Source organism: Magnolia sinica, chromosome 3, assembly GCF_029962835.1.
Source record: "Magnolia sinica isolate HGM2019 chromosome 3, MsV1, whole genome shotgun sequence".
Taxonomy (NCBI): domain Eukaryota; kingdom Viridiplantae; phylum Streptophyta; class Magnoliopsida; order Magnoliales; family Magnoliaceae; genus Magnolia; species Magnolia sinica.
In genome coordinates, this window is record NC_080575.1 from 113300825 (window position 1) to 113361772 (window position 60948).

General features: G+C 39.1%; 5 protein-coding genes across 12 annotated transcripts; 3 read left to right on the forward strand and 2 right to left on the reverse strand.

Annotated features, from left to right (window-relative positions):
* The first annotated feature begins 9757 nt into the window (after positions 1-9757).
* Positions 9758-22283, forward strand: LOC131240776 (GBF-interacting protein 1-like). Of its 3 annotated transcripts, XM_058239231.1 has the most exons (11): positions 9759-10048; positions 10453-10555; positions 13974-14017; positions 14383-14500; positions 14611-14728; positions 17493-18121; positions 18911-19299; positions 19409-19636; positions 20082-20246; positions 20970-21428; positions 21522-22283. In XM_058239231.1, exons 4-11 carry the CDS (start codon positions 14383-14385, stop codon positions 21798-21800), a joined length of 2385 nt encoding a protein of 794 aa, XP_058095214.1. In that variant the 5' UTR covers positions 9759-10048; positions 10453-10555; positions 13974-14017; the 3' UTR covers positions 21801-22283. The 3 variants fall into 3 exon arrangements, with proteins under 3 accessions (XP_058095213.1, XP_058095214.1, XP_058095212.1); XM_058239229.1 differs by lacking the exon at positions 10453-10555; XM_058239230.1 differs by lacking the exons at positions 10453-10555; positions 20082-20246 and having other exon boundaries at positions 9758-10048.
* A 1472-nt stretch (positions 22284-23755) lies between these two features.
* Positions 23756-24799, forward strand: LOC131240779 (AT-hook motif nuclear-localized protein 16). The gene has a single exon (XM_058239240.1). It carries the CDS (start codon positions 23977-23979, stop codon positions 24736-24738), a length of 762 nt encoding a protein of 253 aa, XP_058095223.1. The 5' UTR covers positions 23756-23976; the 3' UTR covers positions 24739-24799.
* Positions 24800-26053: 1254 nt separating this feature from the next.
* On the reverse strand, positions 26054-47467 carry LOC131240777 (carboxyl-terminal-processing peptidase 1, chloroplastic). 5 transcript variants are annotated; one of them, XM_058239232.1, is made up of 13 exons: positions 47071-47467; positions 45693-45812; positions 44255-44392; positions 40965-41069; positions 40700-40868; positions 39319-39395; positions 32916-32960; positions 32073-32156; positions 31813-31851; positions 31668-31730; positions 31197-31326; positions 31058-31122; positions 26054-26466 (listed from the first exon to the last, which is right to left on the reverse strand). In XM_058239232.1, exons 1-12 carry the CDS (start codon positions 47455-47457, stop codon positions 31067-31069), a joined length of 1413 nt encoding a protein of 470 aa, XP_058095215.1. In that variant the 5' UTR covers positions 47458-47467; the 3' UTR covers positions 26054-26466; positions 31058-31066. The 5 variants fall into 5 exon arrangements, with proteins under 5 accessions (XP_058095215.1, XP_058095220.1, XP_058095218.1 ...); XM_058239237.1 differs by having other exon boundaries at positions 47037-47159; XM_058239235.1 differs by lacking the exon at positions 45693-45812.
* Positions 47468-49667: 2200 nt separating this feature from the next.
* LOC131240778 (succinate dehydrogenase [ubiquinone] iron-sulfur subunit 2, mitochondrial-like) lies at positions 49668-59423 on the reverse strand. 2 transcript variants are annotated; one of them, XM_058239238.1, is made up of 2 exons: positions 58750-59422; positions 49668-50108 (listed from the first exon to the last, which is right to left on the reverse strand). In XM_058239238.1, the coding sequence occupies exons 1-2, from the start codon at positions 59376-59378 to the stop codon at positions 49931-49933; spliced, it is 807 nt and encodes a 268-aa protein (XP_058095221.1). In that variant the 5' UTR covers positions 59379-59422; the 3' UTR covers positions 49668-49930. The 2 variants fall into 2 exon arrangements, with proteins under 2 accessions (XP_058095221.1, XP_058095222.1); XM_058239239.1 differs by lacking the exon at positions 49668-50108 and adding an exon at positions 50273-50315 and having other exon boundaries at positions 58750-59423.
* Positions 52597-53308, forward strand: LOC131240780 (cold shock protein 2-like). The gene has a single exon (XM_058239241.1). It carries the CDS (start codon positions 52683-52685, stop codon positions 53160-53162), a length of 480 nt encoding a protein of 159 aa, XP_058095224.1. The 5' UTR covers positions 52597-52682; the 3' UTR covers positions 53163-53308.
* Positions 59424-60948: the final 1525 nt, after the last annotated feature.

The following is a 60948-nucleotide window of genomic DNA, read 5'->3' on the forward strand; positions in this document are numbered from 1 at the left end:
ACCCCATGTTCTTAAGTAGAGCTTTCATCTATATAAGTTCGCACATAGTTGAGGCAATTGCTCTATATTTTTCTTTTATATTGGACCATATGACAATACTTTATTTCTTACTTTTCTATATAGCTACGCTACTACTAACAAAAGTATATATACCAGTTGTAGATTTTTTGCCAAAGGGATAACCTGCTTAATTTACATTTGAGTGGCCCTCAATATTTAAATTCTCATTACACTTCATTAATGTATATATTTTTTAGGAGAACCTTTTAGATACCGAAGGATTCTATTTACGGGCCTCCACATGAATAATTAACGGGTTGTGCATGAATTGACTGACTAAAGAAATGACTTGAGCGATGTCTGTACAGGTAATAGTGACATATATGAGTTATCCAACCAGCTGTTAGTATTGTCCGATGTCTTTTATAGGCTTTCACATTTTCTCAACAAAACGAACATTGCAATTGACTAGAGCATCAACAAGTTTTTAGCTAGCTTTCCTATTTGCTCGAGTAAATGTAAAACATATTTTTCTGTGATAAGAAATTTACATTTCTTGATGAGGTTACTTCTTTATTCAAAAAATATTTCAGTTTATTGAAATCTTTTATGTTGAATTGTGTCTTAAGATCGTACTTTAAGTTTCAAATAACTTGATCACTATTGCCAATTATTACAATATTATCAATATACAATAAAACAACTACCCCTTTTGAATCAATCTGCGTGACAAACATCATATACTCAACTCCGCTTTGTACATATTTAAAAACAATTATGACTGATCTTAAGTTTTTTGAACTAATTAAGTTCTTGGCGACTATTAAGACCACATTAATTTCTTTAACTTACATACCATACCATGCTCCCCCTATTAGGGATATCTAGGAGATAGTTTTATATATACTTCCTCATGTAGATCTTGATGTAAAATGATATTTTTTACATCTAATCAATATAAAGTCCACTCTTAATTAGCTATAATAGACAAGAACACACACATATAGAGTTTATCTTTGTTACATGAGCAAAAGTTTATTGATAATTAATACTATAAGTTTGAGGAAATCCTTTTAAAACCAATTTAGTCTTATATCTTTTTATAATGACATCACTATTTTATTTGATTTTGTAAATTCATTTGTAACCAACTGAATTTTTATATCAGGATAAGCACACTATTTTCTAGGTATCATTTTTTTTATAGCAAAAACTGCTAATATCTCATCTATAGCCTTCACTTATTCATGTTGTGACTGTGCATTTATAAAACTATCATGTTAAGCATGGGTGAAGATAGAGTTTAAGAATGCTACGTGGGGCTTAGAGTATTTTTTAAGTTGAGACACACAATTAGATTGGATAAGTAACTTAACACAAAACGTAAGATAAATGTTCATGAGAACGAATGACTCTTTAAAAAAAAAATAAAAAATAAAGCAATAAGAATATGAAAAGAAGATACATATGGCACGTGAGCATATGACGCAAATGATGATAGAGATTGATGAGAGAAGCATGAGGTCACGGGTCTATGCTTTGTCAATTCGGTGCTATCATCATATATTTGTCTCCCCGACTTGATGGGAAAAGCTACCTTAATCTAGTGATTATCTATTTGATCTTTATGTCATGCTTGGTATTGCCTTAAATACATATTGCATAATTATAAAAGGACCTGACGACCAATTGCATTCTCCCCTTTAGGGGATACTCCTGGTAGATCTTTGAATTTTAAGTAGTACAAAACATCTTCAACGAGCTCCACATTTTTATTAACATAAATAATTCTTTTTGTTGGATTAGAGCCATTGTATCTTTTTTTATAAGGAGAACAACAACCTCATATGTATTTCAATTAGACCACACAATTGAAAAACATGTGCAGGGTAGTGCTCACCCTCCAAATTGTTTCCCTTCGTTTGACCCATGTAAATAATGGACTGGCTTAATTCTTTAGCCCTAGGCCTAAGTTTATGTTTTATATCTAATGGCTCACCGTGGGCACGGTAAATATTAAGGGTGGACCTCCCTCTCTACACCGTTTCCCTTTGCCTGTACCCACCTGAATCACCACATATAGTGATATGAGTGGATCTTATATAAACATCATGGTGGGTCCCTTAAAATAGTAAAGAACATCTGCAAGGAAAGTCATTTCATATGTTGCCACATCATGTGGGTGGGCATACTATGGGAATTGATTACTTGCGGCCCAAGCTAGGTTGCATTGTCTTGGGTACGGCCCTTGCCATGGAGCTATTTTTTATTTAAAATGTATGTATGCCATATCCACGTCGTCCATATGTTTTCCCATATCATTTTAGTGCAAGATCTGTAAAATTAAGCAGATCCAATTCTCAAGTAGACCAAAAATTAAGAAACAATGGTGATGGAACACCCTGCCATTAAAAACTTCCTAGGGCCCACCCTAGTGTTTGAATAATGTTTATTTGTCATCCAAGTCTTTGGTAAGTTCAAATAAACTTGGATGAAGGGAGGAAATAAATATTAGCTTCATCTAAGATTTATGTTGCACGCTAATGTCCGATCACCACATTTTCCTATGGTATGGTTCATTTTAGAATTTTCTGCTTCATTTTTGGGATCATGCATTAAACTAACTTGAAAACATGGAGAAACAGCGTGGATACAGAATACACACTTTAAGTAAGAGCCACACCATATTGGGTAAGGCCAGGCCGAACCTAATCCAATCTCCCATAAAGAGTTTTTTTCTGACACGGCTTCGGTGGATCCATGGTCCACTGAGGTGGGTGGATCCCTGACTATGTGGTCCATCTTGATGTGTGTGTGTGTGTTATATCCACGCTGTCCATACCTTTAGTCAGCACATTTTAGGACATCAGCCTAAAATTCAGCAGATATAAATCCTAGGTGGACCACACCACGGGAAATAATGGTGATTAAACATCAAAAAATATTTTATGGGCCACAAGTTTTGGATCAAATTGAAATTTGTGTGGTTCCTTTATCCAGGTTTGTTTGACCTCAACAACAGGTTGGATGAAATATAAACATTTTGGAGGCCCTAAGAATTTTTAATGATAAGAGTTCAATCAATATTCTTTCCAGTGGTGTGGTCCACCTAAGATTTGTATCTGCTGCCCTTTTGGGCTAATGCCCTAAAATGAGTTGTCGAAACGGATTGACGTCATGGATATAAGACAAATACATTAAGGTGCAGCCCACAGTCAAGGATTCATTCACCTTAGTGGATTCAGATCTATTTAAAAGAAAGTAGCTTCTTCCGAATATCTATCTCCCTCTTCCCCACCTTCTTTAACCTACCAGTTTCATCTCTCCTTAACCCACTTCTTCCATCTCTCTTTGCTCCAGCCAAGCACTTGTCTTGAACAAGCTCTCGTCGCCATTCTTGCAGCAATGTGCCACACCATTGAAATAAGTTCCATCTCATTCTCATTCTCTCGTTCTTGACTGTGAGGCCCACCAAATTACCGGCGGGTGTTGGGCCACCAAAATGTTATTTTTTGAAGAGTTGAACACGACAAGTAAATGTAATTATATTTATTACAAATACTTGTACACAACAAGGGTACACTTTACAACACTCATAAACTATTACTCTTGAATGACAACTCTCACACAAGAAAAAACTCTTTTGAATTCTTAATACTTGAACACCTTGCTTTCACTTTTGAATTCACTCTTTGTTGTTTATGTGTTCATAATGAGATTCTTCCCATATTTATAGAGGGCTATAGAAGATTCTAAAATCAACACAACTCTAAAGAGTTGTAGAAGCTTCCAAATATCCTATAAGGTTCTATTATATTCCAGAACATTTTAAGAGAATCCGAAAGTTCCAGCATAGTCCGGAACATTGCGAAAGAGTCAAAATAACTATATCAAATTCTAAAAGTCTCTGGAAGATTCTAGAAAATTCTAGAATTTTTCGAAAATGTCGGAAAGTTTCCGAAAGACTCCGAAATATTCAAGAGAGGTGGTGATGACATTTAACACTCCCCCTCAGCACTAACTCTTACAATTCTGCCTTGGTCATCATGCTAAGTTACTTTCTGAATTTAGTGAACTTAACATTGCTAAGTCCTTTTATGAGTATGTCTGCAACTTGGTCGTCGGTCTTCACATCCTTGGGTTTTAGAACTAGTTCACAAGTCTGATTTTGGTTCAATGCTTTAATCTCTTCTTCCACTGCTTTCTGCCATTCTATGTCTTGGGATACTTCTTCAAATGTCGTTAGCTCTTTCTTAGTCTCTTCTTCTGCTAGGGCAGCATCCACGTATCTTGGGTTAGGCTTTCTCTATTTAATCGACCTCCTAAGTAGTGGGTTGTCTACCGCAACCTCCTGTTGACTTGGGCGAAGCTCTTCTAAACTACTTTGATGTACTCCAGTTTGCCATGGACTCATAGATTTATCTGGTGTTCCAGACAGATTAGGTACTTGCTCACCATCTCCTATTGTAAGCGTCAACTCTTTAGTTGAACTAGGAGATTCTTCTCCTTCCCTTATCTCCCTCATCTTCTCATGCAGTTCATCTTTTAAGTCTTGAGAGTTTGGCAGCTCCTCCTTCAGTGGCGACCACCATGATGAAGCTTCATCAAAGACAACATTCATCGATGTATAGCACCAACCAGTTGCAGGGTTGCAACATTTCCACCCTTTCTTTTCACTGCTATAGCCTAAAAAAATGCAACGAATTGCCTTCTTATTGAATTTACTTCGCAAGTGATCAGGCACAAACACATAGCATACACATCCGAAGACTCGGAAGTGACTTACCTTAGGCTTTATATTACATAGCTTCTCAAAGGGTGAGACAAAGCTTAGTTTTGCCTGTGGTAGCCTATTGATCACATGAGCTGCCGTTTACATGCACTCTGCCCAAAATTGATTGGGCACATTCTTAACATGTAGCATGCTCCGACATATCTCTGCAAGGTGACTATTTTTTCTTTCAACAACGCCGTTTTGTTGTAGAGTGTCCGAACAAGTCAATTGTCGTCGAATTCTACACTCCTTTAGATAATTTGAGAACTCTTTCGACGTATACTCTCTACCATTATCCGTTCGCAAGCATCGAATCCTTCTATTGAACTCACTTTCGACCTTCTCCCAAAATTCTTTAAATTTTAATAAACTTTTTGACTTCTCTATCATTAAGTAAACCCAAACTTACCTTGAGAAGTCGTCAATAAAGGTCACATTGTAATGCATGCCACTAACCGATGCCTGTTTTACCTGTTCGAACACATCTGAGTGGACAAGCTCAAAGGGTTCTTTAGCTCTAAACTTTGATTCTTCATATGGCAATTGGTGTGCTTTGCCATATTGACACCCTGCACAAATTATATCTTCTCGAACATCCAGCTGGGGAAGACCTCTGAGCATAGCCTTCTTCATCATTATCTTCAGCTTATGATAACTCACGTGCCCTAAACGTGCATGCCAGAGATTTGCAGTCTCATTTTTCCGAGTCTTATCTACATAAGCTGATTCAGCTGACATTACGTAGATTGATTCCAAGCGTCGTCGTTCCATGATAGGTGTACCTAACGGTTTAAGGTTTCGGCACACCTTAACATCCTCCGATCCAAATACCACATAATTACCAGAAGATGTCAGTTGTGATACTGACAACAAGTTTTTCTTCATCTTTGGCATGTGATAAACATCTTTCAACTTTACTTGATTAGGGCTAAATCGAGGTGTGATAGTAGTCGTACCTACGTGAGTTATCAGCAACCTTGAATTATTAGCTATTACCACCACCCGATCTCCTTTGTAGGCAGATAAACTTGACAATTTCTTCTTATCACCTGTCATGTGATTTGAGCACCCTGAATCAACGATCCAATTATCACTGTAGTTGATAGCTCCTTGATTGGAAACTGCGGCAAGGGCTATTTCAACTGTCTCTGTCACTATTGAGGAAGCGGCTACTTCGTCGGCGACTGTGTTAGACTGCTTGAGTGGTTCATCAAAATCTATCTCATTCTCTGAACAGTCTCCTTTGATGGATTCAGACACTGCTAAGGATGCCTGTAAGTCTCAGTCATCTTCACTGTCTTTTTGGTGATTTCTAAAAGTCACCAAGTTACTTTCGGCTGAATTTTTCTTGAACCAACAATTTTTTATAAAGTGACATTTCTTGCCACAATTGAAATATTATATATCATACCTTCGAGATACGGAGGATCATCGTTTATTTGTGTTGTTGTCGGATTGAACTTTCCCTGTCCGAAGACTTCTTCCTTGTTCTTCTTTCTTCTTAGACTTTTCAAAGTTCTGCTAACTTTATTCACCCTTTCTGTTCTACTATCGATGTTCGCCTTTTTTTATTATTGCAACAGAGTGCTTCCTCTTCCTTGTTTATCGACACTCCAGTTATTTGTTTGCATAAACTTTCTTCATTGGCCAACAAATTCTCCAACTCTATGAGAGTAGGTTGAGTAGGCCAACATCGTATTGCCGTGATAAAAACATTATACTCCGGCTTCAACCCGTGCATAATGATCATCCTCATTCTTTCCTCATAAATATTTGCTTTAGGATCCAATTCTGAAATTTCTTGGCATAAATCCTTCACTCTTGTAAAGTATTCATTTATAGACTTATCTCCTTTGGTGGTGGACATTAACTTATTCTTTAAATATTGAAGTCGAGTATCATTTATTTTTGAAAACAATGATGCAAAGGTGTCCCATGCCATCTTGGGTGTGTCGCCATCCTTTATTCGCTCGAGTAACTCATTCTCAATGGTTGACTTGAGCACGTATATTGCCTTTCCGGCCTTAATCTTCCACTTTCGGAGTGCTTCAGCATTTTTCTTAGGAGGTGGGGTAATCTTATTCCCATTAACAACCTCCCACAAGTCTTGCCCTTCAAGGTACGACTTAATGCGACTCCTCCAACTTTGATAGTCGTGGTTGTTAAGCCTCGTAATTCCGCTCGTTGTGTTCACAAGATCCGCCATCGTGACTTGGAGTGATTATCACTCCCTTTATCAAGCAAACTAACAAACTTCACAGTTTCTAAACTGTGCACGATCACTTTAAAAAATGGATCCCGACCAAACCTCGCTCTGATACCAAATTGAAGAGTTGAACACGATAAGTAATTGTAATTATATTTATTACAAATACTTGTACACAACACAGGTACACTTTATAACACTCATAAACTATTACTCTTGAATGAAAACTCTCATACACAAAGAAAAACTCTTTTGAACTCTTAATACTTGGACACCTTGCTTTCACTCTTTGTTGTTTACGTGTTCATAATGAGACTCTTCCCATATTTATAAATGGCTATGGAAGATTCTATAATCAACACAACTCTAAAGAGTTTTAGAAGCTTCCAAATATCTTTTAAGGTTCTATTATATTCCGGAACATTATAAGAGAATCTGGAAGGTTCTAACATAGTCCAGAACATTCCGGAAGAGTCAAGATAATTCTATCAAGCTTTAGAAGTTTTCTGAAGATTCTAGAAAATTCTAAAATTTTTCAGAAATGTCTGAAAGTTTTCGAAGACTCCAAAATATTCAAGAGAAGTGGTGATGACATTTAACAATTTTTCTATAACTTTTTCGGGCTTGTGCTTAGGCTGAGCTCAGATCAAACTATTTTAGCTCGTTATAGGCCCGACTTAGATTTTGGAATAGGTTAAATAATGTGGGCTAAGCTTGAACAGAGCATGGCTGGCCCTAACCCAGCCCATTGACAACAGTAAGCATGGCTCTGGCATACTTGCGCTATCCTAATTACACATATTAATCAAATATGAACCATCACTAACATGTGCGGACCCTTGTTTGATTGAATTTCTTAACTTATACAAGAAAAAACGCTTTAATAATACTTTGTTACCACTGATGCATTCTTATCAACCAGGTCAGTGGGATCCAATAATAGTACGGAAAAGGTTACGCAGCTAATTGGTCGAAGAGATATGCCAGATATGTCAATATACAGTATTGACATACAATAATTTCATAATTTGCTTCCGTGCATGTGAAAGCATTTCTTCCAATCGAAACCATTGATCTAGTCGGCCAACGCATGAATGGGTATGATTAAAATTCGATAGTGAAAAGAAGAACTTTGACCATCAATATGTTTATGAATTTTACCATATGAAAGTGGACGGTTGCTCTACTGACACCTTTTGCCAGTCATTTATCTAATGGCTATTACATGCCAATCCACTTTGTTTACAGGATGTATATTATCCACTTGATAAAAAATCTGATGGATAATTAGAAAAATAGTCTGGATCACCGTACCTTCCAACTGTGTGTATTTTGAGGTCGGAAATATATACGCCTTATATGCAGCGCCATGCACATTAGCATTTTTTTTAATCATCAGACTCATTTCCTCTCTAAGGAAAGTGACATTGATGCGTGCCTAATAATAAAAAGCCCAATATTAATATAGGATAGATGGCTAGGCAATTTTTGCACATGTATAGTTTTTTATTAGATATTGAACTAATGTTTAAATAATCAGGAGTGTTTGTCTTTTATGCCACACCATCCATACATAAGCTCTTACAAATATCTTAAAAGTTGCTTTTCTCTGCATCCAAAATGTTTATGGTTAAGAAAATAAATAAAGATAGTCCCGTTTAACTGAAAAGGGGACCCAACAAGATCGTGTCCCAGTTATCAGTCCCTGGAAAACAACAGACGAGGGATTACGGATTACCGAATTACGGGAACCGCTCGTTAAAATAGAAAGGATGTACACCGTTCAAAGATGCGGGCCACGTATATTATGCAATTCCTCTTTTAGGGTTTCGTTTAATTCACTCCTTCGACGCTAGAAGTCTGCTCGAAGCATCGACACGTATTCAATACGACACGTCGCGCTTTTGGACTTTTACTCTAGGTCGTCTTCCAATAATCCAAACCGTTTATGCGGCGAATCTCGGTTTTTATTATAGAAATTCAAACAAATGAAAACTCGCAGTTGGGTCTTTTGTTTGAAAATCAACGGGCATCAGAACCTTTGTACAGTCAAAAGACTAAAATACTCGATCCGAGAGTTTTTCTGGGAACCCCAAATCCTCCATAAGCCTTATCAAATACGGGCCATCGAAGAAAATCCAAATCAAACGGCTAGAGTCCTCACGTGTATTTTTGCAATTCGTCGGACCTTTGAGTACTATACACCGCATCTAACTACTCCACTGCTCTTAGGGCACTACATATCGCTAATGGTCTACTTAGGAGGTCTAATTCAATCAAATTCATCGATCCAGACCGTTCATTAGGTTCAAACCATGCTTCATCGGCTACCATGAAAATAATGCAGTGCCAATTCAATAAATATTAACTGTTGATTAACGGCCTTTATTATGAATGGTCAAGATTGTTTACACAAGAATAGGTCCAATCAACAATCGGATCCATTTATTTGTTAGGGCCCATTACGAAATATTTATAATTTTGAAAAATCACTTTTTTTAGGCGATCATAGTCATTCCATTCCCTGCCTAGAAAAAGGATGGATATAAAAAATAAGTCCAAATAAAGGACGGATTAGATAATTTTATCAGTGAAATATTTATATAATTATTATTTAAATTGTTTTTTTAATTTAATAGACGGCCCAGATTGATCTAATGAACTATAAAAGTGAATCGATTCTAATAAGATCACTATAACTTATAAGGGTTTGAAGACCACTGGAGCAGTTTTTCATAGTAATTACTTTCTTTCATAAAAACGATAAATAAGAAAGAGAGGGTTTTTGCAGCGAAGCGGCTTTGGATGAGATATCCTCCTCACAGAACTAAGCAAGAGCAGAAGAACACTGAGAGATAGAGATAGAGAGAGATAGAGGGAGAGAATGAGTAACGGAATCATCAGTAGCAATATGAAGGCGAGTGGGAATCCTTCAATCCCAGCGATTTCAAGGAAGATGGTCCAGAGCTTGAAGGAGATTGTAAACTGCCCTGATCATGAGATCTACGCCATGCTCAGAGAATGCAACATGGACCCCAACGAAACCGTCCATTGCCTCCTCTCCCAAGGTCCATCCAACCATCTATTTCCATCGTTATATTATCTCCTCTTTCTTTTTCTCTAATCTCTCATGTTTTGGGTTCTCATTGCTTTCGCATATTTTCTTTCCTTAGTTGAGAAATTCCCTTTATAATATCTTTGCAAGATGGAATCTTTCAGTTTGATGTTGTTGTGTCACTATCCCTTACTACGATTATTATCGATGGAAGAAAAAAAATATTCTATTTTTGCACTTGAATTAGGGCCTGTCGGGTCTAGAAAACCCTACTGATACATACCATTGTTGCGGATGATGTTGTATGTAAGTCCGACTAAGATATTTTGCTCTTGAAGATATCTCGTGTCCTTTCTGTTATACTGAAAGCAATCCCAATGACTGTTCTGTAACGATTTCAACTTTTATTTTTCTCAGCATTAGGGTGTGTTTGTGTGTATTGCAACTAACTGGTAGTTTGGGCGCCGTTCATCCTACCAAGAATTTGGGGTAGCATGGAGTATCGGAACTGCCTTACATGGTATGCATTTACTGCCTCTTCCGCCCCAAATAAATGTTCCATGTGCCTGGGCTCCTACATGAAACATTGCAGAAATCAGTTTTGGGTGCTTGGACACATGGAATCCATGCGGAAATGAAAATTGTTTTTACCTAATTAGATGGTTGGGCTATTTGGATATGTGGGTTCCACACAGTATTCATTACTCTTATCTAGTGTTCTGAATATCGGTGATATTATGTGTATCACTAGGTTAATTGAAACTACTGTAAGTGTAAATACATCCAAATATTGCTGATTTTTTATTATTATTTTTAAAAATAGTATTGACGTTACTTGGCAATATTATCGATACCAATGATACTTTGAGAAGAATTCCTTATGAAAGTTTCCTGGCATTGGCGATACTATTGATAATATCCAGCGATAATATCCTCGAGACCAGCGATAATATCCTTGAGACCAGGAAAAATCTGTAAGTTGGTGAACATTGGTAATAATTTGGAAAATTTTCCAAAAACCTAAAGAATCTCCATTTTTTTTGGAAATTTGCTCTTTAGGTGATTTCGATCACTCTTGATTTTTACTAAATCAAAGTTTGTATGTGGGGAGAAATCTTGACTCGAAATGAAGACAGGCTGGAACTCATAGGTGACGAAAAATTCATAGAGACTTCATTTTATTTTAATTTTCTTTTTGGCAATTGTTAGCATGGATTGCAATGGAAATCTATGTCTATGCATGATCCTCATGTATTGACACGGATTCGTGGCAATTTTTTTTTTTTTTTAACATTTTAGTGAAAAATGAAAATTTTGAGGAACAAAAATGAAAATTTTGAGGAAATCCTACTTTTTTCACTTGTATATTGGAAAATGTGTTCTTTGCTGTTAATTAATGTGTGTGGTGTGTTTGGGGGGGGGGGGGGTGTTGTGTGTTTGTGTGTGTGTGTGTGTGTGTGTGTGTTAATGAGTGTTATTTATTGATTGACTACAATTTTTGTATTTATTTATAGTGATTTTTTTGACAACACATAGTTAGGCCCCTTTAAAATGAAACCTTATTATGTATAGTTGTTTTTGGCAATATTTTGATTCCTTCATGTGTAAGCAAACGCGTGTCTTTTATCATTTCCTGTAGTTTCACTGAAAAATTTCACCATTTTCCCAATATTTCCCTTGGACAACAATATTTTTCCGAGTATTGGCAGTAATATTAGTGATATTGATACATGTTCCCCGGTCATCAATACATGTAATGATACCAATACCGAGAACATTGCTCCTATCCATGATAAGAATTCTTTGGCACAAGAAATAAGGTGATTTTGTCTAATGAATTTGAGGATGCCACTTGCTATCCAAACAAGCACTCCATTTTTGGAATCCTATTTCCTACGGTGACCATTGAAATTATCATCGGGTAATCATTTTGTTGTCCATGGAATCCAAGCGGAATCCACGTATGGAAACACGATCCAAACATGCCTATAGCTTTGTTTCGTGATAGATGTGGAGCAATGGCAGGGTCTCTTCCAATTGGTTCTTAGATGCCTGTCACATAGCCTCTTTGAAGTTGGTTTCATGTCTGCACTCTTTTCCTTACAAAGGAAGGAACCTTTGCTGTTCGATAAACAAAATGAGTTGTTCTGCAAGCTATCAAAGTGTTGAGAATGTGTGGAGATTTTGATATGATATCCATACTGAGTTTGTCATTCCTTTTTAGCCCAGGAAGTGTGCCAGGTGTTTGTTTGGAAGTTTTAAATGGCATAAATCAGTATAAGACTTTCTGTCATGCTTCAGAGACAATATCACTGATGGTCCTATAAGGCAAGTACACAGGACATTTAGTGTAACATAAGGAGAGTATGAAGTTGGCTATTGGCGTTACAAAAATCATGTATTAGGCTTTGAGGATTCCTATATCTTACCCAGCTTGGCGCTTTTCTAAAAATTACCATAACCTTTCGGGGATAAAAAAATAAATCATTCCCATCTTCTTTCATCTCTATTGGTGGACCAGTATTTGGTCCAATCAGATGATTTTCCATCATTGATGTATCTGTAATGGGCATGTAGAATCCGGTGTGAATCAGCAAGGACCACCTTGCAAGGCTAAATACTCTTGGGTGACTGACAGTGTAGTACCATGAGGGAAAGGTGAAAAGAACCCTCCCTCGGGGAGTGAAATAGAATGTGAGAAAACATGCTCAGTACCCTTTTTCCATAAAAAATTTTCAGTACCTTTTGATTATTGTCTATTAAAGGATGGACGATTGGAATTTATCAATGCATGTGCCCGTTGTGTCCTGCAATGAATTGTTTTACTTTTAGTCCCCTGTACCTGCTTCATGGTGCTTCTGGTAACTGAACGTGTATAGATGTTCAAACCTTCTCTTATTATTAATGCTACTCTGCAGCTAGCATTGCAAGGAAGGATTACAAATCCATTTCAGTCCTCTGTATCAATCCCTGCGGAAACTGGGTCATATTGGGCCGTTACAGATGGGCTGATACAACTGCATTGTTCATGGACAAAACCAGTCCATGGCGGTGGATACGTACTGGTTTTGTATAATAGTCTAACCACTGGTTGTAAATGCATGAATAAAATCTGAATGTTACATATTTTAATGGTGATAAAATTTATTAAAACCATAAAAAGGAAGATGAGTATGCCACATACAAAGATGGGGACAAAACCAGTATCCCTCTTGTCCCTCTCTAGCGAGCATGGAGGTCTTCTCATTGGCCTCTCCGCAAGCTCAGGAAAAATGGGCTTCTAAGATACGGTTACTTCGATTCCTGAAATAAAACACGAATCTAAGCAGATTTCAAAACTGAATAACAGCCTTGGGGGGGCTATTTCTAGCAGTTCTTCTTTTACTCCAGTCTACAACCTCTTCTTTCTCATCAAATGCTTCTTTTTTCCCCATCTTGATTGGTGCCCTCGTTAGGATTTTGCTTTGTACTGTTTTAAATGGGAGCTTGGGCTATTTTACACTTAGGGCCTGTTTTATTTTCCAACTTCTTGTGAAGTGCAAGGTAAATGAGCCATCATTACCCTTTCTTGGTGTTTGTTTAGTAAGGAATTATGGCTCATAGATCAAGAGTCAAATATACTTGTGAAAGGAGGTAAAGAAAAATGTAATCATTACATTTTCCCATTACAAAACCATCATTTTTAGGGTGAATTCAGGGTGAAACAAACAAGGTAACAAAAAAAAAAAGAAAAAAAGAGAGTAATAAAATCATCATTACAGTCAAATGGATGTGATGTGACCACCAAATTACAACCATTTACAGTTGTAATTGGAAAACCAAACAGGTACTTATTCTATAATGTTTCCTCAGGCTACAATTTATGGAGGCATCATGGATTAGTTTAGAATTCCCAGTACTGCCATGAGTAGATTAGCTAATGATTGTTCATTGCACAGATACTTTTCACGAGGTGAAGAGCAAACGAGAAAAGAAAAAGGAGGTGAGTGCTTTTGTTAAATATCTACTGTTTCCACTAGCTTGTTCAAGTTCATTTCCTGAGCTTTAATTGCCATTAAAAATAAAAATGAATCCTAAGATTCAATAGATTTTAACATTAGGCTATCACTGTTTGTTTTCTCTATTTGTTTTGTCTGCAACTGTAAAATAGAGTATGTTTCATATATTTTGTTTGATGATTTAAATAGCTATTACTTGGTTCCTTTACCAGCTTACAGTTGCTTTAACTAGGAACATAATTCTAACTTCTACAAAATACCTCTGAACTTTCAGCACATGTGAACCTTTTGTTAGTTTACATTGCTTTCAATAATGAGTCTACTATTTTCTATCCTCTCATTGTGCCAGATGAAGGGGAGCACAGAATCTCGGCCTCGAGGTGTTGGTAGTACTCCAAATCGTGGAGGTAGGGGTGGTGCTGACCGTAATGTTGGGCACGGTGGCTACACCCAATTCAGCTCTAGTGGTATGCGAATGTGATAATGAAATCTTGTCCTATATATGCATTTGAGTTAAATTTGAATTTGTTTTCTAAAGTAGGCATTCTATTTAGCAATCCCTTGTGCATTCTGTCAGACTCTGGAGTTATGCATGGAAAACCTGTATACAAGAAGGAAAATGGAGTGAATAGCATTCCGAGTTCATCTTCTGCATCTGGTGGAAATAATACTAATTGTTGGTCTACATCTCTGAGGTCAGTGCAGTTGCAACTTCCAGTGAAATGTTTCTTACTAGTCCTGAGTCTGAATGACATTAGGCATTTTATTTCTCCAAAAAAACCAAAAGAAAAAAAGAAAAAAGAAAAAAAAAAAAGAAAAGAAAAAAAAAAAAAAAAAAGAGAGTTGGATTTTGAGTTCAACTCTAATGAATGAGTTTCGTCTTCAATTGTTATATTTAGCACTACCTGTCTTTCAATTGATTCTGGTTTTCTTTCATTCTGAATCTTGTTAGATTTTAACTCATGCCCCTTGTGCTTAATTGGTGCAGTGCATACAGTCAGCATATATGCATGCTGTTCTTCATATACTTGTGGAAGTTGTTCCTTCTTTCTTTTCCTGTTTTAGTGCTTGATTTTGTATACGTTAGTAACGTTACCTCTATCTTTTGTACCTTTTGGTGCAAAACTATACATGTCTCTGCTTGATGTGTATATGTATGCATGCTCTTGATGTGTATCCTCATTACGTTAATTTCTTACCTGTATCTATCTCAGGTATGAGTTGCTTCACAAGCCTCTGTTGTAACCCTAGGAGTTAAAGGTAAGCCGGGTGCGTGCCTAGGCACATGCCTAAGGTGTTTGGGCCACCTTCTACCATGCCCGTGCCCCGAGTGAGGCACTATCTCTAGGCAAGTGCCTATCACCTGGTGTAGGCACGCCTACTTATCACACCAAGAAATGATATGGGGTTCAAAATAAGGGTTTTATTTGTGTGTTTCAGAATAAGGGTATTTCGTGTATTGAATATGATTGCCTTAAAATTGGAATGGTTTGTGGATTGATAGGAATGTGTGAATGGATAGATGTAAGTTACCAAGTTTTGGAAGTTTCAAACTCTCTAATCTTCCAAAATATGTAATAACTTTACAATTAGTTCCATTTCATCATGTTAAAATTAGTTTTAGAGTTAAAACTATTAAAAAATCAATATGTATCTAGATGTAATGTTTATGATATGAAATAATTTCTCATCATCTAAACCTTATCCCAACTAATTGGGGTTGGCTACATTAATCCTTTTCCATCTTTCCACTCTATCTAGGGCCGTAACTTGAGTTTAACCATAGCTCATCAAATCTTTTCTTGCTACATCTACCACAGCCTTTTAGGCCTTCCCCTTGCCCTTTTAGAACCTTCAATATGTGCTCAGTTCTAACTAGTGCAGTTCTTGGTCTCTGTTGCACATGACCAAACCATCTAGGTCTGTTTTCCCACATCTTATTACCCGTTGGTGCTACTATTAAATTCCCTCGAATGTACTCATTTCTTTTTCTTTCCTTGTCTTGCCACTCATCCATCTCAAAATCCTCATTTCAGCTATAACTTGAACAAGTTGTCCTTAACTGGCTCACCATTCTGTCCCATAGAGCATGGCTGGTTGTATAGTCATCCTATAAAATTTCCCTTTCAGTTTGAGTGGTTCACAACAGTCACATAAAACTCCAGTGGCACATCTCCATTTCTTCCTGCTTGAATTCTACGGGCAACATCCTTCTCAATCTCTCTACTCATGAATCATCATCCACACAATATATCGGAAGTACATTTTGGGAAACTTATTGGTCAGCAATCTAACTCTTTTCTCATTTCTACTCCTATTGTTACTAAAATTGTGCAACCTTTACTCCGATTTAGTCCAACTAAATTTAAATCCTTTAGATTCTAAAGCACCCCTCAACTAGAGTTGGGCATCGAGTTGAGTCAGACTGAGTTAGGGCTGACTCAACTCGATCTGGTTTTGAAATGGGCCTGACCTGAACTCGATCCGACTCGATACCGAATCCAGCATGCCTGACTCGATCTGACTCAATACCGAATCCAGCATGCCTGACTCGATCCGAGTCCAGTCCGGCCTGGACTGATCCGGACCGAGTCCGATCCAGTCAGAAGTACTGAGTCGGGTCGAGTTGGCACCGAGTCGGATTGAGAGATGAGGGAGGGAGAGACCAAGAGAGTGGTGAGGAGAGAGAGGAGGAGGAGGAGGGTGATGGTGGTGGGTGGTTGTTGGGCTTGGAAGATGAGGAGGATGAGGGAGGGAGGGAGAGAGTTTGGAATCGGGTCGGGGTAGGGTGTGGCGGGTAGGGTTAGAGATGATAGAAATTCGGTGTTACCCAAACCCGAGTCGAGTCGGGTTTCAGATCGAGTAGAGTCTAACTGGATCGAGTTACTACTAGGTAACTCGAACTCGACTCGGTTTGAGTTCGGATTGGGCGAAGCCTACTCGGTTCGGACCGACTTACCTATTTGGTTCGGGTTGAGTCGGATCTGAACGAGTCGAGTTGGCCGGATCGAGTTGTCCCATGCCCACCTCTACCCTCAACAAATCTAGCTGTGTGTTTACACCCCCTCCCTCGTCTTGTCAATCAAATCTATGTCATCTGCAAACAACACACCATGGGATCTCATCCTGCAATTGCCTCGTTAACTCATACATAACCAATGCCTATGGGCTTAATGCAAACCCCTGGTGCAAGGCTATAGCAATTGGGAACTCACTTGTTTCTCCATTGTTGGTCCTCGCATTTGTTATTGGCTTACTGTTTCCTCATAGTGTGATAAAAAAATTAAATAAAAAAAAATCAAATTACCTGGATTCTCCTGGCGTGTGCCTGGGTATTGCAGACGCCCTTGTGCCTGGAATGTTCCAAGTGCCTTCAACTACATTTTTTTTTTTTTTCAAGTTGACTCGTATGTTTGGCTGCTTCTTGATTGCTGACATGCTTTTTAATAATGTTTGCAGCGACTCTACTTCCACAGAAAATGCAGCACAGATGATCCGCACAGCTGAGCGCATCTTTGTGTCCTCCCAACCTTCATCAGGATTGCAACCTGCTTGGTCGGGGGTCCCAGGTCAGCTTTCAATGGCTGACATTGTGAAGATGGGTAGGCCTCACAGCAAAGCGTCCAGCCTTCCCGTTGCTGCCACTGAGACTCGCTACTCATCTCATAATTCAGTTTTGTCAAGCACATCACAGCGCAGTGTCAAACATCCCCGATATTCCACGCCTCTGCCACCAGAAGATCCTACTTTCACGGGTTCAGAAATAACTCAAGAAACAAGCATGGCTATAAGACAGCGTATCTCCCATGACGACTGGCCCTTGGTTGAGCAGTCACCAGCTGCAAGTGGGTCATCTGTCGCAGAACCATCTGCTACTTCTGTTTATCCTGATTCATCTTTGCATCAAAATCCTCTGGAGGAAAATGTTACTATTGAGAATCTAACAGCAAACTGCATTGGATTTGCTTCTGCATCTGACAGACAAATACCTGTGGATAATTCTGGAGGGGAATCTCATCTTGATGACATTTCATTAAAAGATAAGAGTTCCTACCAGACTCAGAGACTTGCATCTGAGCATCAAGAAGGTAATCTTTGATATCGTAATTGAATTGTGAATTTTCCTATCCTAGGCCACGGGTGATAATCGTGTGGGCATTGCATTCAAACTGGAATGGACAAAATGGTGGCTTGAGTCGGTTTATTGTTCTGAATGTTATGGAACTTTCTGACCTTGTTGTTGATGTAATTTCCTAATGAATACATAGATGCAGTTAGAATGTGATTGTGTATTTAAGTTAGCTTCAATGCACACAATAAATTCATCCATCGAAGTTACAAGTTGCATCTCTCTCTCAATCTCACTGAAAAAGAAGAAGAAGACACGAAGTAGGATACTCCCTCAAACAATTAAAAATAAATTGAAGTAGGAAGCTACATTAAACAATTAAAACTAAATTCTTATCCTACTAAACCCATAAAACAACAAAGTGGAAACCGTACTTCTAACCCTGTGGGGTGTAACTAAACTTACACCCTTAAAATAATGTTGATACATTATTACATAAACTAACATTACTAAAATGTACCTCTTGTTGAGCAGATATCTTATGATTCTGCAAAAATCAGAGACAAGAATGGGGTTCTAACCATCCAATTGCCTCTGTTGAAGTTATTGAATTGACTGAGGTGGTGGTTGGTTTTGTCCACATACATGTTGCAGTTTGAATTTTTGTACTTGATTTATCGGAGCCATGCATCTGTTCCTGTTCTGAATATTCTTGAAACTTTAGAGGGCAGCAATGGAGCAAGTATTCTTGAAACTGTGATTATTTTCTGCCATATTAACTTCTGGATGTTTGTTGATTTCTTTCCAGGAATTGGGGGCTGCTCAAATGTAGGTGTTCTGGAATATTCTGCACCTTCTTCACTTGAGGATGTCAGTGTTGCAGTAAGCTCAGTTGCTGCAAGCTTGCGGAAGCTGAGCTTCCATAAAGAAGAGCTTGGTTCACCACCTATGGAGAATAACCCAGCAGTCATAATTCCAGATCATCTGCAGGTCCCAACTGCGGACTGCTCACATTTGAGCTTTGGTAGCTTCAGGTCTGGTATTAGTGCTACATTTTCTGGATCATTTGCATCAAAGACCTCGAAGAGTAATGTGGAAGAAACCTCTTTAGTAGCTGATGCTTCATCTGTCGAACGCCCAGATAAAAGGCATGTCTTAACTGATGCTTCATCTGTCGAACACGCGGATACAAGGCATGTCTTCAGTCACTTCAACTGTAAATGCCTTTGTCAATCTGATGTTTTATATATTGATTATGTTTGTATGCCTCATTCCTGGCAGAAATCCTGAATATTATGACAGTCAGCAAGTGACATCTGCATCAAATGAGAGCATTGATTACCCTTTGTCTTCACAGCCTGAGGTCATAAAACATGATACTGCTGCAGAAGTAGCACATGGGCATCGGTACCCTTTTCCATCTTCCTTACCTGACTATGCATTCGAAAACGCTACGGAAATGAATGCTGCAACATACCCCTATGCACAAACAAGCTCCCAGTTGCAGAACCTTATTCCGTTTTCCAGTGAAATGGTAATATACTATTCTGTGGTTTGAGTCACACTCTTCTTTTTTACCACAATTGAATATTAATAGGCACTTGCTAATTTCTCTCTGAACACTTGTCATTTTTTTATGCTCAAGCACTGTTGTGTGCTTGACATGCACAAACCAAATATTGTGGAGATTATTGGTGGAAATTTTGAATTATCTGGGGATAATTTGGTGAGGAAATTTTATTTGAATTCAGTGATAAGAAGCCTCTAGATTCAGCTTTATTGAATGTGCTTCTGAGATCTATGTTCTTCTGATTATTGCATTTAAGCGTGATGCTGGACATTTCTTGTAACATGTCTTAGCACAATGACTAAAGCTAGAGGTCTATAAAACAACTCTTTGTAAAACTGGCATTCCAGAGATTCTCTTTTACATAAATTGGAATGATATGATGAGCCTGACATCGCATCTTGGTGTACAGCAAGCATACACATATCCCCTGCCAAGTCATCGGTTGGCGTCAGCAGTTCAACCAGTGCGAGAATCTGATCTTCCCCACTCACCATTCTCTGCGACACAATCAATGCCTACAAAACATAGCAGCAGAGTATCTTCCATCGGCAGTCTGACCCTTTCCATCCCAGAAGTATGTAGCTCCAATACAACATCTTTGGAATTTAGTAACTATGCTTGCAATGGGTTGGTTTGGTTCTGTATCGTTAAATGCGTGAGTTGATTTAGTTATAGCAATGGGTGTCCTTGATGAAACTTTAATCTTGACAAGTTCAGTGAAAGTTAACAAAACTCAGCTGGCTTGGGCTATTCACCTGAGGGATTTCGGTAATCAGTTTGGAGAAATGATGAGGAGGTTCATGTGAAGACAGTGAGGGTCTTCATGGCATACATTTGTGAGATCTGGAATGTTCGTTATGTAGGGCCCATGTGTATGTTCCCTAGCTATTAAACAGGCCTTTCATACACTATCGTCTACGTAATGAGTGGTCTGTTCTGTTTTTTAGCCCAAGCATATTCGAGGGCCCACCTGATGAATGACCCAGGTCTTTGCGTGAATGACCTCATTTTTCACTATTTGTTTCAGTCAGATATGTGGTTGTAGGACGCTTGATGAATGATCCAGATCTCAAGCTTGTGCCACAAATCTTCTGATCAATCTGTCTTTGGGTGAATGTCCTTGGCAATTTTTTTATCATTTCTTAGTAATGCTCGGCTCTGGCACCAGGTAATTGGGTTTGAAGTTGAAGGTTTTATTATTATTATTATTATTATTCCTACAATGTGGAAGAAGTAGACCACACAATGTTACGAACTATATTGAGCTACTGTTCTCATAATCGTCTGGTATATGCAGGCTGTGAACCCAACTGTCTTCTCCATACCTCAGGCAACGCAACGGACAATGACAGGCACCAGCATTCCAACAGGTCCTGCACTACCTCAACACCTACCTTTGCACCCTTACACCCAACCAGCTCTTCCTTTAGGACATTTTGCCGACATGTTTGGCTACCCGTTCCTGCCTCAGAACTATGCATATGTACCTTCTGCTTTCCAACAGGCATATGCTGCTGGCAACAGCAGTTACCATCAGTCTCCAGCAGCACTGCCACAATATAAAAACAGTGTTTCTATCAGCAGTTTACCTCAATCAGCCACTATAGCTTCTGGTTATGGAGGGTTTGGAGGTTCACCTAACATTCCTGGAAACTCTACACTGAATCCTTCAAATACCCCTCCAAGCACTTCAGTCAGCTATGAAGATCTTATAGGCTCTCACTACAAAGACAGCAACCATCACATCCCTCAGCAGGTAGTAATGGAAAATCCACCCATGATTTAATCTTTAATTTTATTCTATTTTCATGATTATGCCTGAACTTTTTTTCCCCTCTTTTTTTGCCAGAATGAAGGTTCGGCCATGTGGGTTGAGGGGCCTGGTTCCAGAACCATGTCAGCTGTTCCGGCCAGCACATATTACAGCTTGCAGGGGCAGAATCAGCATAGTGGGTTCCGACAAAGCCAGCAGACATCGCATTATGGAGCCATGGGGTTTGCAAATTTCTACAATTCTCAGACTGGAGTCTCCCAGGAACATCAGCAAACATCTACCGTTGGGGCTTTAAGTGCCCAACAGGGTCTCCCATCTCAGCAGTCACACCAGATCTGGCAACACAGTTACTGATGCTTTTGCCTCCTGTTTTTTTTTATGGCTTTGTGGGGAGTAGAAGAGTAGCTGCTGATTCAAGGTGCTGTTACGGTTTGATCGAAGTGTTTAGAATGGAGAGAGTCCGGATCCTGAGCAACTGTACATAAAGAGAACTTGGCTAGCTGCTGCCCACGTCTTCAGGTTGTATTCTACTTAGGTGCTCACGTGACTCATTCGGGCTTAATGGTTTTCCATAGTGAGAGAAGTCTCTCCTTGGACTTACCTTTGTAACAGTTAATCTAAATTATCTAACCATGGTAGTATTCCAATATCCACAGACTGATTATTTGGATTGTTCCAAGTTTTTTTTTTTTCTCTGTAACCCTTGAATCGAAATTATCTGACGATTGTAGTATTCCAATATCCACAGACTGATTATTTGGATTGTTCCAAGTTTTTTATTTTTGGTTCTCTGTACCACTTAAATCTAAATTATCTAACTATGGTAGTATTCCAATATCCACAGACAGATTATTTGGATTGTTCCTTATTTTTTTGGTCATGTTTTTGGGCTATTGTTGTTCTCGGCAATTGCTTGAAATAGCAAAACAACTCACACTTATGGAAGCATACTGAGTTCGTGGTTTTTGTATTTTATCCACTCCGTTCATCCATTTTACTTGATAATTTTAAGGCTGGAGCCCAAAAATGAAGCGTAATGCAAAGCTCAAGTGGAGCACACCACAGGAAACAGAACGTTGAAAAAATCTTGGGGGCCACATAAGTTTTGAATCAAGCTGATATTTGTGTTTTCCCTTCATCCATATCTGTGTGGTCTTATGAACAGGTTGGATGACAAATAAACATCACTGTGGGCCCCGGCAAGGTTTCAACAGTGGAAATCATTATTCCTACTGCTTTATGTGGTGTGGTCCCCTTGAGTTTTGGACATGCTTCAATTTTGGGCTCAACCCATAAAATGAGCTGGAAAAACGGATGGACAGTGAGGATAAAGCATACATTCATGGTGGGCCCAACAGAATTTACTCAGTGTGCAATTGGAGTTCCACACTTTATTCTACAGCAGTTTTACAAGAAAATGGGTCCGTCTGGGTAGGGTGTCCCACAAAGGTGGGTCCCAGAACTCCATGTATGATTCCCTACACTAAAGCACCAGTTTTATTTGCAAAAATGAAACTATGGAAATTTTTGGGGAAAAAAAAAAACAACAACTGATGCTAATTGCAGTTATGCAAAGAAAATGGAGTGAATCCGGTGTGGAGAAATGGGACCCATCAAAATTGGGATTAACTCAATCCCAATTATGTGGGATTACCCTATTCAAACAGACGTTAATGCAACTCCTTGTTGGCATTTGGTTGCAAAAGTGAACTAAAATGTGGACATTCAAATTAATCAAGAGATGAATGGAAAATGTCAGTACTAGTATTCATATTGTGGAATTAGCTCTCAAATAGCTGTTACACTCCTTTCAAGTCCAACTTGATACCTACTTGCAATTCGGAACTCAATTGCTCCAATATGAATACTAAAGAAACTACAACTAGCCAATTCCCACTTTAATTGATATAGTAATTGGAATTCAATTGGATAGAACATCCAAACAAATGTTGGTTTGGATGAATTTGTGGCGGCATATCGTTAGTTGGTTTATGGTGTCTGGGTCATGATGATTGACATGATAATTTCCTAACGAAATTTCTATGCTTGCAAAAGCAACATATTTTCTATCCTTCATTGCATGAGATCATTGATCTATTTCAAGAGAAGTTTCTATCCTACATTGCATGAGATCATTGATCTATTTCAGGGGACCCAAACTAGAGGTGCTATAGCTTGTTTGCACTGGTGTTTATATGCACTTGTGGGCCCTCCCACATTCATTTTCAAAGCTGGTAGCTGGATGACATCTTGCTTTGATTTTCTAATGGTGAATTAGGTGTCTGTTGGTAAAGACAAATAATGTGAGAGGAGTATCTGTTGGAGGTTAGGCAATGTGGGAATTATTTTACTGTAAAAATCAGAAGGTTGGTTTTACTTAACCGTCTCCTAATCTCCAATCATTCTTTTGAATTTTTTCCATACATTTATGGGCATTAGTATCCTACTTAAACTCTGATCCTATCACATTTGTTGTAAGACAAGCTTCTTTTCTAGTGGGGAAAAGTTGGGAGGTGCAAAGAATGCGTGAATGGCTGGTCCAGATTTAGGAAACCCCTCTATTAAATACAAAACCACAGATTGCCCAGGCGATGCCAATAATAATCATGGGCCATGTAATGAATCAAGAGCATTGATGGTACCGAAGATGACGGCTTCAACAGCTGAGGGAGAGTACATCAGGCGGCCACGTGGCCGGCCCATTGGTTCGAAGAACAAGCCTAAGCCACCCATAATTATCACTCGAGAAAGTGCAAATGCACTTTGGGCCCATGCAATGGAGGTGAGGTCTGGGTGTGATATTGGCGAGAGCATCGCTAACTTTGCAAGGAAGAAACAACGTGGCCTGTGCATACTTAGTGGAAGTGGGTGTGTGATGAATGTCACCCTACGGCAGCCCACTTCTTCGGGTGCTATCATCACCCTCCATGGTCGATTTGAGATACTTTCCTTGTTGGGTTCTTTCTTACCTCCACCGGCGCCGCCTGGAATCACTGGCCTAACCATCTACTTGGCAGGTGCCCAGGGGCAAATTGTCGGTGGGGGCGTTGTTGGATCGCTTATTGCATCGGGTCCGGTGGTGATCATGGCTGCATCTTTCATGAACGCCACATTCGATCGTCTTCCAATAGATGAAGATGTAGCTGCTGCAAATAATCAACACCACCCAAATCACCATCAGAAACTTGAGGTGCCCAGCTTGTATGGCCCACCACCGAACTTGATCTGCAACGTTAGCTTGCCTCAAGAGCTTTACCCTTGGTCACCAGGGCACCAATTTACTAGGAGTTAGATTAAGGGGCTCTCTTAGCTGTTTGTTTTTATCATTACTAAAGTGTTGTTGGATGCTGTAATCTTACTTTCTTTTGCTGATATCTTATCATACTCGATGAATGATTTCACTTGAGGTTATATAGGCGTACTCATTTGCTCATTGCACTATACTGATAATCTAATGAAAACTATCAGCATTCCTAACTATATTAAAAGAGGAATTGTACGACCATCCAAGTGGGGCCCACATTTCAATGATCCCCACCCTAGATTGATCATGCAATCGATCTTTTTTTTCTTTTTTTTTTTTTAAATTTAATTTAATTTAATTTAATTTTTTTTTATTGTTCCCCATTGCTGCATCCTCTTCTTATTCGTCTATTTGCAGGACACAGATTGGAAGGATACAATTATCCTATTTGGGGGTTTTGGCATATGGTCCTCCCAAATTAAGGGTCCTCGTTTAGATGTATCATGAATCTGACTATCAGATCAGAGGACATTAATTGGATGGTTAAAAATGAAAGATACAGTGGTCCTAATTCAAAAAGCATCCACCAAGCAGAGTCAACATTGTTCAATTAATATGATTTCAGGCAGTGACCTAGCAACAGTGGTTTCCACAATTTAATGTATTCCATGCCTGCAAATCAAGCATCACACTCTGCCAGAGCATCAAATAACTCCCAGCTTTTGGCACTATGTATTCATTATTTCTTTTTCTTTCTTTTTTCCTACTGCGTTTGCACAGGTACATGATTGAATTGCACGCCAGCCTTGAGTTTGTGGGAGTGTGCCAGGGTACAGTGAGAAAACTGCTGATTTGGATCCCATCACCGTGCCCTAAATTCTCACAGCTTGGAAGATCCCATCCATTCAGTCTGCTGTTCTATCAGTTGAATACGGGCGTTGCAATATCTTTCCTTAAACTTCAGACTTAATCATGAAATATCATGATATTTGGTGCAACCAAACACATAGTGACCACCTGAAGACAATAAGTGTATCATGCTTGAACCGAATCACCATCCAAACATTAGACTGGATGCTGATCTTTCTTTTGCAAGTGATTTGATATGGTGGGTCCCATAAATCTTCACCGTCAAACCTTAATCATTCATCTTTATATTCACCAAATACTGCTACTACTTTTGGAATATGAAATTGCTAAAGATTGGTACCTGTAATTTAAATGAGACCAATTAATTTATGGGGAAAAGGAAGCCCGCACAAGCGCCCAACTGCAGCTGGTGAAGATTATGAGTCTAGACCCAGTAGACCCCACTGTCAATGTGACATGGTGCAAAATTATCCAGATCAAAATCCAAAAGATCTAGTGAAGTGAATCCTCTTCAAATTCGAAGAATCCAAAACAAGTTACCAAGAATATAAGCAATACATAGCACCAGATTTTCTTTCACAGAATTCTTTTTTTTTTTTTTCCCCTTCTTCCTTTCCTCCCTTGGGTTCTTCGGCAGGGTTACTGCAATAATACATACAGATGATTCTCAACCCTTGATTAGATTATGATAGTTCAAACAAATGGGGCCTCCTATTTCCAAGAGAATTCTTATATACATTCCTCTGCCGATTATATTAGTGTAGATACTTTTGTCGCATTTGATACAACTGCGCTGTGGATATTTGGCCTCCAACCTCCTCGAATTCCATGAAATCCTTCAGCATTTGATCTGCTCTTGTTTGCAGCTTCTGGAGCATTACAGGGACTGTCAAGGTATTTAGTAACCTATATATGTAAGACCAAAAGAAAAGGATTAAGACCAAAAACCCCCTAGCTTGGACTTCTCCGACTGACTGCCCCCTTCCAAACCACCCCTCACGTTTTGGTGGCTGCTCCTCGTATGAGGGGAAATGTAGTGAACACATTAATATTTTTCTAATTCTACTTCTACCCCTCTTCACAAGCCGATTTCTGTGATAATTCATCTGATTTTGACGGCGCCTCATCATTACACATGGTATTGCTGTGCATTAATCTAGACCATTCAAATCGTTAATCTAACTAGTGATAGAAATCACACCAAGAATATGATTGTAACTGTTTATTTTCCATTGTAATATAGACCACTCACTATTTTACTTTTAACAATCTACCTTGATAGCCATAAAATGAATGGTTACGGCTACTTTATTTTCAGATATATGGCCCTTGATAGAGTGGAATGACACAGGGATTCATGCACCCGACCCCAATTAGTTGGGATAAGGTTTGGATGATGATGATATGCTGTTCTGTCCAAAAGGCGCCCCACAATTTTAGATGGTCTAGATAGAGCTTCATGCGTGCGACATGTGAGAAGGATGATCATGGGTGAACCACAAGTTGGTTGCCTCATTGCAAACTCATTGACTAAAGGTACAATAGTACACCAGTTCCACAAAAGGCATAATGCGCTCGAACTCTGTGGGACCCACCACAGTGTATGTGGAATGCACTCCATCCATCAGGCGAGAACCCTTAATTTCACCCTTCATACAAAAATATCGGCCCAATATAAAACTCATATTGGCCAAACTAGTGGCAACAATGTAAAATTATGCCTAGAATTCTTTAACTTCACATGATGTGGCCCGCCTGAGTTTTGGATTGGGAGGATTTTTGTATATATGCTTCAGCTTATGAGCCACACTTTTTTTTTTTTGAAACGACGATAACAAATTTTATTAGAAAAAAGCTAAAGGCTAAAAAAACAAAGAGAGAGAGAGAGAAAAAAAACAAACAGAGAGAATAGAAATTACAACTCGAACCAGCACACTGGAAACTGGTCAGCAACTAAAATATTAGCTGAATGCACCCATTCTATAACATTTTGTGTAGCCCTTTTGAGAACTACTGGAGGACTACGCCTACAATTTTAAAACATCGGCTATATCTTTTCAGCCAAATGCTCCACAGCCCAGCTAATAAACATAAGAACCAAACACGTTTCGCGACTTTACTTTTGACCCCTCTGTGCCACGCCAGGAGTTGGTCAACTGAAGTTGGGAAAACCCATTGGATACAGAACAGGGAAAGGAAGCCGCTCCAAATCGAAAAAGTGAAAGGACAATGAATGAATAAATGGTCCACAGACTCCACATTTTTGTAGCATAGCAAGCATACATTTGAAATTATCATTCCATGCCTTCTTAAGTTCCCCTGCTCCCCCCCCCCCCCGGAAACTCCTCCATCTCTTCATCATTTAGGTTTCTTCTGCATGGGGGAGCCCAAAGTGCTTCTTCACCTTGAATGGAAAAACACTTTTCTACCAACACATTCGCATGTATGGCAATACTTGCCAGGCGAGGAAATAAAACATTTAAACTTTGATTCCCAACCCACACATCTGACCAACACCTTCCTCAATGCCGAACCTCCAAACCCACTTTCCCAACAATGCTTTGTTCATTACCTCAAGATTGCACAGTCCTGCACCTCCTTGAGACATTGGTTTGCACACTTCTTCCCAATTAAGAAGGTGAAATTTATGGTTATCTTCGGAGTCTTTCCATAAAAAATCCCGTTTGATCTTGTCTTGTTTAGCCAACACTGATTTTGGACATTTGAATATGGACATAAAGTAAACTGGAAGATTGGTCATTGCCGACTTAATCGGTAAGAGCCTGCCATCCAAAGAAAGATGTCTACCCCTCCATGATGAAAGTTTTCTCAGGAACAATAGGGAAGCCCCATATATGAAGATGGGAAGGAACTAGGCCTACATCCGAACCACACTGCTAAACCATTATTCTCTTCCGCTGATAAACCCACCCCCAACATTTCACTTTTGGCCATATTGACTTTTAATCTTGAGATAACCTTGAAACAATGAATTATTGTCCAAATGTTATCTACTTTCCCTTTGTCTGCTTTGCATAAGAGTAGTGTGTCATCCGCGAATTGCAAATGAGAGATTCGTAACTGTGAGTTGTCTGCCTGGAAACCATCTATTAGATCCACTAGCTCCCCTTCTAACATCCTCCCAAAAGCCTCCATCATCACCACAAACAAGTAGGGAGATAGCGGATCACCTTGTCGCAACCCTCTAGAAGATGAAAAATATCCCTTCGGAGAACCGTTAACCATAATTGAGAATTTTGCCGATCGAATACATACTTGCATCCAATTCCTCCATTTGACACCGCACCCCAACCACATTAGCATATAGTCAAGAAATTCCCACTCCACATGATCGTATGCCTTCTCCATGTCTAACTTGCAAATAATTCCCTTCTTTCCTTTCCTTTTATAGGAGTTAATACATTCGTGGGCAATGAGAGCACTATCCGATATTTGTCTACCCTTCATAAATGCCCCTTGAGCGTTGGAGAACATCTCGCTTAGAAACAAGCTAAATCTAGAAGCCAAGATCTTTGCCAAAATCTTATACGGACCCCCAAGAAGATTGATGGACCTATAGTCCTTTAACGATTCTGCCCCTTCTTTCTTAGGAATTAGAACAATAAAAGTCTCCACAAATTTTGTAGATAAGTGACCTGATTCGAAAAATTCGTCAATAAAGCTGACCAAATCGTGTTTAATCATGCTCTAAAACTTGATGAACAGGTTTGATGAAAGATAAACACCGTGGTGGCCCCACATACAAACCTATGTTTGGTGTCCAATCCCTATTGTTCCCATGTGGTGTGGCCCATTTGAATTGTCTCTCTAACTGATGTTTGGCCCCAAGGCCCTGCATTGAGGAGGGCACCTGATGGATGAAGTGCATGTAACACATAACGTGGTGGGCCCACACTAGCATAAAACAGGAGCCATAGAGGATTACACTCCTCTTATGGGCCCAAAGTCATATGTGTTGGACTTGCGGGCAGGGTGTCCCACGCAAGTTTCCCTCCGTATACCCTCTTTCCAGTTTCTCTTGGATGTTTAAGTTGAATTCAAAATTTTAAATTTAGATATAAATTCAAAATTGAATTATATTATAGATGAGCTTGGGATAGGGTGAGGTTGGATGAGACCAAATAACTTCCAACTTCATCCAAACTCCCTAACCATTCCCGTCCCATTCAAAGTCATCTATTATCTCACACACACACACACACACACACACACACACACACAGAGAGAGAGAGAGAGAGAGAGAGAGAGAGAGAGAGATTTTGTCCATCTGGCCCATTCCTTATACGATCCAAGCCATTGATCATAATATGGGGCCATCTTAACCGTAGAATCAAATTGGTGATCAGACCTCTCTGCTCCCGTAGTGGTTAGGCAGATCACCGGATGTGTACTGTTCATCTTCGAATTTTTACAAAAGTCCCAAGATCGTGTATCTTGCTGGATCTTGTGAGCCCACCCATCTGGGCTGTCTTTCAATATGTTAGTTCTCCACTTTTGAAAAACGACGATGACTAATCATCAAAGGGGGCATTGATGTGCAACTATCCAAACCATCAAAACTGTGGTTTCAATTGTGAATAGAGCAAATCTCTAAAAGTATATTGAACAAGAAATCCTAACCACCCAATTAATGGCTATCAAATGGATGGTTAAAAGTTAAATATTCAGTAGTCCAAATTAGAAGGGAAAATTTAGATGGTTAAATACACTCTTTACATAGTTCAGCCATTAGATGGTTTGGATATTAGCTTACAACTATGTTATGTGTATGTTTGAAGAGTCACAATTATTTTTAAAATGGTGCAAAACAAACAAAGAAGCCCGTTCCTTTTTTGTGTAAGCAAGTGTGCTTGTAAAGTGCATCGCAATTGCACTCAATAGCCTATGTGTCAAACTACAACATCCAAGGCACTCACTTGGTAGGGTTCATCATGACCACACATGGGAGTACAAATCAAGTTGGTCACTCATCTCCTAGGCCACGCACATACATTGGCGCGTTTAACAATCCTTTTAACAGCCTCCTTTTTTTTTTTTCTTTTTTTTTTTTGCATATGTTGGCCGCAACTTGTTTGGAACAGCTAATTTTCTTCCCTGGCCCATGAACCTACATTTTTTTACCACCTGATGAGCAACTTGGATCTTGCATGCCGGCATGGGGAGGTATTGGTGCATGAGCAGGTGCACTCAAGCCAGTGCGTGCCTTTGGAATCTCTCAAGGAGAGAAGGAGACAGAGACAACAAGAGAATAGAAGGGTATATGGGAAATTGGGAATAATAGAGAAATGAATGGATGTGGATCATTTATTTATTTATTACTTTGATTGCAAGGGATGGTAAAGATGGGTTTTCTAAGAAGAGGGTTAGCTGGAATGCAAATATGAAGATGGACTAGTTGTGACGCGCGCCCCCACACACACACACACAAAAGGAAAAAAAGAAAAGAAAAGAAGAAGGAGAGCAGCAAATGAAGTACCCGTTCTCATTATCCTTTCCTTTGCATATTGCAGTCCGATAGATGTTTTGTAACTGCACTCCAAGCTGAAAATACATGCCTTGTGTAAAATTCTAAGATGCCTATTTCATTTGGTTTTCAAAGAAAATGAGGATGTTACCTGGTATGCGTGGGAAGTCTGGCTCTACACCATTTCCATTGATGTCCATGTGATTTGGTGTGACGTACTTACCAACAGTTACAACCACGCCAGATCCATCATGAAGTTCAAAAACAGATTGTATCAAGCCCTGACAAGAGTATTGAATATAAAAATGAGCTTGACTTATAAATTCCCAATGGAAGAATGGAGTTTGTGTTCCCAAATCTTTTACTGTCCATTGGCAGTGGATGGGATCCATGTCAGCACTCAAAACAGGACTGCAACCCATTTCTCAAGATGGATGTGAGTACCATTTTGAATGTGCATGCTGATTCCCATCCTTGGCTCCAAGCATCAAACAGAAGTTGAGAGGTTTGGGAATATGCACAAAGCATACCAGGAAAAAAAAAAAAAAAAACACACAGAGGGAGGGAGGGAGATTTGGAGTTCTGAATTCAGAGGGAATTCATAACTTTTCCTCATTCAAACCTTGCCAAAAGTCCTGTCTCCCACAAGAACAGCTCTACAATTATCATGAAGCGCTGTTGCAACCTGAAAAACAAGTCTGCTTACAATAGTAACATGGTGAAAATCATAATATAGTTACAGGAAGAGGAAGAGCTGAGCTGCTCACAATTTCGCTAGCACTTGCTGTTCTATTGTTCACTAGAACCTGGATGTGAAGGAGACTGATTAGATTTAACAAGGAAAACAGGGTGAAGGTTGGTTGAAAAGGGCAAAAAAACAATTATAACTGTATAGGGGGGGGGGGGGGGGGGGAGAGAATATTGTTCATATCAATAGACAGGCTATGACAATTTAAAAAACAAAAACCCACATTTTACTTTTTGATGGAAAATTATTAGATGATGGTCAAAATAAATGTAAGCATACAATAGCAGGAGCTGTGACCAAAGGTGCATTTTCCGCAACAATAGTTCTTTGGAACTGGGGATCCCTTCCAACAGTATAAGTGACCTGTATTACCAGAAGAAAATGAGACAATTTCAATGGCATATGTAGTGAAACAATCATATGTTTCAATAACTGTAATTGCCACAGTGTATTTAAGTGATAGATTTGCAATAAATACTGAGAAACGACAAGGAAACAAGATACTGTATACTTCACAAACTTGTATGGCATGCAAACCATTTTCAAATGGCCATACTTGAATTCTTCTTACTCTTGATTTTCACATTAACTTGTCCTAATGGTCAATACGGATCCATTTAAGCAATTTACCACACATATATTCCAATTCATACAACTGGAAATACATTATAGTAATATATGAACATGATATCATTAAGCATATTACATAAATTCACATGCTTTTTTCTTTTGGAAGAAATATCTGCAGTGTACACATTATATTGAATTATTATAAATGCCATGGTTGGTTCTAGAGCGGGGTAAAAGAGGAAGGTCAATGTCCTGCGATCAGCTGACCATAAAAATTTTGCTAAACTGTCATTTAGAAGCAACCCCTAAATTGTCGAGAGAGGGTATGATGATATGAATAATTTGTACTGCATTATTCTGGTGGGTAAGATGGCTTTCGGATATAAAAAATAAGCATGGTTTTTAAAAGGTTTTTTCATATTCAACACAGCTTCTGACATGGATAGGGCAATTTCCTTGAGAATATAACATACAGAACAGTCCAAAACATCACAAAAGTTGTGGGGTGCAAATATGCATCTAAGAAGTTAATATCTTTTAACAACTTCATACCGTGTCCCCTTCATTTAAAAAGAGCTTAGCAGCCTCAATGCCAGCCTGAGATAAGCAAAACAGTACCATCAAACTCACAAATCTAAAATGGTATATCATATCAAATTAAACAGAAGAAATGCATCATAAGATGTAAGAAAGAAAAATCCTTAACGATAATGCGGGATATAAAATATCTTCCAAGCATATTAGAACTTAGTTCTGTAAAAGCCTTAGGAACAGTAATGCCCTTTTGTCTTTGGTGTTTTTCTTTCTTCTTCCCCCTTGAGATACATGGCATTTGCAGATTTGAGTTCAAAATAGACAAACAGACTTCATGCATGAGTTCTCTATTCTTCTAGAGCATAAGCACAGACTAAGGGAGAACCTCAGGATCTAAAACACAGAAGATTTGAGAGGGAAGATCCTGAGCAAAATCTATTTATTTTACAATCATTCTTTTCCAAACTAATGCATCATTCTTTGCGCGATTTGATTTCATTAGTTGGATCGAACTAGACCTTGTTGATCAGACAACTGAACTTAAATTGCAGTAAAAGAAACATAAAGTAACAAATATTTGGATGTGAGGGAGAGGGAAAGGAGAAGGAATGAGTGCGAGGATAAGGGTTCTTAGACAACAAGGGCATCAGGTTCAAAGTCTTTAGCTACTTCAATTGGACAGATCTTCATTTCACCTCTACTTCCATTGCCTTGCTAGTGACAGAGGCTATGTTACAAATGTAATAATATCAGAATGAAAAGATAAGCCTATAATGTACTTAGACGTGAGAGGGAACTTCTTCATGAGGGTTGTCATAAAGGAAACACTAATCTTTCATTAGATTGCCTAACCCCATGAATAAGATCCAAACTCTGCCTCATTTTTTTTTTTTTAAACTTCAATTTCCTTCATGTCAGTCATATCCTTGATTTTCCCTAAAGCCATTGACATTTTCTGGGCTAAGACAGTTTAGATTTGTGTCACTCCTGGTTTAGTCCATTGTTGTAACCGCTAATATAATGAGTACCATTCAAGCAAGGTGTCCTATAGCAGTAACAGTGGGTGTGAATAGGTGTAACGACTGATACGGGAGGCATAACAGCCAATATGCCCCTGTATCAGTTGAAAGAAAAAAAAAAAAATTTGATTAAAAAAAATTGGAAAATATCTAGAAAATTCGAAAATTTATAAATATTCCAAATCCGCATTTCATTTATAATTTTGAACATGTTTATGGTAGTGTAACGGTCCGGTCTTTGGTGAGAATGTTGTATCGGGCTGTCTGATGAATTTATAAGCCTAATAATTGGGAATTAATTGAAAATCTTTTATATTTAATTATTTAGCTATATAATATCAATATAAATTTATTAGAATGAATGTAATACTAAAACATCTCATATTTGCTGTTTAACTATTGTTTATAGTATTAGTGCATTACATACCTCATGACTCATGCACATTTCAATTCAACATACAGAGACTAGGGACTTTTGTGACCTATTATTGATTCACATTCCTAACAATTTGATATCATTTCCCTCAATAGATTTTAGGAAAAAAAAAAATTGAAATTAGAATCGGGGAAATAATATTGCCGATTTTGGGTTGATTTAGCGAACCATTCAATGTCCTAAATTAGCCTCAAATTCATGCAATCTATTGGTACTTATCCCACTAATGGATTGGTGGACATTTATTGGACAGTGAATGAAAAAATATCGAATGGTCCCATTTCAAAAAACAAGTGTCTGCAAATTAATGGTGAAAATCATTCAAATAATTTAATTTTCGGACTGTGACTTAGTAACAACAGTCCCATAATGTAATTAATTAATTTTGACTTAATATATGCTCATGCACAATATGTTGGGGTCATGTACATGGGTGCCACCTCGATGTATGTATTGTATATCCCTGCCGTCCATCTATTTTACCAACTCATTTTATGGCATGGTTAAAAAATGAGGCAAATCCAGATCTTAGATGGACCACCAGTGGATGAGGCCATGAATGTGGGGCCCACCTCAATGTATTTTTATATGCATGCCGTTAATTTGTTTTGCCAACTCATTTTAAGCATGGTCCCAAAAATCAGGCTGATCTAAATCTCGGGTGGACCATATTGAGTGATGCCTTGAATGTGAAGCCCACCCCACCTCGACGCATTTGTTGTATATCCATGCTAGCCATCCTTTTTGCCAACTCATTTTAGGCATGGGCCAAAAAATGAAGTAAATCCAAATCTTAGGAGGACCACAGTGGGGATTGAATTCCGACCATTAAAAACTTCTTAAGAGCAAAAGATGTTTTAGATCAAGCTGCTATTTGTGTTTTCCCTTCATCCAGGTCTATGTGACCTTATCAACAAGTTCGATGGCAAATAAACATTACTATGGGCGTCAAGAAGTTTTTTAGCGGTGGGCATTCAATCCTTACTGTGTGGTCCACTTGAGATTTGGATCTACTTCATTTTAGGGACCATGCCTTAAAATGAACTAAAAAAATTTGATGGATGGCATAGATATACAATACATAAATCAAGGTGGGCCCCATGCACCGAAACAGTGCATGTGCACTAAGCGGCGTTTGCCAGAGTATTAAAAAAAGGATCGAGTGCGTGGCTGTGAAATAGCCACGCCATCTATTCGTTTTGAGAGAGAGAGAGAGAGAGAGAGAGAGAGAGAGAGAGAGAGAGAGAGAGGGAGTGAGAGAGAGAGAGGGAGTGCAGAGGGGAAAGAAGAAGAAGTAGAAGCTGCAGGCCGCGGTAACTACCGCATCTACCGGCGGCAGCGCTGCAACAGTATATGAAGAAGAAGAAGAGGAAGAAAAAGAGGACTTTTTTTGTTTTGTTTTCTTTTAGGGTTACTGTGCATAACGACTATTATGAGGACCGTAGCGCCCGTTACAGCCCCGTAATGGCCTTTGCGATTCTTCTTTTTTTTTTCTTCTTTTTTCTATTTTCTTTCAAGGTTACTGTGCCGTGCGTAACGACTATTACAGGAATCGTAACAGCCGTTGCAATTCTTTTTCTGGACCCCGTAGTTTCAGCCCCATATTGCATAATGGTAACCGCCATTACCATTACGTGTTAGCTGTTATGGTCAATACATAACCGATTTGGCACACCATGCATTCAGGAAAAGAAAAATCTCATCATCTATGATATTTAGTATTTAAAATAAGACCAATCCAACTAATATTAAGTGAAGTGCCTAGTCTATATTAGTAGAAAATACTCAATTGTTATATGATCATCATCACCACCATCTAAGACTTATCCTTAATTGGGGTCGGCTACATGAAACCTATTCCGTTTGGGGGGTGTTTGATGTTTCAAATCCCTCTGTAAATGCAAGGAAATAAGTCTTTATTACCAATGTTCACAGTATCGGTATCACGTTACAGATCGCACCCATGGGATACATATACATATTGGTTATTGCATGGGATATATGGTTTGTACCGGGTAATGTATAGCACTTTTTAGGACACATGGGGAAACATTGAGAAATTGGTTGAATTTTTCAATGAAACTTCAGGAATTGTTAAAAAAAAGAAAAAAAAAAAAAGACCTTAATACACACTTTTAAACCATGACATCTAAAAAAAAAGGGTGCAAATAATAGGTTTCCTTTGTATAGGGTCCTAAGCTATGCGCTATTTGACTAAACTAGTGCAACTATATTCAAAGTGAATTCATAACATTTATAAATGTACGAAGACATTTATGAGAACATAACCAATTCATTCAAAGGCAAAAGAAGAAATCACCACACACCTTTAAAATTTCACATTTATTAATTATTTTTTAAATAAATATATAATTATATTTTCGGAAAAAAATCATCAGACACCTTTAAATGCTCAGAAAATGCAGAAAATTGACTGCTAGTAGAAAATAATTTTTGGAAAAAAAATATTTCTAAATTTTTTATTAAAAATATTGTTTAATTCAAAAAAATATTTAAAAAAATACACGAACTAGTAGATCATGCCTCATACATATTTGATTTCATGTTTGAAGTGTAAGATTACAACAAATTTGGGAGAAATTTAGAAAATTTCCCCAAATCGGACCTACACTTAAATCTCGAAATTAGAGTGTATGTGATCATCATTTCATCAAACACTCCTAAATACTTTGAAAGTTGACTCAATTGACTGCTACTGGGAGTGAAATTTTGATTTTATTTATTTATTTATATTTTTACAATTGTTTATTCATTTTTAATTAAATTTTTTTTTTTTTCCAAAATTTCACAAAAACATCATAAATCAGTGGATCATGCCTCATACTTGTTTCATTTCGTGTTTGAAGTATACGATTGCAAGCAATTTAGGAGAAATTGGGAAATTTTTGAATTTTCCCCAAAATTTCCCAAATCGGATCACCTACCCTCGAACCTCGAAATTGAAGGTTGAAATCGTTGATTTTTCATGTAAAATATGAAGAATTAAGGACTTCTTATGATTTCACATTGATTTTAAATGATTTAAACAAAAAAAGAAAAAGAAAAAGGATCAAAACATAAAATAACTCACCTGTTGGGAAACAGCCCCAAATGTAAGAAAATCTTGATTATGATTTCAAATGTAGGATTTTCTCCCAAATCCAAGCAAAGGATGGACTGAAAAATGTGAGCAAAATAAGATTTCAGGGGGTTTTCCCTTGCCGTTCTTAGAATGTATCGACTATATCTGTCGATATCGACAAGTATCATTGATACCAAGAAATTTTGCAAAAGGAAAAGTTGCGAACATCGCGATACCGTGCAATATTTCGAGCGATAGGCATGATTGTTCATTTTCAGCTGTATTCCAGAGATGTTTCGTATCCCTGGAGTGTGATATCAATAATATCGGCCGATGGTATCGATACTGCAAACATTGGTTATTTTACAGGTGTTTGCCAAGATACGGAGATCAGCGAGTATTTCCTCCTTGGAAATCGGTCCAGAAATGGCTGACTTAAATTTGTGGCCCCACCGTGATGTATGTGACCTATCCACGCCGTCCATCCATTTTACCGTAACATTTTAAGGCAGGAGCCAAAAAAATGAGGCAGATCCGAAGCTCAAGTGGACCACAACACAGGAAATAGCGGGACTAAAGATATCCACCGTTGAAAGCTATTTCCTTCCTAGGACCCACATTGATGTTTGTTTTTTATCTAACCTTTTTATTAGGATACAACGATGTAGATAAAGGGAAAACACAAATATCAGCTTCATCTAAAACTTCTGGGGCCGCCAAGAAGTTTTCAACGGTAGGCGTTCAAATCCCACTGTTTGCTGTGGTGTAGTCCACTAGAGCTTTGGATTTGCCTCATTTTTAGGCTCGTGGCCCAAAATGAGCTTGTGGAAGGGATGGATGGCGTGGATAAGTCACAGGAAATAGCAGTCCTAAAGACGTCCATCGTTGAAAGCTATTTCCTTCCTAGGGCCCACATTGATGTTTGTTTTTCATCTAACCTATTCAAAAGGATAAAAAGTCATAGATAAAGGGAAAACACAAATATCAGCTTCATCTAAAACTTCTGGGCCCCCCAAGAAGTTTTCAAAGGTAGTTGTTCAAATCCCACTTTTTGCTGTGGTGTAGTCCACTAGAGATTTGGATTTGCCTCATTTTTCAGCTCAGGCCCAAAATGAGCTTGTGGAAGGGATGGACGGTGTGGATAAGTCACATACATAAGAGTGGCCTGTTTTATATTTTCCACCTCGGGTTTACAAACAGAAGATGTTCAAATAGTCGTGCCTGTCAATGTCACGTCGGGAACACTGTTGGGATTACAAAGGTAAATAATCATTACCTATTTATGGGCATCTACAAAAGGGTTTGAAAAATCAAACACCCCCTTGGATTCATGATGGAAGTTATGGCATAAGTTTGACACCTGACGCCACCCTCCTCTATCCGGATTGGGGACCGGCAATGAGAGCACAAAAACTCTAATAGACTATTACATTAGGTAGATTACAATCAATGACTTTTCAAGAGTTATATGATCTACTATACATTTTCTAGAGAGTACAGGATTACATCTTCCTCTCTGTGTAAGCATGATAACATATCATCATGCCAATTTGAAAAGTGCAACCTGCTTTTGACTGCTGCTGCAGTCAGTAACTACAAATAAAAGCACCCGTGCTGGTGCTATGGAAGCCCTATAAAGTAGAAGCAACTAGAGTTTTATTTTACTTTTTTGGTGAATGCCAACATCCAATTTTATTGTAAACCCTCACTTATGGCTAATGCCTTTGAGCTACATTGCTTACTTTGTAGAAATTGACTGATTTCAATGTTCAAGTGACAAGCTGATACTGATACCAGGAAATGAGGTAATGTAAAATGAGTTTTAAGTCAGCAAAGGCATTCTTGTAGAAAGAGACATGCAAGAGGTTTGGATACTAGACAAACCTGCACTAGTCCGCCAAGATTATCTCTAAGATCCAAAACAAAATAGGAGGCACCAGAATCTTGAAGATGCTTCATCGCTGAAAACAAATAATCAGTATTGCCTCTTGTATTACTGCAAGGCTAATGGAATAATGCACTTCAAGCATAAGATGATAAAAACGGTAAATGTAACAAGGTGAACAAAGGCAAAGGAAATTACCCAAACACATCAAATATCAGAGAAACAAGAATGTTATAAAATAGTGAAAATAAGATATGAGGGGGAAAAAAAATATATATATCTTTTCCCAAAACTGAACTTAGACACCCTAGTTTGAAGGGGAATATGAGACAAACATGTTCTCTAAACTGGTGAATCCCCTTGCTACTCAGTTGAATCAGAGGTTCTACACCCCAAAAATTAAAATTTTCTTCACCAAGGATAACTATACAAGGAACATATGCAATGTGATCCTTTTGAATTCCGAAAATAAGGAGTTTGCAGAAGCAAACCATGGCATCCCACAAAAATACTACGAGTTTTGGTGATTGGCCATTTTCCAATGTACGTTACTAGGTTAGTGCGGGGGCATTTTCACACCAGGCTCGAGTGGGGTAGCCTGTGTGAAGGGGGGGTACACTTGGGGTGGGTAGCCCATGTGAAGCGGGTAGCTCGTGTGAGGCGAGACCTATGTAAAGTGGGGCCCACGATGAGGATTCGGATGAGGGTCTGACCTGGGCTATGACATAAAGGGATTGATTTGCCATGCTCTATCAGTTCGAACTTTTAGAGAAAGTGGTTAGTTGTCTTGTGTCATAGGTATTCTAGTCCAATTTGTAGTAAGGGGAAAGAGAATATCTATAAATAAATAAATAAGAGCCATACTCTTCTTCTCCCCATACTCCCAAGTCAAAAGAAAGAGCCATCACTTGCAGGAGGTCATCCAAACTCTTCTACTCTTCTCGCTCAAACTAGCAAATCCAATTATAGATAATAATAATATGGGACCATTTGGTGATTGCAGGTCAAATATATACTAAGTTGAGATTATCCTAGCAGTTGTCATCCTGTCACTGAAACCTGCCCATCCAATCATTAGATTTAATAAAGCAAATTTCCTTCAAGTTGCCAGTTGCCACGTCCAAAGGATGCAACAAAATTCGTGTGGCCTCTTAACAAAAGCTTTTAATAGTTTTTATACGCAAATGTAGGTCTTATGCAATTACATATATCTCACAAGTGTTACTGCCAATGAACTCATCTATGAACTTATACCAGAACTTAACTTAGACCTATATGCTCGGATATCACTCTTTTCATTCAAAGAAAATTACTGGCAGAATCAAAAGAAACGTCTTGAATGGTAAGAAAGAAACTAGTGAGTCTCATGTTGAAATGTACCGATAACCAAATCTTTTCTCGCCAACGCATTGAACTCTTTCAAACGTATGTATCCAACTGAAGCAGCTCCATTTTCCACCGGTTCTAAGCGGTAGAATACTGGGGTTCGTGCAGTAATTTGCCTCTGGACTTTAAAAGATTGAACTGGTCCACAATTTCCATGTTTAACCTACAAGCATCTATATTTAGTTGGGGAAACAATAAAACTCAATCTGAAAGTACCATGTTAATACACCATATTTGCAACATGATTTAATGGTATAACCTCAATAGTCACAAATGTTTCCTTAGGACCTTGCAGCAAAGATGATACTTCAAAGGCTGATTTCCCCTTGATTTCCACGCCATTAACGGATAAGACCTCATCCCCCTACCAAGTGAGCAGAGAATGCACAGAAATAAATTTAAAATGTTTATTTGCAAATATATCATCGCAATAATGTCACCAACCAAAACTGTTCAAAACAGTAGCAGTGGTAATATCAGCAGAAAAACAACCAAAACTCTACAAGTGTATCATTTAGAAGATAATGAAAATCTAGAGCACATGTGCCACCTTCCCTGTAGTAGCAAAAATAAGAAAATGTATTTTACTGCTTATTTTTATTTTTATTTTATTTTTGAGATGCTCTCATAGGGCTGTACATGAACCGAGTTAGCTCAGTTGGCTCGCTTGACTCAACTCGAAAAAGATCGATTCAACTCAGTTCGAAACGGAGTTCAAGCTTAGTTGAGCTGATTTTTTGAGCTCGAAAAAATTTCGAACTGAGTTCGAGCTTGCCCAAGCTCGACTCGACTCGGATTGAACCCCAACTTGAATCGAACTAGTTCGGTGACTCGGTTATTTTGATATTGATGTTGCTCACCAAGTGTTTGATGAAATGACTCAACGAAGTGTCAGCTAGTGGCGAGGAAGGTATGGATATGAAACAAATACCCTTGTGTCTTGATTTTGATCTTGACTACTGAGTGTTTGAAGAAATACCTGTAAAACCGCTGCTGCTGTTTTACATACAGTGAGAAATTGAAGGTGCACTCCATGTGTTTGTCAAAACGCTGCACAGGCGAACTCGGCTCAATCTTGGCTCGAACTGGCCCGAGCTGCTGACCGAACCGAGCCGAACTAGCCAATTAGGCTCGAGGACTGAGCCGAGCCGAGTTCAAGCTGGGGTCAGCTAGTGGCTGAGCCAAGCCGAGCTGTGCCAAGCTCGACTCGGTTTGACTCGTGTACACCTCTATCTCATGCAATGGAATCTGGTTCTGACACAGTACTTGAATGGATATTGATTTCCATATCAAAACTATTTAGATTGAAGACAGATTTCTCAGAGAACGGTAACTGAGAATTTGTCAAAACTATTCCAAGATCTCATCCCTACCCAATGACACGTAATTAACGATGGGTAAACAACTTAATGTAGGAACCATAGGCAAAACAGTAAGATAAATACAGTCCAGTACTAGTCACAAACAGTCTAGGCAACAACGGTAAAGAAATTCAACTTGAGCCACAAATAGCCGACTGAAGCAATGCCAATAAAACCAGAAAAGAAAGCAGACTGGGAAATAAACCATCCTATCACTACCTTGGTCAGAAATGCACTGGTAATCTAGAAAGCGATTAACCTAGTCACTGTTTCCTGCACGACAAAACCTATTCTAGGTCAACATCTAAAGATATTATTCTCCCATTAGCCAGAATTTTCATATCTCATTCATGATGCAAGCAGGACCTACTCATAGTAACAGTTGCACTAAAATATGTATGTTATTCACAACTCATTCCACATTGGAAGATTACAACATGGTAACATCTCAACCCCATATTCTCTCTCCAGAGAGTTCATTAAACCATGGACAGATCTCAACCCTTAATCCAAGTGTCCAACTTAATGCAAGGATCACAATGGAAGCCCCTTCCCTCCAAAATCACCCACCACAGGGAGAAATAAGGAAAGACAACAAAGCCAAAAACAACACGTTTTACCCCTTTGGAACTTTCCATCCTAACTTAATTTTGAACATCTTTATACCATGTGGTGAACATGTTTATTGATTTTAGTGTTGAAAAACATTATGCAATAAAATATATTTCCCAGGACACCATACATGTTATGATACTGTGCTGGAAAAATAGAACCCATTAAGTTTTCATTGATCAAAATGAAGTATCTATACATTCAATGCAAAACACCTAAAGTAATGATGCCCAAAGTAACACCCTTACAATTTACTACAATTGCAAGTACGGTAATGCCTTTATATGATAATGAAAACTAAGTATCACATACATGATTCTAAATTACCAATAAGTGTCACATAGATTTATAATCCAAATAAACATAATAAAACCGCATAAGGCCTGAGCCTACCTCATGGATACTTCCATACTAATTTAGTTCAATTCCATGAAGTCTTTGCCGACCCAAATAGATGGGAAAAGGCTATGATAATGATGATATAATAACAACTTAACAAAAGATCTCACCATAAATTTCTAGGATGTTGAGCATTTTTCAGGTGAGCTAATCTCCTCCCCTTCTTTGATGCATCTTGCTTCTTCTTCTTTTTTCCTTTTTCTTTTAAATGAAGTTATTACTTATCCAAAAGAACAGAAGGTTTGGGATGTCATTACAAAGTTTGCCTTGGGATTGTCTTGCTAGCTTAATTACAAACAACATATCCATGTTGGCAGTTACAAATCCACTTTGAAAGATTTCATCACATTTAAGTTAAGGTGAATAACCCAAACAAGCAAATGGTAAATATAACATGAAAAAAAAAATTCATCTTTTTGTCCCAAATTTAAGTGAAAGGAATATAAGAAGATCCCCATAAAAAGAATATATGGATCACATGTACCTGGATAGCAATTCAATAATGCCCCAGAGAAAGCTATCATTAGCATTGCTGGCAAACCGAGCAAGGCCAGAGAATGTATAGTTCCAGCCCATGAGCTAAGGACATGAGTCCAACCCTGACTGCCCAGCTGATGAGCTAACGAATCAGGCTCAGGCCAGGTCATGCTGGATACACCATCCAAACGCTCAACTGAACAATGTCCGATAGATCAGGTTGGGTTGGACATTTAGGCAGATGCAAGACAAGGTACAACCTATTTAGTTATCAGGTCTTAGACTCAGGCCCGCGTGCAACCCAAGAGGCTTGAGGCTCAGTCCAAATTCTGCCTAAAGCAAGCTGGACTTGCCCAGGACCAGCCCAACCCAGCCCAGCTGATTTGAAAGTTGCAACCCTAACTAGCATTGTTAGAAGAAAGGTAAGAGAACATTTATGGAAAAGCAGGCTATTTGAAACTTATAATGAATGGAAGCACATGATACTGAAAACGTGCAGAACTACTAATACAAAGGAGTACATACTCCAAAATGGAAAATTCATTATTACTATTAGTCAATCGTGATGACCCAAACAACAATCAAAGGAAAAAGCATGGAAATACAAAGAGGTATAAACTGAAAAAAGAAGAAGAAGAGTAGTATATGAAACAAAAAGAAAACAATTGGATAAGAAGTGAACGCAGCATACTCACTATACCTGTCTTACACCAGCAGAATGTGCAGGACCATCCAATATGATCCCTAATACTTTCACTTTGATAGCACCGTTGTCATCAGGAATTTCTCTAAGATTTACCCCAATCCCAGTCACATCATACCTAGCCATCTTCGAGAACTTTCATCGATGATGGAAGTAACACATGACAAGAAATAAGAAAAATGCAACTCTTGAAAGTAACATTGATATCAGTGGCAGAATAGTCAGATGTTAAAGGAAGATTTGCAACATTTGGCAAACATGAATGGTTAATGTTATCAGTAACAGTCTACAGTCAAGAAAGGGTAACTGGAAACAAAGTAGGACCAACAAAGTTGAAATATGAAAGAGGAATTTATCTGGAAGAGGAGACAGGTCAAAACGAAGGCATAAAAGCATATTAATTTGTGGGGGGGGGGGGGGGGGGTGTTGGGTTCAGAATTGACATTTCTGTGCTCACATTTTAAACAAGGCGTCTTTTCAAAAGTGAAAGAGGAAGCAATATAGGGCGGGGAGTGTCAAAATAGTACAGTTTACCAACTGAGCTATTCTTAGTTGGCATGCATAATTTAAGGCAATAGCCATTTCCACCAATGGCCATATATAGCAACATCCAAAAACACACTCTACACTACCCATGAATGGAATTGGAAAAGCTTGTGCATATACTCATACACTTAACAAATGAAGTGTCAGATGCATGTGGCATGCCAATAACGGAGTGGGTGGGTGCACTACATTTCAGAAGCGGAACTTCCAGTCACTTAGTGAAAATTACATGCTAATGTCATTTCTGTTTCCTGTCTCTGAAAATGGTGACAGGAATAGTTCCTGTCTTTTATGTTTGAAGATCCATCACAATAGCTAATCTGCGGCTGATAAGTGGTATTCTCACCAAATAACCATTTTCAGCAGCATGCCTTTTTTTAGAGCCTCAACTGATGTGCAATTCAAACACACCCAAAATGCCGCAATATCAAACATGCTACTTGCATGAAGTATAAATGTAGGGGTATATACATTAAAAGTGTTGCAATTTTCAGGCATATGCCAATCATTTCCGTTGCCTATCAGTAATATTTCGCTTATGAAAAAGTACCAGCATTAGAAAGAAGCCATGCAAGATTCTTGATATGGAAATTCTCCTCATTCACTACAAGGGTTAAAGATTCACAATAACTAGAATTTTGGACCCAGTAAAGAACAAAGCCATAATTTTTTAAAGAATATGTGAAGACCAATTCTTGTACAGTTTGAGAAGTGAATACAAGAACAATGTCATTTTCTTCAAAGATGAAGGTGCACTCTGTTCAACTAGGTAGTAATTTCAATGCACATCTTCGAATAATCAGTGATAGACTCCTCTCTGCCACCCATTACAAAAGCAATGACTATGTGAATATATGAAACTCCAAATCCACATCAAGAGAGCAAGTACCTCCGAGGGAGATAAGAACCGTGTGTATGGGTCGCCCAAACTAGCTAGCATCCTTCGGATGACATCATGAGCTTTAGATCTTGTTGGAATGGAGCTACTAAGAATATCTTCTCTCTTTTGCTAAGAATGGGGGAAAAACTTCTGGTATAAGCTAAAGAGTTTGAAAAATGCATTAGCATATTCAGTTAAGGGGAAATGATATAGTGGAGCCAGTTAAACCGTAATAAGGTAAGAGCACCAATCAGATAGGGCAAGTGGCATCTAAAAGTACTTTCCAAAAAAATCTGAAATTTTTCAAAAAGTACTTTTAGAATGCCACATGGCACTGATCAGTGCTCTACCTTACTGTGGTTCAACCGGCTCTATTGTATCATTTCCCTCTTAATCAAGATCCATTTGTGGAGCAGCGAGAATAACATAAGAACAAAACCAAGATTAATTATCAATAATTATGGGTACAAATTTGGGCATGGATATGGGGAGCAGGTATATGACTCACCATTTTCCACAACCAACTACATGAATCCAACGGACAACTGAATTTCGTTGGAAAATTGCTGTAAGTTTGGATAATAATGAATGTAAAATGAAAAAATATTGTCAAACTACATCCTACAAATACTGATGCAGTCCGGCACTGGCATCACTATCGTATCGTCCTGATAGTTGTACCCTAAGCATATTGCATAAACAACTAACTAAGCATTAAGCATTCTCGTTGACAATGTCACACGGACAGATAAAATGCAGTCTGCGTATGGAAGCACAAGTGGATCAGATCACAAACATTCAGTTTAATCAAGAAGAAAACAAAAACTAATGATGTTTCCTAGTATTAATTATGAGGAAGTAGCCCTCAGATGGCAGTTCCATTACTTTCAAACCCGAATAGAACGTAAAGCGGTTGTGATTTGGGATTGGGACCCCAAAAATGAATCCTTCGGAAGGTAATTATAATTTGCTGATTTTCACATTATTAGATTAGTTATTACAATTCAATCTGATGGTGCATCCAAATGTGCCCACGGTGAATACAAATCCATAACAGCACTATAGGGGCACCTTTCACCCCTTCCTTTTTTAATCTCACTTCCATTCTGAGGTTGTTATCTGGTCGTCATTCGGTGGCAAATCCAAATCACCCAAAATTTGGGGTACATCAAAATGTGCAAATACTCTAATTACCCAAGAAATGAAAGGACGCAACAAAAAAAAAAAAAAAGTTACATAGAAAATATCAAGTGGGTTGTTGCAATTCAAACTGAGAAACAGAGAAATGCATTCTATTTATAAAGAATTCAATCAGTAAACACTACACTAGAAGCACCCATCAGAAAAATGAACCTTAAAAACGTTTTGGAGCAGATGGGTATTTTACCAGCCACATATCAGGAGACCAGCGATGGCGACCGGCATCAAGGAAGCTGTCGTTGACAATTTCCCAAGCTTCCTCAACTATTCCTTCATTAGTAACCGACTCAGGAGCGACTTCTTCGACGACTCCTTCATCTTCTAGGCAGAACTGGGTAGTAGGTGATTGAAGGGATGGGGATTGAAGGGAAAGAGAGGGAGGAGGAGAAGCGAGGAGGAGACCAAAGGAAAGGGTCCCAGCAAGAGCATGAAATGCTAGTGTTTGGTGCCATTCAGGACTCCTTTGTGGGGAGTTGTGTTTGTAGGAGGAGATGATTGGAGGATAGGAAGGGAGTTGTCTTGCAGTTGCTACTCCCAGTTTGAGTGAGCAGCTGCAAAACAGAGCAACCATCATCACAACCAATTCTTCTGGAATGCGTACCTGTGGACTGCACTGCATACACAGGTCTAGTAGGACTGTTCATCTGTATGGGAACTTTAACATTCAACGGTTTGTTTCCTGCCAACGTGTCTCTTTTTTTAGCATCCGATCCGTGCAAAGGGTGCAACGCGTCAAGGATATCAAACATGGTAAAAATTAGGATGGTTCATTTGTCAGGAGAGCTACGCCTTCAAAATCAATGGACAGCCGGTGGTCCGACTCAATGTAGGTGTGTGGCCCACCTCATGAGTGGATTGTTCAATTTTTTGTTCCAGATTATCTTCATTATATGGCCCACTACTTTTATGGCTCAAGTATTCCGCAGAAGCGATACATTAGCAGAAATAAAAGCGTTGTATTTCAAAATGGCCGTACGCGCTTTGTGGATATGGAATCCCGATCTCCCACACGTGTCGAATTCGCACGTAAGAGATGTAGATATGTTCGTATGTGCAGCCGAGCTGATGGCCTGATGGCAATCCCTGCACCCCCAAGCTATTGTACGAAAATACAATATTCCAACCAGCAGTATGAGGCCCAAATCAAAGACTGGAGGGTGATTAACTGATAAGAAGTGAGATACACTTGAAATGGAAAGGGATTGGCTACTCCCCCTGCCATCAGCCCGGTGGCTGGTGGTCGGTGCTCTGTGGGCCCCACCATGATGTATGTGTTTCATCCATGCCGTTCATCCATTTTTACAAATCATTTTATGGCTTGATCCCAAAATTGAGAGGTATATATATCTCAAGTGAACCACACCACAGGAAAAAAAATAGTGATTGGATATCTACCATTAAAATCCTCCTAAGGCCCAATGTATGGTTTATTTGACATCCAATCTGTTGATTAGGTCATACAGACCTAGATGAAGGGAAAAAACAAAGATCAGCTTGATCCAAAACTTTTATGGCCCCTAAAAAGTTTTTAATGGTCGACGCTCATTCAACACTGTTTCCTGTAATGTGGTTCACTTGAGATTGGGATATAATTCATTTTTTGTCTCATGCCCTAAAATGATCTAGAAAAATAGATGGACGGCATTGATGTAACACATACATCATGGTGGGGCCCACAGCACCGACCACTAGCCATTGGCTGGTAGCAGGGGGAGTAGCCAATCCTTTTCCGATATGAAATGCTTCAAGTGCACAAAAATCAGTATCTGATCATCAGGGGGTCTCTCACTGGGTAGATGTAATTCTCACAATCAGGCTAATAAAATCATCAGCTAGGCAGCACAAGCACATAAAAGAAAAAGAAAAAGAAAAAAAAAGGACGGCTAAAAGATGGCCTGCCTTTTGAGACACAGAATCAAGACAGTATCGCAAGAATCTCGTGCAAATCAACCACTTCATGTCCCGAGCTAATTTGATATGTGGACCAAAACTCCTCTGGGCCGGGCAAAGGTCTGCGGCTGCCCAACCCACTCGATTTATTAAGCAGGCCAGAAATTCCACGCCTGGGTACGGGCCTATTTTCAGGCTCAGATTAATCCTTAATAGAAAATGCCAATCCCCAACTCATTCATCGGCCGTCCTGTCCGCTCAATGGGCCTCTACAACAGGCCTGGCCCAATATGTGGAGCGCCCCAAAAAAAAAAAAAACCACAGAGAGAGAGATTTGAGGTTCAATTGCATCTTCAGCAGGCTCAGCTCTCACCCTACAGAAAAGTCGGGTCCTGTTTCACATGGATTATGGACCAGATTATTTTGCCCCATCTCCAAGTGTCGCTATGTCATACGCTTGCCGCAAATTCATCATATTATATAAAAGATAGCAAATATTTGGCAGGCTCATGAAATTCTTGGATGCATAGGATTTCCATTCCACCAAAATCCTGTCCATGTTTGTATGTTGGTCTTCAGATCCACTTCCGAGTTTATTTTAGATTCCATTTACGGTCCAAAATCTTCCTCATTATCAATAATGTCGCATGTCCCACAAGGAGAATCCCTCCATTCACCTTTTGGATTTATACCCCCAAAAAAAGTCTTAGCATTAGTAGTTGGGACAGACCAATATCTTCTGAAACCTTCTTCCAGGTAGAGGGGTGCACATCCCCATCATCTGTTGATTGAACTCAATTCTAGCACTGCTCAGAATGTTCTTCAATCAACAGATCAAGAGACGTCGACTCTACATAGAAGGAAGAAAGAAGAACAACAAGAACAGGAACAAAAGAAAACTAAAGATGGGAAGATGGAGATTCAGAGCATTCAAGTCATTCTACAGTTATTGAAACACTTATTAAAACAGGCTTGAAGCAATAAATTGAATCCACCAGGTTAAAACCTTGAAGCTCGGCCCATGCACAAGGAAAAAGAAAAGGGAAAAAAGGAAAAAGAAAAGGAACATGAAAACATGCATTCAAAGCAGATTATTATTAAATCCTTAGAGCTTTCAGTAGATGAATGCAGAAAATGTCTTCCAGCTAAGCCTGGGATTAAAGGCCCTTCACAATCTGTTTCGATTTGATCATTTGGATTTGCTTTCCTGGGTTCAATCCCTTGGGACAGGCACGGGCACAGTTCAATATGGTATGGCAGCGATACAGCTTGAATTCATCACATATTGCATCCAAGCGCTCCTTTGTGTATTCATCGCGACTGTCCTCTATCCACCTGCATATATCATCAAAATGGTGGATCTGAAAATCCCATAACAACCACAAACACTATGAAATTCAATTTCCATACAAGAGAGCTGGGAATCAACGAGGACAGTTATTAGACATTTTAACATCTTTAAAGGAAGATATTGAGCTCTTTACATGAATAAGATTGTGGATTTGTTTCAAATTTCATGCCTGAAACAAGGGCCACCAATTTCTAAAGAAACAGTACATACAATAGAAATCTGCATCAGCAGCAAACGAAATAAAAAAAAAGAAAAAACAAAGAAAGAAAAAGGTCCCTGGTCTATCTTTATCATTCTGTGGGTCATAAAGAAAGCACACCAATAGGTAGCATTCCAACATCTATGAACTGAAAGGATGCTGTCAATCAGTTTTTCAACAAACAGACTGAGCTAAACAGAGAAATGCAGAAAGCTAGAACCCTAATGTCCCCTCATGTGCCATTGTGGGACATCTATGACATGCCCTTCATCAGCTGGGGCACCATGTATTTTCCATGGCCTGAATATCATGTTGTCTAGTCATCAAGGGCCAAGCGTAGAAGGACGTTATAAAGAACAGACAAATGGTCAACATTTATGTACATGCATGTGCCACCTGATGACAGAACCAGCCTCATTTTGGGGCCATGTGACACACAGTGGTACCACCTAGGGAATGACCCAGATCTCACATGCAAGTCAATTTGAAATCACATCTCGCAAGTAGCTCTAGCACAAGCAGGGCTCAACATGTGATGGAAACAGTTCACACTTGAAACCAATGACAGCAAAAGTTTGGGGGGGGGGGAGCTTCATGAACTGTGACCCAATATAGAGTCGAAATTTTTGATAGAAAAACCCATCCAGTGTAAACTTTGTTACCAAAATCATGTTTCAGAACACCTCAAGTTGTTGATGGATAACATTTTGTTTTTTAGAGTCACCGGTGATGGATAACAATTTAGTAGTACTTTCAAGATTTTGAACATTAAGTTCACATTGTTAGTATAGAAATGACCAGTATACGATTCAAAATATGCAACATCTGTGGACAAAAATGAAGATGTCATTAAAAGAATGAAGAGAAGTCCGCAACAAAGTAATGCAGCGAGTCCAACATCTGTGGATGACAAGTTAATAGTACTCTCAAGATTTTGAACATTTAGTTCACATTGTTAGCATAGAAATGACCAGTATACGATTCAAAATATGCAGCATCTGCGAAGATGCCATTAAAAGAATGAAGAAAAGTCCGAGACGCAGTAATGCAGCAAGTCCAATAGAAACTCTTTGCATTCTGAACTGAGAGGATCATGGTATTTTTATTTTATTTTTTATTTTTTTTTGAGAATTGAGAGGATGATGGTATTAAAACACAGTTACATTATGGCTGTAAAGGCTGTTACATGAAGGAAACAGTTCACTTTTTTCTGCTACGTTTTTATAGTGATGAAGTTTCAACGATGATTCTATAATTTCTTTCATTTGAAATATCCTTATGTCATAAGAAAGAATTCACAAAAGAGTTCTCCCATCTATGCTGAATGGCCTCCCATCCATCACCCTAAAGATTTCCTCCTCCGGGTAAAGAGATATCAAAGATAGACTCAACAGGACTGAGGCTGTTACATGAAGGAAACAGTTCACTTTTTTCTGCTACATTTTTATAGCGATGAAGTTTCACCAATGATTCTATAATTTCTTTCATTTGAAATATCCTTATGTCATAAGAAAAAATTCACAAAAGAGTTTGGCTGAATGGCCTCCCATCCATCACCCTAAAGATTTCCTCCTCCGGGTAAAGAGATATCAAAGATAAGACTCAACAGGACTGAGGAAGTGGAGCATTGTCTTTTAGCCATTGAAAAATCGGAAAGTGATTCACCATCTCTTCCTGTTTCCTGCATATAAAGCATATTATCTTCTAGTTCTTTAGATGCCATGTCTTAAAACTATGTCACCATCATCCAACAAAATGCCACAGCTCTAGGTGATACAAATACTCCCCATACCTAGGTCTAGGAAACGGCCCTCTCCAAATTGACAAGGGGAGACTCAAGAAAGATTAAGCCAACAACAAGCCTTGATCATCTGATACCCTCCGGTCAAGTGGTCAACCCATTCAGAGAATATAGGCTTATTCAAACCTACCTAATAAGTTCAATAGACATAATCTATATCAGGCAATTGTGGTAGCATGGACACTACTACACAAGGATAGCCCAGAACACTACCACAGAGTTGACATGGATTTGATTAGTGGAATTAACTAAATCTGTGGATGCAAGAACAAGGTGGCAAGGATGCCAATAAATTAAAAAATTTAAAGATAGGGAAAGAAAAATAGAATGGTGGGGCATATACCTTGCAATAAAGAAAAGATAAATGAAAGTGAGGTGGTTTAATGGCCAGAAGGGCTTCGGCTTCATAATGCCGGATGACAGTAGGGAAGATCTGTTTTGTCCATCAGTCCTCTATCAAATCTGACGGCTGCTGCAGCCTCGCTGAGGAAGCCGTCGAGTTCGAAATCAAGCAGGGAGATGATGGACGGACCAAGGCCATTGATGTGAGTGAGCCCAATGGATCCTCCATGCAAGGACACCAGAGGGGTGGAGGAGGTGGCGGTGGCCGGGGAGGCGTGTACAGGTTCAGAGGTGGAGGTGGGTACGATGGAGGTGGGTAAGGCTTCAACGGCGGTGGCGGAAGAGGTCAAGGCAGGAGAGGCGGACATGGTGGGAGGAAACGGCGGTGGCGGTGGCGGGTACAGTGATGGCTACAACAACTATGGAGGAACTTGTTACAATTGCGGTGAGCCGGGCCATATGGTGAGGCGCTGTTATCAGGGCAGCGGTGGTGGCCACGGTGGCAGGAGGTATGGTGGTGGCAGAGGTGAAGGTAGTGGCAAATCATGTTATAACTGCGGGGAGCAGGGGCATTTTTCTAGGGAGTGCCCTAACAGAAATGAAGTGGGTAGGTTTTTTCTTTTTCTTTTATTGCTCTTTTTTTGGGTTCCCATCAGATATTTTGATTTGGGTTTTGTTTTTTTGGGTTGTTGGTAGTGGAAATTTGACCGTTGATGGAGGTGGGTCCAGTTTTTCTCCTTTTCTTTTTTTGCTGATATGCATTTTTTGGACTTGTTTTTGGAGCAATCGTGCATTGATGTGGAGGGAAGGAAAGGTTTGCTTTGTTTAGAGATTGAAATCCATCCTCTCTCTCGTGCATTGATGTGGAGGGAAGGAAAGGTTTGCTTTGTTTAGAGATTGAAATCCATCCTCTCTCTCTCTCTCTCTCTCTCTCTCTCTCTCTCTCTTTCTCTCTCTCCTTATATACATATATGGTTTTATTAATGGATTAGCATTTTCTCTGGCTTCCAAAAATGAAAAATAAAATAAAAATGAAAGTGATGTGGAGAAGTTTAATAGAACTATAATCCCAAATACTATAAAATAGGTCAAATATTAGTATTGGTCTTCCATACTTCAATATTTGAAGCTAAAAGTCCTGTCAATGCCACATTGACTAATTCCCAGCTAATGATTAGTTGAAAAGGAAGAGTAGCTAGTATTAAAAAACAGAGGTAACTATAAAAATGAAGATCAACATAAGAGACCCAAACTACTTGAAATTTATGAAGTGATTGAGGAAGGTATAAGTGAAGGATGTAACGAATCTATACACTAAATTCTTCATTTAACTTACAATGTCAAAAGAATGGAAGAGACAGAAGGTTTCTATATATAGAAAAAGCCAGACACAAACAAAGTGAAAATAACAAAAGTTCAAATAACAAAGGTGCAAGTAAAAAAAAAAAAAAACTGGATTGGATGTGTATTCTTCAACCCACAGCAAATTACATTGCCCGTATATGGGTACAGGTAATCATACTGTTATGAGTACAGGTATAGGATTTAGGTGTTGGACTTGCTCAGACTGCTAAATTTCGGGTGTGGGGTTTTCTTCCATTGAACTGAAGGGACTGTAGAATCTGGAGGTGGAACCTGCTGGGGTCTTTCTCAGTCAGCTCTTTCTATGATTGTCTCACTGATTCTGGGTCGTGAAAAGCTCCCCGTCTCATTTGGAAGGTCCACTGTCCTCCTAGGGTGGTTGGCTTTTATCTGGATAGCAGAACTCAGCAAGGTCCTTACACTAGACCACCTTCGAAATAGACAACAAGTTATCGTAAACAGATGCTATTTGTGCCTTCAAGAGGAAGACAAATCATCTTCTTATTCATTTGCCTGTTTTCTCAAGGACTTTAGAATTTCATTCTACGGCTATATGGAGTTGATTGGGTGATGCCAGGGTCTGCAAGAACCTTACGGATGCCTGTAAGTTGGAATCTTAGCTTTAATACAACAAAATTTCTTGCTCTCCCTGATGAAAAATTCGTTTGGAGAGAATGCATCATAGAGTATTTCAAGATAAAATTGGGAGCATCAATTAGGTATGGCTCTTACAAAAAAAGGAATTGCCTCATGGGTTTCTTCTTGGAAGGAATTCAAGCCTGTCCATTTCTCAGAGCTTGTGAGAAGCGGGATGGAGGTGTTATCAAGGATTGCCCAAAGAATTTGGCAAATTTGGCACCACCTACTGAAGGTTATTGGAAGGAAGCTTAACTTCAATGAAGCTCCGAAGAAAATTCAGGTTCAGCAGATTTTAATGAAGCAGAGTTTTGGGCTCTTCAGCAAGGAATGAAAGAATTGGTCCAGCCAAACATGCCCTCTTCTACACTCAAAGTGGATTCAACAAATGCAATCCAGTGGGCCTCCTCTCCTGGAGAGTATCCTTGGAGTTTCACTTGTTGGGTGTAAGAGATCCAAAAACTGAAAGGAACTCATTTTCATTCTGTCATGCCCTAAGAAAATGAATGCCAGTGCCAATGATCTAGTCATGGAAGGGGCTGATCTGGTAAATATTGTAATCAGGAATTCTCTCCCTTCTGTATTTTTCATTTTGTTTTGTTAAAAAATTAGCTACCCATAAAAAAAAAAAAAATTAAAAAAATCATGTATAGGTCAGGCACATCTCCTGATGAGCAGATCATCCTGGTTTTGGCCCCAGGTGATATTTATGGTGCAGCCCTAATGTTTTACAATTGACGGATTGGTGGGAGAGATATATGTGAAAGTTCACATACAGCATTGTATTTGAACATTTCTCTAAACACTTCTAGAGAAATGCTCGACTAACAAATGTGAAAATACCTGAAATTGAAAAGTGAAAATAGCAAAAGTTCAACTAGGAAATGTGAAAGTAAAAAGGAGAGAAGAAACTGGGTTGACTGTTATTTTCTTTGAAAATAACAACAAAACTTCAACTAAGAAGTGTTCAGAAATCTAGTCAAGTATTCTCTGTTTCTTTCATCTTGCTTGGACTATGCCCGACTCTATGGAAGCTTTTTTCATTGTCTGGCATGGAATGCCAGTGGAAGAAATGGAGACTTTTGATGCTTGCTGTTTTTTGGATAGTTTGGGGGAACGTAATAACCACTGCTTGAAGAATATTTGCAGTCTCCCCTCGACAGTTATTTCTAAGGTGTTCCCCCTTGTCAGCGACTGGGTTCCCCATTACGGGTTGCGTTTGTTTTTCCTCTTTGGTTTTGTTTCTCTGTGTTTCTTATTCTTAGCCTTAAGGCTTTTTCATTTAATTAATTCTTTTGTCTTTCAAAAAACAAAACAAAACTTCAACTAAATAATGTGAATGTAAAAAATGAGAGAAGTAACTGGGTTGGCTGTGTATCCTTCAACCCCAACAAGCTACGCTAACAGCAGAAGGGGAAAAGTTCTCATTCTGGTATGACTACGGGTGTGGGGTCTAAGTGTTTAACTTGCTTCACAGCTACATTTCAGGTGCCAGATCAGGCAAATGTCCAGATGAGCAGAGCATCCTGGTTTTCGCCCCAGGTGATATTTATGATGCAGCCCTGATGTTCTAAAAAGTGACACATTGGTGGGAGAGAGCATTATATGTGAAAGTTCACATATATTGATTATTGAACATTTCTCTCCATACATTTTAACCTATGTTACTAATCTTAAAATGTTTTTATAATTATTATTATGTTACGACTTCACTCCAGTCACTAGCCCTCGTTGCGGCTCCACCCTAAAGGCCTTTAGGAAGGTGAAAGCGGATATGTCAGATTGGGCCTCCTAGCTGTTGGGCTTTGTAGTCTGTTTGTATTGCCTTGGGTTTGTATAGTCCCAGGCCATCTCGGACTTTGGTGTGGATCTGTATAATCATTGGGTGTGGCTGCTGGGGTTGTTGGGCCCTGGTTTGCTGGTTTTGGTTTTTTGGCAATAAATATTAAAAAAAAAAAAGAAAAAAAAAAAAAGAAGCCAAAGCCAATTTAACCCAATTGCCTTTCAAAAATTTTTATTGCATTTTCATTATATAAAACATTCAGGTATAACTGAGCTAATATCCAAAGAGTTCCTATATCATGATGTGTCATATACAGCATGGGGAATCCGAAGGATTTGAGAATCCAAATGTCGTAGCCAGCAAATCACCTAAATTAGAGAGTTTTTTTAATTTTTTTGAAAGAAGAAGAGTTCAATTTTTATTTTGTCTAATAAGCCAACTCTTCTCTTGATGAGCTAGAAGGACAAACAGAGAGCCAAGAAGCAAATTAATTTCTTTCTACTGCAAACTTGTGAGAATATTCAAATCAGCAATAGGAGTGCTTCCTGTTGAAATGAATAATACATGCACACAGGCTGATCTGATACAAATGAAAGGCACAGCCATAACCAAAGGGCATATAAAGAGTGCAAATTCACAATCAGATCGGTTGGCAGGAGAGCAACTTGGATAAGAATAAACTTCAAAAAGACACCAAGCTCCTCCAAATTATTACCGATAAAGATGAAGGCTCCAAGATCCCATAAATCTTGAGAACGTAGAGATTTTGCTCCTTGCTTGCAAGAAAACTGCATGGCGCAAGGAGATTCTTTTATCGCTATCTTGTTGGCTTCTAGTAACATAGTTCCTTATTTATATTCATGGAGTTTTTTTTTTTTTTTTTTCTTTGACCAAAGGATTTTGTTCTTTTAGGGAATGTTTGGAAGTAGCATCGGAATCATGCTCCCACTTGTTCAAGTGTGAGTATCGAGTAATCAAACAATGCCTAATGACTTATTCTTTAATCTTTAGGACAATATTACACCGAGCTTGGCGTGGTGCAATTTTGTCCCAAAAATAGCTTGTCGCCTCTTACTTGACTTACTGTGGATGTACGTCAATGCCTAATGACTTAAGAATACTCAACAGTCTTCGAAGTGACGAGCAAGAGATCACTCTCGAGTCAATGAAGAATGATATTCTCCGAAAGGATGACAAGGTGGGGACTGTTATTATGATAGGCAATGGCATTTCAGGCAATGAAAAGGTGACGTGGGCAAATTTGGCAAAAGATAGAATGAACAAGAAGGCGGCTACCGGATGCTTGACCTAAGAAATGCAAGCAAAAAGGAAGACACCACTGACAATGAAGAAGACAGGGAACTCTCAAGAAGTGGTTCGCATACAAGGACGCAAAAAGAAGAATCCAAGGAATGCTAGAGTTTTTTTTTTTTTTTTTGGAGGATAACAAATAATTTTTATTGAAATGCCGCTATAGAAAGCAGAAATGAATACAACCCAAGAGGAAATATTACAATTCAAGCAAGGGTGCCACTACTTCAACATTTACATTTTTTTACCCCAAACACCCAATCTGACACATCTCTTTTGAATTTCCACACTTACTCCTCCCTAGATCTTTACTTGTTAAGGAAGCAACACCTATCCCAATCACACCATATATTCCATAAGACTGCCATTATGACCAGGCATGCTAGAGATTTAGTGTTACCCTGCCAACAAAGAAGGAACCATGGAAGATGGCCTCCGCCAAGGAAGGAGAATGACTATGAAGAGTCCTGCATAAGGGGTTTCCTCCTACTGCAACTCGTGGATGAGTTATTTTGAAGACGGGAATTGGTACTGCAACCACAAGTGGATTGACTTGATCACACATGCTGGCCCATTTGTCCCACGTGCGGGACCATGGTCACATGCATGATAGCTAGATTATTAGTTTTATTTGCTTTTGTTTATTTTAAGTCTTGTACCGACCAAGATACCCCCTACTTAAAGCCATAGTAAAATAAGGAAGGAGGGTTATAGTCTTTTCATTGGTATTAGAATTTCATTACTTTAGTCATGTAGTCTCATTATGTTTTGGAGAGTAAAAGGTACTCTTTTCTCTTTTTGAGAAAATATCCACTCACTTGCATGTGCTGTCATTGATCTTAAGCTTGTTAGCTAGATCTTTTACTGTCTAATCCCAACCCATACTTCCGATTGCATTAATCATACGTTTTGGTTATGGCCGGCCCACCCAGATCAACTACAGATATGAAGCATCAACTGTGAATCAATAATTAAACTACATGCACATTCCCCACAACCCAAATCAACCACTGAAAACAGAATCTGAATTCAAGAATTTCAAATTCACACCTGATTCTGTTCCAAAATAATCTTACCAACTATACATAAAAAAGCAATATCAAATTATCAAAAACAAGAAAGAAAACGAAAACCCATGACAAAATCCAAATAAAGATAACAACAACAACGATAAGAAGGCAAAGGCCATACCTGTGAGCGTGTAGGAGTGCAGCAGGCCCCAGGTAGGACTCGGGGTTCCACCAGTAACTAGGGCAAGACGTGCTGCAGCAGGCGCAGAGAATGCACTCGTACATGCCGTCGAGCTTCGCCCGGTCCGCCTTGCTCTGTGGAATCTCCTTGCCGGGCGCAGGTGGCGGGCTCTTCCTCTTCAGCCAAGGCTCGATGCTCTTGTACTGGTTGTAGAAATTCGTCATGTCAACAACCAGATCCTTGATAACGAACATGTGCGGGAGAGGGGTGATCATGGTGGAGGCCGTGGAGGAGGATTCGATCTTAGTGAGGCAGGCGAGTCCGTTGCAGCCGTTGATGTTCATGGCGCAGGAGCCGCAGATGCCCTCCCGGCACGAGCGGCGGAAAGTGAGAGATGGGTCCATCTCGTTCTTGATCTTGATGAGGGCGTCGAGGACCATCGGCCCGCACTCCTTCAGGTCGATCTGGTAGTCCTGCAGCTGCGGCTTTGTGGGGGCGTCCGGGCTCCAACGGTAGATGGAGAAGGTCTTGGGATTCGACGGCTTGGACTGCACCTCAGCTTGGGTGGAGTGGGCCTTGGCTTGGATGAGTCTTGATGGAAGGGATCGGCGGATGATACGGGCTGCCATGGCTGTCTGGCTGGTTGCCTGGAAGGAGGAGAAATGGTGTATAAGTAGGAGAAAGATTTTAGTAGTCCGCAGGAGCACGTTATAGCATAATCCTACCACATGAAGATAATCTTACGAGTCATATACTCTGGCAGAGTCTGATGTGCTTACGTTCATAAGCCCGTCACAGAATTAATCAAGCCGTCCAATTTTTCGGACCTCACACGGGTAATCAGCTTATTGAAACCTTTAAATGCACCTAATTGCATTTGGACTCTCGGGCATTTGCATCATCTATCGGGACCATCCATTATTTCCAATGCCTTACAAAAACCACATCTAGTGCTGGATCTTTCTTACGTGGATAATCCTATCCGTCCATTTTTCATGCCATTTGACTGTATGCTGTGGATCATTAGGACCATCCAAGCAGTATGGTTTTTTCAAGGCAGCTACCAGGATTAGGTGCGACCCCGGCCGCACTTACGATGGTGCGTCCCTTATCATGGGGGTTCCATATTGATGTAATTATTATTGATCCACTTCATCCGTCCCATTTTTCATATCATTTAAAGGCATGATATCAAAAATGAAGAAAATCTAATTCTCAGGTGAACCATTCCATAGGAAACAGTGATTATTGACCATTAATGAGCCACAAAAGCTTTAGATCAAGCTAATATTTTTTTCCCTTCCTCCATGTTTTCGTAACCTCATCAACAGATTGGATGGAAAATAAAAATTTACGGTGGGCCTTATGAAGTTTTTAATGGCAAGGCGTTCAATCACCAACGTTTCCTACGGTATGGTCCACATGAGAATTTAATCTTATTCATTTTTATCCTAATGGCTAAAATGATCTGAAAAAACAGATTAACGGTGCGGATATAAAATACATACATCAAGGTGAGCCCCACGTTAAGGGTCGCACCGTCTTGGGTAAGGCGGAGGCCGCACCTAATCCGCTCCCGAGTTAAAGCGGCTATGCTTGATTTTCGTCAGCAGTATTTTGGTTAGCAAAGACGTAGGTTAGTCGCTAACTCCTCATGTGATTTGCTACGCGGCCACGTCGCGGCCCTTTTCTATATGGACGCGTGGTAAGCTTGTGCCACACACACGATCGGATGGAATTGGGCCGAACCTGAAAAATCAAAGTTTTGCTTCGCCCCCACGAAGTCAAAATTCATGCTGCTAGAATACAACCACGTACCACAATAACGGACGTCGACTTTCCCTTTTGAAAAATGTACCATCTTCCGATAATCCTAACCATTCTCTCAAATGTGATCGCTTGATCCATTAATGCCGGTTGGATAAATGGTTTTTACCATATATCAATGTTGATGCAGAAATCTAATCGTCTTTGTTAGCCTGCCTTTCACTCGCGAGAGCAAGAGAATACACTGGGATACCCACGGTAACTGAGAACGAGGTCAATTTTTGAGGTTGGCAAACAAAGCCGACTTCCAAAGACATTGGTCGACACCAAACGTTAGAGTGATTTTCCAATCCTTGAATAATATATAGTTATCAAGTCTCGCTGTTCAGCTCATCTATCTCGTGTATTTGTTTAGCTCCATTTTACCCCTAA

Coding starts and splice junctions, on each gene's coding strand:
- LOC131240779 (XM_058239240.1), top strand. CDS start 23,977: ATGGCTGGTCCAGATTTAGGAAACCCCTCTATTAAATACAAAACCACA.
- LOC131240780 (XM_058239241.1), top strand. CDS start 52,683: ATGGATCCTCCATGCAAGGACACCAGAGGGGTGGAGGAGGTGGCGGTG.
- LOC131240778 (XM_058239238.1), bottom strand. CDS start 59,378: ATGGCAGCCCGTATCATCCGCCGATCCCTTCCATCAAGACTCATCCAA. Junction 50,109..58,749: donor GCACTCCTACACGCTCACAG/GTATGGCCTTTG, acceptor TGATATATGCAG/GTGGATAGAGGACAGTCGCG.
- LOC131240776 (XM_058239229.1), top strand. CDS start 9,865: ATGAGTAACGGAATCATCAGTAGCAATATGAAGGCGAGTGGGAATCCT. Junction 14,501..14,610: donor CACCCAATTCAGCTCTAGTG/GTATGCGAATGT, acceptor GCATTCTGTCAG/ACTCTGGAGTTATGCATGGA. Junction 14,729..17,492: donor TGTTGGTCTACATCTCTGAG/GTCAGTGCAGTT, acceptor TAATGTTTGCAG/CGACTCTACTTCCACAGAAA.
- LOC131240777 (XM_058239232.1), bottom strand. CDS start 47,457: ATGATGGTTGCTCTGTTTTGCAGCTGCTCACTCAAACTGGGAGTAGCA. Junction 45,813..47,070: donor GGTCTCCTGATATGTGGCTG/GTAAAATACCCA, acceptor CCCCATTCTTAG/CAAAAGAGAGAAGATATTCT. Junction 31,123..31,196: donor AGACTTCCCACGCATACCAG/GTAACATCCTCA, acceptor ATGTATTTTCAG/CTTGGAGTGCAGTTACAAAA.